This window comes from Passer montanus, unplaced genomic scaffold (assembly GCF_014805655.1).
Source record: "Passer montanus isolate IOZ18808 unplaced genomic scaffold, ASM1480565v1 scaffold41, whole genome shotgun sequence".
In the NCBI taxonomy this organism is placed as follows: domain Eukaryota; kingdom Metazoa; phylum Chordata; class Aves; order Passeriformes; family Passeridae; genus Passer; species Passer montanus.
This window is the reverse complement of record NW_024368930.1, coordinates 1,454,471-1,526,559: the sequence shown is the minus strand read 5'-3', so window position 1 is coordinate 1,526,559 and position 72,089 is coordinate 1,454,471.

The window sequence follows — 72,089 nt, the reverse complement described above, 5'->3', positions numbered from 1 at the left end:
CAGAGGGAGTTTTAGGGGCTGGAGGAGGGAGCTCCTCATTGTTCCTGGCTGCTCATTTTCAGGGATAAAATATGAAACATCAGCTGGCCAGAAACTCTGTGGAATTTTAATTATGAACTCTGCTCTCAGTTATTTGTATTTTTAATGCACCGAGTTTTAAGGGATGTGTTCAGGCCAAGATGAATTAGGTGGGACATGAGGATAAAATAAAAAGATGGTTCCCATCTAAACCAAGCCTTCTATTTCCTTTTTCTGTCACCAAAGCACCTGTACAGCCAAAGTAACAGTGCAGGTGCAGCTCCTAGAGCTGGAAAGCTTCTCCCACCCCTATTTATAATGTCCCCAATTCTCTATTTCCTTATGAAGTCAGCAAAGGCCAAAAAATTCATAAAAAATTTAGTGGCGAGAGAGATAGCATTACTGCTTTTAAGTAAAGTCTGTGAAAGGAGCATGAGATCAGCATAAAAATAAATCAGGCTAAATTTAAATCTTTGGACACTGAAAACTAAAACTCTTGGAATGTGGAGAGGAGATTTATTGATGTGGAGAGCTGCATGGAGAGAGCCATCAGCATGGCCCCAGCTTCCAGGTGGGAGAAGCAGAGGTGGAGCAGGGGAGAAATGTTCTGTGTGAGGGCTGGACCAGAAACCCACTGAGTTCTTTGGTGGAGAATCCAGGATTTCCTGGTAAACTCAAGGATAACCTGATTTTTGCCTTGGAACCCCTGAGTTGTTGAGTGTGGTCCCTCAGTTCATTCCAGTGTGGAGACAGCAGTGTTTATTGCATAAATACATCAAGGAGATAAAGGAAAGGGTTCTGCCTGTGTCAGAGCTGAGACCTGCCAGGTATGGTCACGAGCAAGGACATTTTGGAACAAATAAATGTCATTTTTATCACTTGGCCATTGAAGCACGTGCTCAAACCAACCCCAGCCCCAGTCCTGGTGGCTTGCTTGGACTCTGGGAGCCTGAAGAGTTCCCTTTTCGTCCTGCTGCCCTCTGCGTGCTCTTGGTGGGACACTTTTCCCCCTCATTAGAGTTGCTAATTGGCTCCAGCCTGTCTCTCACCTCCGAAGAACCCAGTGGTTGCAGGTGTTGGTGCAGGATTGGCCAAAGCAGAGCAAACTCCCTGGAAGAGCCATTAATTGGGATGGAGGGGAGGGGGTGGGAGAGAACCACGCTCGGCTTGGAAAGGTTTTCAATTCTTATGTGTCAGAATATCCTAATTCAAACCCAAATGGGAATCCACCATTCTGGGGGATTCACACAGCTCCAGGTAAACAACTAATGAGCAGCCTGCCAGTTTCATTTTTATCAAGAGCCCTCAGAGATTCAACTGTGCCATTTCATAAAATATGCAGATGATAGTGGAGGGAGAATAGCAAAGGCTTTGAAAATGATTCACACAACCTAAAAATGATGTTGAAAAGGGAGGAATTAAATATTCACAAAGTGTGAGAAATTAAGGCATATTAACTGTTAGAATGTGGAAATGAAGTGACTAACATGCACAGAGCTGATGAGAACTAGATGATTACAGATCTGTCAAAAGTTTCTAATTCTGACACAGTGTGATGTCGAGGTGCTACTTGGCTGGTAAGGGCAAAAAATTAGGTATGGGACAAGTGATGCAAAGCTGGCAGATCAGAGTCAGGGGCGGGCAGACAGCGCCGTGATTAACGTCGGGCTCAGTCCCGGAGCAAGGGTGAGCTCTCAGCCTGCAAAATGAATACTAATTATGGTTACAAACAGAACACAAGGGGCTCGATTCATCAGCTCCAGGAGGGGTGGTGTAATGAGGTAGTCGAGGGAAAAAAGTCACCTAGGGCCAAATTTGTCTCACTGCTGAGTTCGGGCTTACACCAGGGATGGATTTGACCCTTGGGATAGGAGAGCTGGAAGTTTTGCTCTTCTGTAATTAATCAGGGCTTTATCTGGTGCTGCAGTTTTGATGGAGTGGAGGAAAGGTTGCTGGCAGATGGATTCCTGCAGGGGTGGTGCAAAAGAATAAAGAATACTCATTTTAAAATTGTCCACAGTAGGTGAAGTTACTCATGTTGTTCTGGCAGGGCAGGGACACAGCTCCACCTTCCTCCAGGGCAATGCCAGCCCTGGCAGCAGTGCTGGACCAGAGGGTGCACAGAACTGGGGGCTCCTCCTGGAAATCACCCTCTGGAAGCACCATTTGTGTCCCCAGATCTTGGGGCTGGAACCTCTCCAGCGTTGTGCCAGCACCACTTCTCAGCCCAGCTGTTCTTGGAGTGTGCTCGAAGCCCTTTTTGGTTTCTGGGAGCCCTGGGTTGTCAGCCCAGCTGTGCTCGAAGCCCTTTCTGGTTTCTGGGAGCCCTGGGTTGTCCTGGCCATGTGGAGGTGGATAACTCCCAGTGAGGAGCTGGGTGTGATGGCTTTCCCTTGGGTTGCCCATAGGAGATGAAATTTGGGAGCTGCTCAGCCACTGCTGCAGGTTCTGTGCCCTCCCTGGCTCCTGAGTGCTCTGCGGTGTAGGACAGTGAAACCTGGGCAGGAATCTCTCATGGCTGATTAATATTTTTCCCTTTTTTAATGGAAAAAATCCCTGCACATTCTCTCAGCCTGTGCTGCAGGCACCAGTGTGCACGGCTGAGGTGTGTCCACCTTGCACCAGCAGTGATCAAACTGGAAATCCCGTGGGACTTACACCCTGTAGTCTCCTGTGAGTAGCTCCTCACTGGATTGCCACGACGAGCACTGAATGTGCTGAGAACCCTCAAGAAATAAATATTATTTTGATTACAGCCATATCAATAGCATCTCGATACCTTCCAGAGACAAAAAGAGCTTGAGATATTAAAAAAAACCAAAAAGTGACAGTCGTGGGTGCCAAAGAGAGGTGGCACCACGGACGTGTTTTGCATCCCTAATTCCTTGGAGAGCCTTTCCTGAGCTCATAATCAAGAGACAAACATAAACCCAAAGGTCACAAAAAGACCGAGCCTGGTGAGGTGGATGTTCTGAATATATTAGGTATGTAAAGCAATATTGTGGCCCATCCAAACTAGAATTAGTGGTAATTATTATATAATATGTAATGATGGGATTTAAATGGCTAACACATTTTCTCTGCTGAGATCATTTAGACATGATTCATATAAATGATTAAATTAATAGATCTTCCTCTTTTAAGACTGCTAGGCAGCTTAAACTAAATTTCTCAACAGAGACTGATCCCAGTGAAATAATATTAATAGAAAATGGAAGAAGAATTTCTGAGAAGTGGGTAAATATATGATGGGGTTTGAGGAAATTTCTATAGACATTTTTGCCGACCAAAATACTTCCCAGATTTAAATATTCTCTAGAAATAACCCATCAAGGACTTTGGAAGGTGAAAGAACAACAATCCTAACTTTCCTTGAAAGAAAAGAATGGCAAAATGTGCTGGAAGACAGGGACTTAAAGGATCACTGTCTACTTAGTTTGGGCTTAAACATTAGGCTTTTCATAACGCTAAATGGTTTTACAAAACCTAACGTGAATAGAAATGTGTTTCTTGTTCCTTTTCCCAATCACATTTCAGTAGAATCCCCTCAGCCCCCACATCCCTCTGCAGTGCTGGGGATCCCTGAAGGAGCCCTGAGCTCACCAGTGAGAGCAGGGACAGGGAAATCAGTGGGGATGGGGTTTGAACAAGCTCTGCAGCCACTGCCCAAACCCAGTGAGTGTTTAAGTGTTCAGTCTGAGTAATATCTGGGAATTTTAGCTCAAAAGTGCACACACCCAGATGGCTGGAGGAGCTCTGGGCAGTCTGGGAGAGGGGAAGGTGTCCCTGCCCCTAGCAGGGGGTGGGGTGGGGTCAGGTTTAAGGTCTCTCCCAACCCCAGCCAGTCTGGGATCCCATGAGAGCCAGTCCTGGGCGATCCTGAGGGGTTTTGCCACCCCTTTGCTGCCTCTTCCCCGCTCCCATCTTGTCCCTGCCAGCTCTCTGCTGCAGGTTGTGAGGCAGAGCCTTTGCTGCTCAGGCTTTTTATGGGTTTGGGTTTTTCAGTCACCCCCTGGCCTCCCCAGAGGCCCCAGTGTGGAGGGGATGCACAATTCCATGGAGCTGCTTTGGATTTCTGGCACCAACAGCAGGTGGCTGTGGTGAGGATCACCTGCAGAGCTTGTCCTGCCCAGCACAGGCTCAGGAGGGGGGATGAGACCCCCCAGGCCCAGATTTAGCCCCAGGCTGTGTCCACATCTCACTTGGTTGGTCACAGAGCCCTGCTGGCACAGCCCTGGCAGCTCTCAGCTCCCTCCCTGCTCACACTCAGCATCTGATGGGGCTGCAGAGCCTTGGAGTACTCCAAGGAAGGCATCATATTTATTTTAGTGCAGCTCTCTAGCAGTGCTATCACAGCAGAAAGAATTTCACAAAGCATCATTTGTCTTTGGGGTTTTTTTCTCTTGCTTGGGAAAGTGCATATGGTAATTTAGATAGCTCTGTCCCAGAGGGTTACCCAAGTGCTGCACACCGAGTGGTCCTGCTATTTTTGTTGTTAAATTCATCTTTGTTTCTCATCCTAAATATTCCCTTTTTCTGCTTAGGAGGTTAAAAATACCTGGAGCTGTGAGTCTGGCCTATTTACTACAGAATTCATGAGTCATGCACTACACTGGAGTCTGAAATATCACAGGGTATTTTTCACTGAGAGCTCAGCAAAAGGATGGCAAAATCTGCCCCTCAAGGCTGGAGATTCCAAACCCAAATGCTTTGGGGAGCTGCTCTTCCAGCTCTCCCCTGCAGAAATAAATGCAGAGGGGACAAAATGCAGAGAGGACAAAATATAGAAATGGACAAAATGCAGAGAGGACAAAATATAGAAATGGACAAAATGCAGAGGGGACAAAATGCAGAGCCTGTGATGAGTTTAAAAAGCTTTGTCTTGCTCCCAGCTGCAGAGATCCCTTCCCCAGGCAGTGGAGCCCAGCTCCAGGCTGCTCCTCCAGGTCTCCTGGGTGCCATGGAGCACTGGTGGGATGTCTCAGGTGTCCTCAGAGCCCCTGGGATGGGATGGGCAGAGCTGGGTGGGTGGTGGCTCAGCCCTGAATTTGCCCTGGAATGTGGCAGGTGGAGTGTGCCCCTGCAGGAGGGACAGCAGCTCCCTGGGGCTGGGCGTTTGCACGTGGATCAGGAATTCCTGTGGCTGAGGCTCTGTGGGATGGATTAAGCTCTGTTTCATGCCTTAATATCCATTATTTATCCTTTATTTATCCTTTATTTATCCATTATTTATCCGTTATTAATCCGTTATTAATCTGTTATTTATTATTTCATTATATCCTTCATTAATATCCTTTCTTTAGCTCAGTAGCTAACAGAATATGCAGACCTGTGGAAGTGATTGGTTGTCCTTGCACATCTAAAAGCAGAGACAGACAAACTTTGGGAAGTGCTTTAAGGGAGCCTCCAATGGGCCAGAAGGGCTCCAATAATCTGTGAAAAACAATGAACAAGTGCTAACTCCTGAACCAGCTCCCACCAACACCAGACACGGGGATGCTCTGGGATTTAACAACTCCATCATTATGATCCCACATCTAAAAAACCTTTCTAGCTTTTCTTCCTAGCTGGTCACCTCCTGGTGTGTTTGCCATGGGAGAAAATACCTGAGAATATCTGGGAGACACAAATCAGGTTTCTTTGAATAGCTACACCCTGGGTGCAGCTTTTTGAGCTCCCTGAGAAATAATTCCATGGGCATGTGGCAAAACCCAAGCTTTTCTGGATAAGAGAAATTGTATTACCTGGACAAAATATTTATGCTTTTTTTTTTTTAAAGCACAAACTTTGGCATTACATACAGCTCCTTTTACTAATATTTAGTTGAAGATTAAAGAGCTCTAACTGCACTTCTGTAAGTGAAAAGGGGTAGCTCTGAGTTTCATAGAGGATTTTTGGCAGCTCTTTGCTAAATGACCTGGAATTCCCAGTTCCTGCTGGATGGGGTGGGCCCGGCAGGCTCAGTGAGCAAACTGGTTTTATTCTGGGGTTTGGCACCTCCTTGCTGACCTGGGGTGATTCACACGAGTTCCCTGTGCCCTTTCATCCTCCTCTGGAAAACGAGGATATTGACATTTACATTTCTTTATAAAGTGCTTTTAGATCTAGGGATGAAAAGTGCTAAGTAAACCAAAACTCTCAATTAAATTAATTGGAGAGAAGGAGCTGGGTCAGTGTTACAGCAGGGTTCATTTATGCACCTCTTAATTTCCTTGGTCTCGTGTCTCCAGCCCTATTTATAGCTGGAATTGCTGCTCTCTCACCTGGGGGAATCTCTGGGGTGGATTTTATCCCTTTTCCTGCACAGACACAGGAGCTGGACCAGGAGAACCCAGTCCTGAGTTTTCTTGGTACAAAGCTCTTTTACACCTGCATCACCCTTAAAATAAAGATTTAAAAATCCAGGGAAGAAGCTCTGGCATTGCAGCAGATTTCACACTCAGAGAATAAATTAGAAAGTTCACAGAGAGGGAAGTGAGTGTGGAGCTGTGCTGCTGGGGAAGGAAACAGTGAATGTTATTCCCTTCATGACCTTTCAGGGTCAAAATTAGATTATTGGGGTGCAAACCCACCTCTTACCTTGGTTCACAGAATCGTTTGGGATGGAAACACCTCCAGGGTCATCCAGTCCCAGCTGTGCCCAGTGCCCACCCTGTCCCCAGCCCAGAGCTCTGAGTGCCACCCCCAGGAATTCCTGGGACACCCCCAGGGATGGGCACCCCAAACCTCCCTGGGCAGCTCCTCCAAGCCCTGACCACCCTTTCCACGAAAAAATTCTCCTCCAACTGCAGAATGAACTGCTACATCTGCCAAAAAAATCCATATTTTCAGCTGGTTGTTGTCCCATATGGTTCCTCTGGTAACTCTCCACTAAAGGGCACCATTTGTGTGCCCGAGCTCCTGCAGGGAAACAGGGAGGGGGAAATCCTGTGATCCTCCTCGTGTCACTGTTATTTTAATCACCTGAAGGTTGTTGTGTTCTTCTAGGAGATTGTTTTTTAATATATTGTTTTTGCACAATAGCAGGAGAACAGACTCTGCAGAGAGGCTGGTTTTGTTTTGTTTTGAGAATTTTGGGAACAGATGCAATCCGGGAGCTGTGATCCCTGCACAGCTCAGAGATCAGAAGTAATAAGAGGCCTCTGAATTATCTCTCTTCTGCTCACAAAGCTTGAACTTAATCTGCCAGGCTGCCTTAGAGCTGGAACTGTGGAGAATAAAACCCCAAATATCAGATCTGTGCGCCCAGGGGAGCTGGTGCTTGGAGAGAGAGGAAAGTAGGGCAGGAACCCTTCAACCACAGCTGGGCTGGTGCTCTTCAAAGTGTCCCAACACAGAAATTTTGGCTGTATATTGAACCATTTAACCAGAAGAAGAATATTTTAAAGCAAAATATTGAAATGAAAATATTTAGCCTAAATATAGAGATTTAAGCTAGAAGTTGAGGCTATCAAAAGGGTGTTTGCCCAGTATTCTCCTTGTCATTTATGGTTTCCTGTGTGCATGGGATAAATGCAGATCCAGCTTAGATATTTGGTGTTTTAGTTAAGGAATATAGGGTAACCCCCTGAAAAAGATGATTAGTGACCATTCTTGCCTGCTTTGAGCCCTCCAGAGTTTTTAAACAAGCAGGAAACAGCCTGGGATATCACTAATTTTTTTTGTGTGTGAGTTTTGATTGATGGGAAAGTAATTAAGGTTCACACCATTTGAATGGCTGTGTTTCTGTTTAACCCTGGGTGCCTTTAGCAGCACTGTCTCCCAGCTGTGCTGGCAGGGATGTCAGACAAAGAGGGATCCAGTTCTGGGCCATGACCACGAAGAGTGACACAGCAGCCTTTGTGCTGCTCAAGACAATTAGGGCTGCAGGAAGAAAAAAAAAATCAAAAATATTTTACTTTAATTATTTGAGATAAAGTTATTTGATCTTCTGAGCTCACAAGTTTTGCTGCATGGTTTCTTCTAAAAGTTCTCTGTTGTCCATCTGCTTTGCAAGTGGGTCAGCGGGACAATGGGAAAGCTCAGGCAGGGAAGGAGGAGGAGATTTTTAGGTTAATAAGCCAAGATGGACCAGCAAAAGGGAAAAAAAAAGGAAAATGAGAAATCTGAGAGAAAAACAAGCATGGAAAGCACAAGTCCCACGTGGTGTGTCAGAGGCTCTGGTGTTCCAGCACTGGATTTATAACTTTATAACTTTAGAAGTGCCTCACCTGGATCCTGAGGCAGTGGCAGCACAAATCTGGGGTCATTCCCTCGCCGTGGAGCCAGCCTGGGCTCAGGCTGAGGGAAGCTGTCCTTTGGACCAGGGCAGGTGTCCCAGGGCACTGGGGCACCTCCAGAAAGGCCCTCAGGCCATTCTCCAAGTGCCAGTGCTGCTGCAAAGGTGTGACCAGATGAATAAAAGCCAAAATCATTCAGCATCTGCCCAGTTGTTCATCAAGCAGCATTCAGCCTCTGCCAGGGCCCCAGCATCCTCCCAGCTGAACCTCTCCCTACTGCCTGAGCTAACCCTGCTCTGTGCCAGTGCGAGGCCAGTGCTCCTTCTCCTTCCTGTCAGCCCAGGCTCCTGAATTGGGAATTGTCCCTCCCCAGGTTCCTTGCAGGTGCCACGGCAGGGGAGCCACGGAGAGCAGAGCCAGGAGATGAGAGCAGAGCATCCCCTGGAGATGCAGCTCCAGAGGATGGGGCAGTGTCCCTGCTGAGCATCCTTCACTGCCCTGTGGGCAAATCTGGGTGTCTCATTTGTGCTGCTGTTTTTTGCTGTTTGTGTTGGGTTGAGGCTGCCCAGCTCTGAGCTTGTTCTGGCAGTCTGATGGGTCAGGAACTGCCCCTGCTCCCCCTGCCCTCCCCATGGAGGGGCTGCTGCCATCACTGAGCATTCCTTCCTCCCATCCCTGCTAGCAGGCAGAACCCATCTCAAAGAAAACCTGGAAGTGTTTGCTTTTGTCTGGAAGAACGCTGGTGTTCTGTCAGTGCAGCATATGCTGAGATTGTCTCTACAGCAAGGAACCACTCAGGATTTTGTTACTTTTCTGTAGCCAAACACACGCCAGCAATTCTTTACAGCCGAGCTGCTGTGAGGCTTTCTGCTTGGAAAACAGAGTATTAATTATCTGCCAGCTCTCAGGAGGGGTGGGAACCTTTCAGATCCACCCTCTGCAGAAATTCCCGTGGCTTCTGATGCCCTCAGCAGGATTGTCACACCGACTCCAGCAGCGGCACAGCAAAGGGATTTTGGGCTCAGGGCAGGCTGGGCTGTCCCTGGGTGCCAGGGGCTGTCCCTGCAGCTCAACCCCACGGAACCTGGGGATGAGCGAGGCAGGCTGAGGAGTGCACAGGAGACCTTCCTCAGCACAGCCAGGCTCCTGAGGGCCTCCAACCTATTTAAAAAGGATCATCACTCATCAGCACCATCATCATTATCTGCTGGGTCGGGAGGAGGAGGGGAGGGATAATCAGCAGGAGATGATCAGCGCCTTATCACCCAGATCCTTCATTTTGGTGCTTAAACTGCAGGATTCTTTCGGGAGGGATAATTCATATTTTATCATTAAAAGTGCTGATCATAACCTCGTTAATAGATGGGTATTGCTAACACACACAAAAAAGGCTAACGTGATAAAATGTGAGGCTTCTATTGAATTACCCAAAGTAGCTCAGCTCACCTCACATCCCTCCCTCCCGTGCCATCACAGACACTGCTTGTACATGGCACACAAAATCTATAAACTCTTTCCAGGAATACAAAAGCATTCTCTATGATGTTGATAAGAAACAGGACAGTCACTCTCCCCTGACATATTTGTTCTTTAAAAACAAATCAATGGTGCAGGGATTTGGCACCTGAATGCAGAACAACGGCTTGATGAGGCAAAGATTGTCTTCATTAAGGACATTAATATTCATAGAGAGTAGAAAATCTGACACAAGAGAGGACTCACTAACCTTTTCTCATATTAGATTTTTACTTCTTAACACAATTACAGTCCGGCAATGACTTAATTAATGCTGCTTTTTGTCAGACTGCTTTAAAGAGCTGTCAATTTGGTCCTGCAGAGGCTGTCAGTGAAAGAGAAAGACAGTCATCTAGGCTAAAAAGACACAGGAAGAAATTCAAACACTTAATAACATTCAAAGTGCTATGCAAAGTCACACATCAACCTGTATTAAGGAGAGTTTTTGTCTTTCCTCTCCTGGTAGTTATGCTAATATTTTCCAGGTGCTGCTGCCGCCCCTGGTCCTGGGGCTCAGCAGGGAGGGAAGGGGGGTCTGCACCCCCGGGTTTGGGATCAGAGCGTTGGGATGGCTCTGAGGAGCAGCCAGGGGTGCCCAGGAGTGCCTGCCAGGAGAGGGGCTGCTCCATCTCCTGCCTCTCTTCAGCCTCAGCACTGGGAAGTGTTGGAGAAATCCCCCCCTGGAAGGCTCCTGAGCCCCTGGGGTTTGGGGTTTGGCTCAAGGCACCTTCCCAACCCCAGTGAGCTCATCTGAGGAATGGGACTGGTGAAGGTGCAGGGATTCAGGAATTCACCTGCCTGCAGCCACTGGGCCTTATTCTAAATAGATTTATAAGGAAATATTTCATCGTTTTTTGACCTGTGTGAAAACGAGCATGCGGTGCTGGACTGTGAGCTCTGCTTAGATTTTAATTATTTACTAATCTAATGAATAGATTTTATTAAAATATTTAAAGTGCAATATTTAAAATATTTTTTAAACCTACATTAGATTGGAAAAAGCTCACAATCTGCTTTTTGCAACTGTTTGGAATCACAGAATATCCCAAAGTGGATGATTGAGTCCAGCTTCCTGCTCCTCACAGGACCACCTAAAACTAAACTGCAGCCAAGAGTGGCATCCAGACTTGGCTTCACACCTGGGCTGGACTGGGATGCCCAAACAGGATGTGAAATCCAGCTTTACACCACGTGTGCCATTTATTCTTGTTGGCTCCTTTGAGTTTATTTTAGTAAGTGGTTTAAGGGAATAATGGGAAAAAAATAAGAATGTTCTTTACACACCAGCACAATCAAAAAAAAAAAGTCAGGTAAAGCACACACCAAGTTTGCATGTCATGTTCTAGAAGGATAATTATCTAGAAATGTAATTATAACAAGCACCTGATTTAATCAGCACAGTTTGATCCCTGTCAGAGGTACAGGGCACCCGAGGAGGGATGGATCAAAAGACATTGCACAAAGTCTGCAGATATTTTTGTGTTGAGTTTCAAATGCTAAATGCTGGTTTCCATGGTGGAAAGCGTTGTAAAGTGCATGATAATTACCTATAAATGGTAAATAAAGTTTTGCACGACAATTCAAGTGGGGGCTGCAGGATCTGCCATGAACCCAACACAGCTGAGCCTGCCCCAGGTGGGCCCCAAACACAAGCACAGCTCTGAGCCTTCTCCAAAATCATCTTTTAATTCAGGCAAAACTCTTCTGTGGGGTCAGCTCTTCATTTGATAATGCAGGAAGGGAGAGGCAAGCTTTGTAGAGATGAAAATGTGAGCCAACTTTTAAACTATTTACCTTCTAAGCTGCTTATGAGGCACAGACTTTCCTCCGAAAGCCTCATGTAAAAAAACCTTGTCTTATTCCAGAGAACACAGACAAGTGCCCTGAAATTCTCCTTTTTGGAATATTTCACTGGGTGTGTGGAGGGGGCTGGGCTCTCTGGAAATGGGGCCACACCTACAAGAAATCTGTCTCCATTCCAAAAAAAATCAGGCAAACATGGAGAGAACCTGAGAACTGGATGTTACGAGGATGTGTTTTCCTCCCTGGGGAAATGTTATTTGCTTTGCAGAGTGGAGTCCTGGAAGATTTGGACAGAACTGAGTTATGCAGTCTTAATATGATTGAAGAACTATCTTGTTGACAAGTGCAGAATTATAGATTGGAATCCATTAGCTAAAAGGGCCCACAAACATTTGAATAATGGCACTCACATTTTTTCCATTGGTCTATCAAACAAAGAATCCAATTTAAAAAAAAAAAAAAAACTTAGAATCTTGGAGGTGCAGCTTAAAGAGACTGAATTAGATTTCCTTGCACTGTAGTTAAGAAAGGTTGTTGTTTGTTTTTTGTTTTTTTTTTTTTAAAGAAAGTAGAAAAAAGAAGAGATGTCAAGGTTCGCTATACTCAGATCATACCTGCAAGTAAAAAAAAAAAAAAAAAAAAACAACTTAGAATCTTGGAGGTGCAACTTAAAGAGACTGAATTAGATTTCCTTGCACTATAGTTAAGAAAGGTTGTTGTTTGTTTTTTGGTTTTTTTTTTAAATCTCATATTAGAAAGGGGAGGTTTGGTCTGTGCTTCCACTCTTAGAGCTGTGTAATTTTGGTAGCTGAAAAAAGTGTGAGTATTTTGTCATAAACAGAAATGCCTTCTGCTGAAATCCAGGAAGGAGGAAAGCCATCAGATTGATTTGGTACCAGAGGCAGAGCTGAGGGGAGCAGTGAGCTGTGCTGGGGGCTGGAGCTGGCATTCAGCATCCCCTCCCTGTGCCCACCCCCGGAGTGCTTCACCTGCTCCCAAAAATCCCAAAGCTGCTTCCTCCCAACGCCATGCCAGAGCTGATCGAGTCAGGGTGTCCTGGTGGGGCTCCAGAGTTAATGAGTGGGGATTTATTCCATCACAAATTCCCTGAGCTGGGAGGGACCCACTGGGATCATCCAGGGGAGCAGAGCCCCAGCAATCCCACCCTGGCATTCCTGGGGCAGAGTCTGAGCTCCTGGGGCAGAGTCTGAGCTCCTGGGGCAGTGTTTGAGCTCCTGGGGCTGAGTCTGAGATCTCCTGGGGCAGTGTCTGAGCTCCTGGGGCAGAGTCTGAGCTCCTGGGGCAGTGTTTGAGAGCTCCTGGAGCTCTGGCAGCCTCAGGGCTGTGCCCATCCCCTGGGGCAGTGCCCAGCACCCTCTGGGAGAAGAACCTTTCCCAAAATCCAGCCTGGCTCCTGGCCCTGCCCCAGCAGAGCAGCAATCACAGCTGCTCCTCACCAGGAAGCTGCAGGCAGTGGTGAGCTCTCTAAATTCCTAAATTCAGTCTCCTAAATTCCTCCAGGGTGTTACCATCTCCTCCTGTAGATGCCACATGAATATTCCTCGAATTTCTAATCAAAAAGTTTGGGAATTGGAGGCCGAGCTCCACCCCATCCTGTCTCACCCAGCTGGGAGCTGCTCCTGCACCCAGCAGAGCTGCGGGCACGAAGAAATCTTGTTGATTTTTTTGTGTCTCTTTCCTCATCTTTTGAGTTCTTTCTCCTCATCGTGCAGATCTTTTGTGGGTGAGCCAAATGTAATCAGGTTTGGCTCACTTGGAGGAATTAGGATGACTGCAAAGTATGCCAGATTTCAAAACAATTTCTAACAGTTTCTGTGATACTGTGTAAGCAACTGAAAATTGACATGTTGTGTTGTGCCCAAGTCAGCCAACTGCTGTCACTGAATAATTAGATTCTCTAGAAGAAGAGAAAGGGGTTGGGGTTTTTTTCTGAACAGAATTATTAGAAAATAATGTAGCAGCTATTTTATATAGGGATAGACTCAAATTATTCTGCTCTTACAAGCAAATTTTTAAAAATAGTTTACATCTGGGCCCCAAAAGTGTCTTTCCTGTATTTTTATATATAAAAGTATAAATAAGTTGTTTGGGCATGTTTTATGCCAGTATGTGTGGTTCTTGCACATGGAGAAGTCATCGTTGCAGATGGTTTAATATTGTTTTTCCTAATAGGAATTAATTATTCTCTTTAATTCTTTTTATTTCATATGGCACATCAATTCCACAAATTGAGTTCTAATATCAGACATAGGTCATGATCTAATTATAGCTGGATCTGCCAGGGAGTTATGATATTTGTGGGATAGATTTAGTGCCTGATTCCCCAGGAACTTCTGCCTCTGCCAAGTTCTGCCTTTCCCCCTGAGCTGGGGAGAGCTGCTCTGCTCTGCTGGCTTTGGGGGGAGCATTCCCTGCTGGAATAACACAGGAGAGGCAGGGCAGCCATCCTGGCCTGGAGAAGCACTCCCAGTCCATTCCCAACCCCTGGAGATGCTGATCCTCTCCCATTCCCAACCTCTGGAAATGCTGATCCACTCCCATTCCCATTTCCATTCCCATTCCCAATCTCTGGAGATGTTGATCCTCTCCCAGTCCCTTCCTGTGAGATGCTGATCCACTCCTGTTCCCAACCCCTGGAGATGCTGATCCTCTCTCCGTCCATTCCCAATCTCTGGAGATGCTGATCCTCTCCTAGTTCCAGTCCCAGTCTCATTCCCAGCTCTTTGGAGATGCTGATCCTCTCCCATTCCCAATTCCCTGGAGATGCTGATCCTCTCCCAGTCCATTCCCAGCCTCTGGAGATGCTGATCCTCTCCTAATTCCAGTCCCAGTCTCATTCCCAGCTCTTTGGAGATGCTGATCCACTCCCATTCCCAGTCTCTGGAGATGTTGATCCTCTCCATTCCCATTCCCATTCCCAGCCTCTGGAGATGCTGATCCTCTCCCATTCCCAGTCTCTGGAGATGTTGATCCTCTCCCATTCCCATTCCCATTCCCAACCTCTGGAGATGCTGATCCTCTCTGGTGGGAGATCCTTGTGGGATTTGCTCTTTGCATCAGCTGGAGATTTGGGAGGGGGCTGCAGAGACTCAGTAAAATACTGATATTGTAGCAACTGCAGTGAAATTGGAATAAGTGAAAATACAGGGATTTTTTTTTCTTTGCTGGTATTTTCTAAGCTGTCTTGGTGCTTGTTTTGGTGGTTCTATGAAAACCAGCACAACTTTAAAACTGCTATTTCATTTTTGTCTTACCTGAGACTTCTGTGATAGCACCTTCTCGTGTACCCGTTCTAAGTGAATGGCCCTTTCTAATTTATTGTTTGAGCTTTCTTTTCATAAGGGCCCAGAGTAATTCCTAGAGTAATCGAAACTCTAATTTTGCCAATATTTTTAACAACAACAAAGCCCAGTACAAAAATTATCATGGCAGCAATTAATGGAAAATATTTTTATTCTGGAAGTGTTTTTTCTATTGGTCTAACTCTTGACAAAGACTCCTCAGACTGTAAATATTTCAGAAGGTGATGGTAGTGATAAATATTATGTATTTTTGAAACTTCTACTCTTTTTTCTCCCATTAAATGCAGCTGCAAAATTCAGTGAATGGCACTGGAGGGGCTGGAGATGGGACTCTTGTTTCTCCCCTGAAAATCCTCCCCTTTATTCCTTTAGATCCAGCTGTAAAATTCCTCATACTTTGCTGGCACTCTTACAACCGAGAGATAAATAATAAACAGCTTCTCCCAGGGCATCCAAAGCTCCATATATAAATCTATATTAAATCCAAGGTTAATGATGGCTTTTCTGCTTTATTGACAGTGGGGAGCACTTCTGGAAGCAACTCCTAAGTGGTGAAGTCTCTTTTCAGAGGTTCTTAAGCAAAATGAGACTTTAAGTTTTGACCACCTTATTCTGCCACACGTAAAAGAGAGGAAAAAAAAAAAATCAAAATTTGTTCCATTTGTCAGCTGGGGAAAGAAATATTTCTTATTTTGCCCAAATTATTTCATATCTGTGACATCCCTAATTTGATTTGGTCTTGCAGAGAGAAGTGCTGCTGTTCTCATTAGTACTTTGCAGTTCTCCCTTCCCTGGCTGAGGTGGAAGCAGCTTTAAATCATGAGGGAGAGCGGGGAAGGGAAGAGAGAGAAAACAAGCTTTTTGAACCCTGTAATGTAAATTTGCAGACAATTATTCATTATTAACTGCCTGAAGCATCACACCTCTCTCACCTTTGCTGGAATGTCTGAACATTAGGGTAAACAACACGCTGCTGTCTTATCATAATGCCGTTTGCTTCACTGCAGCAAGAACTTGTCAGAAACAGATTGTGATGTTGACTTCTCAATAGGGGAAAAAAAGGGCCTAAATTAGACTTCTATAAAAAGAATATTGCATATTTATTTCCACAATAACGCCAAGGAAAAACGTTAGTCAAGGAGCAAGCAATTGGGTGAATAAATAAGCTTGTCTTTGTTCTCATCAATTAAGTTATTACATCAGTTGGAAAACCAGTGAATTATAATACAGATGTTTAATGAAACACTGCTGTGCCTATAAGTCAAACTCCTATTTTGTGGTGTGATTTTGGCTGCATAGTTTTGTGTGTGTTAAACCGTATTTATTAGCTGATACCCATTATTATTTTGAGCAAGGTATAATTCAGTTGTCAGGCTCCAGCTCTGGGAAGGAGATTTAATCAGTGAGAGCCCGCTCTGCTGCTGAGCATAAAACAATGCGGGTTTCATGAAGCAATCACACCAGTGTGAAAAAATGGGATTAATTAGTATTGTACAAGAACAGGCAGCATGCTCATTAAAACCTTGTGAGCTGCCTCTTGATAAACTGCCACTTGATAGGGCCGCATTAATGTGACAAGGCAAAGACTTTATTTCCAAATCCTTTCTGATTATATCTCACTTTTAAGTTACCTGAATTGACTCTCCAAGGCTTTTGGAACACAAAGATCAAAATTGCAGCGAGAGATCCCCAAGACACCTGGACAAAGGAGCCGTGCTCAGATAGCGAGGCTTCAAAAGACAACTTTTTTTTGAACTCCCATCCAAACATAAATCAATAGCTGTACAGCCAGGCAGCTCCAAAGGTGGTAAATTTGCATTTACACCCAGCAGGTTGGGCTGGAACTTATTTGGCGATTAGCAGCTACCTAATGAATCCCCTCTCATCCTGTTACCTGCTTACCAAGGCTCCCTTCAGCTGTTTGCCAGGGCACAAAGGCTGCTGAGTATTCCTGCAGCTCCTCCAAGCTCCCAGGGAAGGGGAGAACAAGGTGGGCACTCCCTGCTCAGCATCTGTTTCCGATAGTTCAGCCTGCCCACTGAAGAACTCCTGGCCATGTTTCTTTTTTTTTAATGCTTTCTTTTAGGAAATACGAACTGAAAGTGTGGATCCCTGCTAGTGGATTTGTTTCTACATGACAAAACATGATAGGAGGCATGGCTGAATAGCAGCAGTAAATGTTGCAGAGGATGTATTTTTGATCTCCTGCATTTTCCTTTAGGCAGAATGTTTTATTCCTTCCTGAATTTGTAGTGGTTCTGATGATTTACTTGCACATAATCTTGGATTTTAAAATTTGGTTTTGCCTCTCCTGTTTAAGAACGAGTGGCTCTAATGAAATTAGAGCTGAACTTGTTAAGCAGATCTCTCAGCTGTTCCGTGGTGCAGAGGTGCTCCAAGATGCTGACTTTCCATGTAGCTTTAGCTGACATTGTGTAAGGCAATTGTAATGCAATAGAGTCACCTGTCAGCATATATTTGTAGGTGTGGAAAATGCCACTCAGAGAACACAGATCTCGTATTCCCCGAAGCTTTTTCCCCAACTATTTTATTTTTTTAAGCAAAAACATCTTGTTAAACCTCAGCAGGCCATTAAAGCAAGGCCATCCAGCAGCCACTCAGAGGGTTCAGTCACCAGTTATGGACTGCTTGCATCTGTACAGGTGCAATCCCACCCAGAGCTGCCAGGGAAAGCAGAGACTGGAGGGCAGAGCACCTGAGCTGGCTGGAGAGGGACGAGCAGGACGCTTTCCAATGTGATGTGTTGCAATATTATTAATTTAAGCCCTTAGATTTCATTGTTGTGATCTGGGTTACATGATGCAATGCAAGGTGACAGCCATTGAATTAACAGAAAATGGGATTCATCTCTTGGAATTTCACACAAAATAGAAGTAGGAGACAGACAAAATAAAGGGAGATGGATAGACAGACTGATAATGCCACTAATACTTTTAAATTTAAATCGAATGGGGGAGATCATTTTAAACATTAATGGTATTTATCAACAGTGTGATAGCAGGGAGGGGGAACCACACTCCCTCCTCTTGCTCTCTCCCTCTTTCTCCCTTTCCTTGATTGCTTTGTTGAGCAAGTCAGTGAATATTTTACACTTTGTTTCTTTTATTTTAGCAAATGAACTGCCTCGAGCTAATGTAGTGTAAGTGGAAATTTCAAGCACCAATGTCTACTGCATGATCCAATAATAGGAACTTTCCTTCCCTCCCAGCTCTGTGAGGCAGTGTAACTGCAAACTCCCAGCGCCTCCAGGTAGTCACATGCCTGATTTATGATTATAAACTACAGCTCTGGAAGAGGTTAGCTAGGTGGTTTAAATCACTGCTTTCTCTCTAATGAACTGGGGTCACTGAGAAAGCGCTCCGTGCAGCAGCCTCAGCCGGGTGTTACTCATGCCCCACATCCTCCTCCTCTCTGTGTTCCTGGCTGGGATGGTGTTTTTCCAGGATTTTCATCCTGAATGCCATTTGGGAAATGGTGGTCCTGAGCACCAAGAGGGATGAGCTTTCCTGCTGTTGTTTGTTGTTTGTCTTGGTGCAAATTGGAGGCAGGCGCCTGTTCCAAAGGTGCTGTGGGCAGCAGCAAAAGGAATAAAAAGAGAAGGTCAGGGCAGACACCACCCCCAGGAGTGCAGGGAGTTTCCTTGCCCAGAACAATGGGCTGTGCTGATGAACCCTGCTCGTCTGAAATCTGTGTCAGACCACTGTGCCAGCATCTAAATGGAATTACAGCACTGCTGGAGGTGCCTGGGAGATGCAAATAGATGAACAGCCAAGGTGTTGTTGCAGGTAGAAAGTGATCCCAGAGTGATGTCAGTGATGGTAGAGTTTGGGGAGGTGGGGATTGCTGTGAGAGCTCCAGGTGCCCCTCGTGCACAGCACATCCCTGTGAGCCTTACTGACCTTGACAACACTGCAGTGCTGGTGTTTTCACACAGACAAACTCTTCCCAGGGGATGTTCCCCAGTGGATTCAGCAGGGATGGACTTTTCCTGGCACAGGGCCTGTTAACCCCTTGTTACTCTGCCCAAAGTCCATTATTTGTAACCCAAATTTCTGTTCCTGTGCCTCCCTGGCTCAGTGGAGCATCAGGCACTTCATGCACACCCACCCAGCCCCTGGCACTCAGGTGCACCAAAGCAACTGCTCCTGTCTCCCTCTTCCTAAAGCAAACCCTGTTTGGGACCTGGGGAGGTAAAATCCTCCCTGGCAGCAATTCAGAGCAGGACTTGGGGAGCAGAGGTGGCTCTCCCGTGGGGTTTGGATTTGAATGTCTGTATTTAGGAGGAGTTTTGAGCAGAAATTGAGGATTATTTTAGTAATGTAGTAGGATCTGCCTCATTCTGTCAGCCAAAGCTTGAGGAGACACCAGCACCTGGGGCTGGTTCTGGGCTGTTCTCCCACAGGAGAACCAGCTGTGGTGGAGCTCTGCAGGGTTAAGCAGTTCCTGAGCTCTTTCACACAGAGATATTACTGCTCTGGGAATTCCCTCACCGTGCCCTGTTGGATGCTGCTGCCCCATGACATTTGATGCCCCTTTTAACATCTTCCTGTTCTCCATGCTGCTTCTCTGCCTTGTCCTGATCATTTTGGGTTCTGGTCTCGTGCCCCAGCTCAGCCACAAGCTGATGCTGTCTGCAGGTGGGATGAGCATCATCTGAGCTGTCACTGAGGTCACTAATGAAAATATTGACTAGCACCAGCCCCAGGAAATGCAGAGCCCCACTTGGTACAGCCCCATCCTCCCATCAGCCTGTGACAAATACCCTGAGTGCACTTTGGGAACTGATTTTGTGTCTGACCTAAGTACAGCAGGAATTTCTCCTAAAGTTACTGGGGTCTGCTGCTTTTGGTCCACACAACCTCTCCTTCCTTGTGGAAGTAAATTCAGTCTTAGTGAGCCAAATGTCAAAATCTTTTGCTTGTTCTCTTTACAGAATACAGAGAATTTGTTCCAGTTTACCCATAAATTTAAAAGATTGAAATTTCTTTATAATCTCCCACTAAGTTCTTTTCCTTATTCCCTTGACTTCTGTGTTTTGTCACTTTACCCATTCTTCAGTATTTCTCAGGAATAACTATTAGTGCCTCTGAGCTTTCATTATTTAAATAGTGGAGGGTGAGGGAGAAAGGACTACAAAGCAGGCAAACCATTTTAAAATAGCTAAATTGCCCAAATATTTTCTAAGCTTTCTTGTCAGAGGCTGGAGCATGGTGGTGACACTCCAGTCACTCCCAAAGAGAATTAAACACACAGGCCACCCTGAGGACATCTACCAACACTTTCTCCACCTTTTAGAGCTGAAGCAAATTGAAAAGCTTCTGCAAACCAATTTCACTTGTGTTTCCCTATGAGTTAGTCATTGGCAGCTTTTTGGCTGCCATTTATTTCTCAGTTTGTATCCTGAATTTTCCTACTCTGTTCCTTGGACACCTTGCCTGAAGGGTCAGAGTCTCTCATGAGCTTTGCAGGTTGAGTCTCCCATTTCTTCACAATGGTTTGTGCACCTGATGTGTTTGGTTTGGTCATTCAGGGAGGTTCATTCCACCAGGGACAGGTAAACTCTGCCCCAGCTGCTCCTTCAGAAACTCCAGGAACTCTCTCCTGTGGGCTCAGGAATTTTATTCCCAATCTGCCGTTTCCTCAACAGTTCTCCTGCGTTTCTGGCATAAACTATGAAGATTGGTTCTAGGTTTGGAATTGGATTCAGCAGCGCTTTGCCAATCTGCAGGAAAAGAGCAAAATCAGAATTGCTCCTCCTCGCAGCTCAGCTGCTGTCAGGTGCTGGATTGACACAGAGCAGTCCTTGGAACTGCAGCTGCTCCATCCAAGATTCAATTTGGGAGAAATATTTCTCTGCTGTAAATCACTTAGTTCAGACAGAATCCTCAAGTTGTTTTCATGCAGAATCACACAGGGACCTAATTTTCTGTGATGGCTGCTTCAGTTATTGCATCACCAAAATTCCTCACTACAGAGCAGCAGGTTTCATTCATTCCAGCACCACCAATAAATAAAGGCTGTGCCTGGAACAGGTCATGAGTGCTCCTCCTGGGACAACCACACATTGCATTATCTGCAGAAATGTGTTTGGAATTGCATTCCTGCAGCTCCTGCTGCTGCTGCAGAGCTCATCTCTGAGCCTGCTAAATGGCATCCTGACACCAGGGCTCAGGAGAAGCAGCTGCCCACCTGCTCCTGGGATAATTCAGGTTGGAGGGCGCTCCCAGAGCTCACCTGCTTGGCTTGGAGGAGGTGGCAGTTGACACCTCAGAATTGTAATTGTAATTGTAATTGGGAATTTCATTTAATTCCCATTAGAATGGGGATCTGCTTAAATGTCAGGACTCTTTGGGCATGGCTTGGAAATGTTTACAATAAAAACTCATGGATGCTTCAGCTCAGTCTGTAGGAAAAGGAAGTCCATTTAGAGACTTTTCACTCTGAAATTCCCAAATCCCAAAATATTAATTGTTCACAATTTTGCAAATCTGCTTGCATGCACTAAGGAATGACCCTAGAAATGTTTTAGTTGAGTGTTGACATCAGCTGTCTCCGAGGGAAGATGTTGCTGGCTATATGTGTGGACAAAGCAAAGGAAAACATGAATTCAATGTGTTTTCTTTCTCTGACTTATCCTGTGTGTTTGGAGCTTCACCTCTGAGCTTTGACTTCTGCGCTTTCCAGCCCACCTGACCATGGAAAAGTGGGATCAGTTTTGATCAGTTTTCCCGACTTTTCTAAGGCAGTTCTGAGCCAGTTCTGGATGGATGGATGGATGGATGGAGGATGGATGGATGATGGATGGATGGATGATGGGTGGACGGACGGATGGATGGATGGATGGATGGATGGACGGACGGATGGATGGATGATGGATGGATGGATGATGGGTGGACGGACGGATGGATGGATGGATGGATGGATGGACGGACGGATGGATGGATGATGGATGGATGGATGATGGGTGGACGGACGGATGGATGGATGGATGGATGGATGGACGGACGGATGGATGGATGATGGATGGATGGATGATGGGTGGACGGACGGATGGATGGATGGATGGATGGATGGACGGACGGATGGATGGATGATGGATGGATGGATGATGGGTGGACGGACGGATGGATGGATGGATGGATGGATGGACGGACGGATGGATGGATGATGGATGGATGGATGATGGGTGGACGGACGGATGGATGGATGGATGGATGGATGGACGGACGGATGGATGGATGATGGATGGATGGATGATGGGTGGACGGACGGATGGATGGATGGATGGATGGATGGACGGACGGATGGATGGATGATGGATGGATGGATGATGGGTGGACGGACGGATGGATGGATGGATGGATGGATGGACGGACGGATGGATGGATGATGGATGGATGGATGATGGGTGGACGGACGGATGGATGGATGGATGGATGGATGGACGGACGGATGGATGGATGATGGATGGATGGATGATGGGTGGACGGACGGATGGATGGATGGATGGATGGATGGACGGACGGATGGATGGATGATGGATGGATGGATGATGGGTGGACGGACGGATGGATGGATGGATGGATGGATGGACGGACGGATGGATGGATGATGGATGGATGGATGATGGGTGGACGGACGGATGGATGGATGGATGGATGGATGGACGGACGGATGGATGGATGATGGATGGATGGATGATGGGTGGACGGACGGATGGATGGATGGATGGATGGATGGACGGACGGATGGATGGATGATGGATGGATGGATGATGGGTGGACGGACGGATGGATGGATGGATGGATGGATGGACGGACGGATGGATGGATGATGGATGGATGGATGATGGGTGGACGGACGGATGGATGGATGGATGGATGGATGGACGGACGGATGGATGGATGATGGATGGATGGATGATGGGTGGACGGACGGATGGATGGATGGATGGATGGATGGACGGACGGATGGATGGATGATGGATGGATGGATGATGGGTGGACGGACGGATGGATGGATGGATGGATGGATGGACGGACGGATGGATGGATGATGGATGGATGGATGATGGGTGGACGGACGGATGGATGGATGGATGGATGGATGGACGGACGGATGGATGGATGATGGATGGATGGATGATGGGTGGACGGACGGATGGATGGATGGATGGATGGATGGACGGACGGATGGATGGATGATGGATGGATGGATGATGGGTGGACGGACGGATGGATGGATGGATGGATGGATGGACGGACGGATGGATGGATGATGGATGGATGGATGATGGGTGGACGGACGGATGGATGGATGGATGGATGGATGGACGGACGGATGGATGGATGATGGATGGATGGATGATGGGTGGACGGACGGATGGATGGATGGATGGATGGATGGACGGACGGATGGATGGATGATGGATGGATGGATGATGGGTGGACGGACGGATGGATGGATGGATGGATGGATGGACGGACGGATGGATGGATGATGGATGGATGGATGATGGGTGGACGGACGGATGGATGGATGGATGGATGGATGGACGGACGGATGGATGGATGATGGATGGATGGATGATGGGTGGACGGACGGATGGATGGATGGATGGATGGATGGACGGACGGATGGATGGATGATGGATGGATGGATGATGGGTGGACGGACGGATGGATGGATGGATGGATGGATGGACGGACGGATGGATGGATGATGGATGGATGGATGATGGGTGGACGGACGGATGGATGGATGGATGGATGGATGGACGGACGGATGGATGGATGATGGATGGATGGATGATGGGTGGACGGACGGATGGATGGATGGATGGATGGATGGACGGACGGATGGATGGATGATGGATGGATGGATGATGGGTGGACGGACGGATGGATGGATGGATGGATGGATGGACGGACGGATGGATGGATGATGGATGGATGGATGATGGGTGGACGGACGGATGGATGGATGGATGGATGGATGGACGGACGGATGGATGGATGATGGATGGATGGATGATGGGTGGACGGACGGATGGATGGATGGATGGATGGATGGACGGACGGATGGATGGATGATGGATGGATGGATGATGGGTGGACGGACGGATGGATGGATGGATGGATGGATGGACGGACGGATGGATGGATGATGGATGGATGGATGATGGGTGGACGGACGGATGGATGGATGGATGGATGGATGGACGGACGGATGGATGGATGATGGATGGATGGATGATGGGTGGACGGACGGATGGATGGATGGATGGATGGATGGACGGACGGATGGATGGATGATGGATGGATGGATGATGGGTGGACGGACGGATGGATGGATGGATGGATGGATGGATCAGGCACTTGTGATTCACTGGGTTCCAGCAGACCCCAAAAATACGAGTTGAGGTCGTGGGCTGTGCCAACTCCTGGGGCAGAGTTTTCTCACCCCTGATTTGTCCACAGCAATCTTGTGACAGCCACTCTAATCCAAGGGGATGCAAATCTTTGGGTTTCTGCTCATCTGGAGAAGTTTCTGCACTGTGAATACTGTGGATTTTTTGGGATTACTGGTGGGGCCCCTGTTCTGGATGTAATCTTCTATCTTCACCCGTTTCCAGTTATCCAGAGATAATCAGATATTAGAGAAGGTTGGAAATTTGTCTCCTATTAATAATTAAAAAAAAAAGTGATAAAAGACTCTGATCTTGCCAGTGTCATAAGTAATGTCACTTAGTAAAGTGACTGGCACTAGCTGTAGGCTCAGATATGCCAATTATAATTAAAGCCATTATTTTCAAATACAGTTCAGTTTATTCCTGGGGAAAAGTAAAGAGAATTTTAGAGTGACAAATCTCTCTGGAAAATGCAAACTTGACAAAAAGGCTGTGCTTTTAGACTACCTGTGGTAATTTGGTTTCAGGTTGGAAATTAATATGTTAAAACACATCCTTTAAAATGAGCGTTGACCAACCTAGCATATTGTACAACATCCAAATATGTTGTGTCTGTCAGAATCATCTGGAAGAAGCTCCTGATGCCTTACAAAGCAGAAATGACATTTAGTTCTTAGATCAACAGCTCTCAAGCATCTCTAGTGAGGTTTTCAGAAAGGTCCATTACAAATCTGATGCCCATTCACAGATTGAAAGACAACCACTTTGCCATTATTTCTGAGAATTAAAACCAAAGGTATGGTGCTTTTTTCCAGGTAATTACGGTCTGTTAATAGAGAATTGTTGGTAAACCTGGAGGCTGGTTCTTTCCTCCCTCATGCAGGGGGTATTTTGGAAAGCTGTGCAACACCCCGAGGCACCTCTGACCCTTCAGGCTTTGTGCCTACACCAAAGGGGACTCTCAGAGGTGACCACAGGGGACACAAAACCCAGCACAGCTCCCTGAGCTCCTCCCACAGCAGAGACAACCCCGGGAGGATTGGAGAGGAGAGGAAGGGACACCAGGGCTGTCCCAGTGCCCCAGGGGAGGCAGCGCTCGGGGCTGGGGTGATGAACAGAAATGCCGTCACTGACCTTTGCCTTGCCAGTCCTGCTCAGGTGCTCTGGCACTCCTCTCCTGCTGGCCTGGGGGGCTCCCCGAGCTCAGGGCAGGGCTGGGGCTCCCCTGCCCAGCTGCTGCTGCTCCCCAGGGCTGCCCAGACCCGAGTGCCGAGCGCGGAGCTGGACACCAGCGCTGATGGAATTCCTGCTTGCACTGCAGCTCACTGGGATCTGGGCAAGAAAAGATGCTGTAGCTGAATTTTTTTTTCATTCTTGCCTGCTGCACCGGGCAGCTATTTTGTTATTATTGGCAGACTTAAAACCTTGGCTTTGTTTTCTGCCCTGTAATCTCGTGGTGCTGTCCCTCCTGTTCCCAAACCCTCTGGTTCAACGTGTTTCCATCTGATATGATTAATAGCTCGTGGGAGTGATCTCTATTAACGACTCAAAGCTCAATTTCAAATATTTTTGTGGCGCTTCTGGTGGGCCTTGCTGGATAAATTAAGCCTATTTTTCCCCTGATTGCTTCGTTGGATCCCTTTGTAACTTCACCTTGTATTCCTTTCTGTTCAATACTTTTCAAAGTACTGAGAGTTTAAAGAGGTACAATAAATCCCAGATCAGTTTTTAATGACCATGGTAAGCCTGCTTGTAATATGTCAGTAAGCTGAGCCTAAAAGCCAATGGGGAATAGGCCATTTCTGCCTTAGTAATTGCCTCCACAGAAAGATTTATAATGTCATTATCTGAATCTACAAGAAATAACTCATAGAGCTGAAATACCCTAAAAAAATATTACAATTCTCTTAAAATCTAGTCATTCATAAATGCTAAATCATAAAACTTTTTTCAAGATGGTTTATGTTAAAAATAAAACACGGTCAAAATATAAATGTACTTTTTTCCCTAATCAGATCCCCGGTTCTTTATGGATCTGTTTTCCAGGCTGGAGTTTGGGCAGGGGGAATGATGCAGAGCTCAGCCCTGCTGCAAACACAAGAGCTGGGCAGAGGACGAGCCTCCCCAGCCATTGCTCTTTATTTGTGTGCGATTCCAGAGGGGAAGAGGGTTAGTTAGCGCCGCAGTAAAATTAATTTTAGCCATAAAAAAACCAGTCCCCCCTTGTCCTTGCAGGGCTGTGCCATGCAGTGCCCAGTGAATGTCCTGATGGATGCACTGCAGGCTGCCTCCCTCGCCCTCAGCCCTCCCCAGTCAGGAGATATCATTCATTTCTTTCAAAAAGCAGGAAATGTACTCTTCAATTTGTCTGGTGTTTAATAAAGTGCTGGAATTACCATAGCTACCCTCATCTGCTGCTGCTTTAATACACTGGGAGATTTATACTAATTTCAAGCAGACTGTATTCCTCAGTGCAGCAAGCTTGTGCACTTAAAAGGGCACTGGCAGGGGACTTTTTTCTTTTTTTTTAATCATCAGCTCCTATCAGTAAGGGCCTGATTTCTATTTCCCTAAAGATTTTGAATAAGTTTATCTTTTTTTTTCTGTGCTGTTTGTCCACAGTGTCTGGTTTCACCATGGCTTTTTTTCTTTTTCAGTTCTCTTTCACCCATTGTTTAGATAAATATTATTCCCTGACATCTCTGGAGATGTGTTGTAATGCAGCTGCTTCAACTCAGTCGAGTGTTCCTGAAATCATGAGAGCTTTCCAGTCTGATACAGTCTGATTCTTCCCTGAAGTTCAAATTAAACTTTTCCAGGGTCCAATATCTGCTCTTAGGCTGTAAATTATAGAGGCTAACACCCATTTAAAGTGTGGCAGTTCTGTTATTAACTTGAATAGGTCCAGGATTTCATTCCATGTCCCATATACTTCAGAGCACAGACATATCCATAAGTAATAAATTATTACTCATTTCTGGTGAGCATTATAAACTTTCAGGTTCTTTGCCTCAAAGAAATGAGCTTCCTGAAACAGAAATTATTTCCCAGTCAGAGCACTCTCATCTTCATAAAGTCTCCCAGATCTGGGGTCTGGGAAAACAATACTGATCAATTTATTTCCTGAGATTTATTTTTCCTGATAAAAATTATTTATCAGCAAGCAAATGTGTGCTTCTGCCCCTGCGTGTGTGCATCCAATTCTTACTGATGTTAGTGGTGATATTCCTTTGCACAGAGATCAAAATGCCTTGTAATACCCCCATCATTTTTAAACCTCTACTGAGCACATTTTTAGCTTCACTTTCAAATGTTTCCCAGATTCTGGGGCAGTGTGGTGGGTGCTCTTCAGCTCTGAGCTCCCTGAAGGAGTCAGTGATGACTAAATTAAACTGAATTTTGTGTGCTCCCTGTTAAGTTGATGTGTTTAGGAAAGGGGGAAAAAAAATCAGGTTTTCTCTGAAAGCCTCTTTTCCTTAAGAAATGCTGTTTGAAATAAACTTGATTTATTGTTGATCATTAGCTTTTAAAGCTAACCTGGATTGAGATTGGGGAAGAGTGACTGAAATAAAAAAAGCCAGTGGATAAACCTGCAAGGTGACAGCCTGGGCTGAGCTCTCTGGGGCCACATCCTGCAACCAGGGGAGTGCAAATTCACTTTCAGGATTGCTGAGAACAGGATTGCAGCAGGAGCACCCAGCACAATGGGGATCAGGGCTCTGGGCTGTGCTGGGTGCTGCTGCCAGCCCAGGGTGGGCTCACCCTTCACTGTCACAGCCAGCAGGGATCAGAGATTGTTGTGTTTGGTGCCCCATGTGTGGAGAAACCAGCTCTGACTCCATGTTTTCAGAAGGATGGTTAATTATCTTATGACATATATTATATTAAAATAATACATTAAAATGATACGAAAAGAATAGAGAGAAAAATCCTCATCAGAAAGCTGGAAAGAGCAAGAATAGAATGCACAACAAAATCTTGTGATTGCTCACAGCCTGACACAGGAGGCTGTGATTGGTCATCAATTGAAAACAATCTACACAGACTAATTACAGATGCACCTTTGCACCCCACAGCAGCAGAGAGTTATTGCTTGCATCTCTCACCTGGGGCTCCTCAGCTTCCCAGAAGGGAAAAATCCTAGCAAAGGATTTTTCATAAAATATCAAAACTACAGGGGGTCAGGGCTCTGGGGTGTGCTGGGTGCCAGCCTGGGCTGGGCTCACCTTTCACTGTCAGGGGTGACAACGCCCAGAGCCAGCAGGGATGGCAGCTCTGGGGCTGCTCTGCCCCCCTGCATCCCCAGGGGAGTGATGGACATTCCCATGGGGAAATGGCACATGTGGGGGCTTCCGCACATGTGGGGGGAAGAGTTTTGGTGCTGGTTCTCCCTCAGCTGCTCTCCACAGGGCTGTTCATCCTGAGACCCCTCAGGAATGATTGGCAGCTGTCACAGTGAGATGTTTGCAGCTGGAGGGATGAGGTCTGGAGATGCAATTCTGCCCCCCAGACCTCTCCTGGAGCTGGGCTGCTGGCTCAGAGCGGGTGCCAGGGCAGCAGGGAGTGCCCGTTCCAGCTCTGAGTGCCAGCCCCTCCTGCAGGAGCAGCTCCCTGCCACCAAACTGCCTGTGTCCCTCGTGGTGTCTGTGGGATCCCAGCCAGGACAGGCTCTGCCTCTCTCAGATCTCTCCTCTTCCCTCCTGACCCGGGCAGGGAGAGCAGCCCAGCCCTACATCCATCACACCTCTGATGGCCAGGCTGCCTTTGCCTTGGCAACCTGTTCTTCAGTGCTCAGCAAAGAGCTGGCACTCCTGGAAGTGCCCTGCTGCTGGTTCTCCCCACTGCTTCAGAGAGAATTGAAGTTCCCAGAGCCTCAGCACTCGGGGTGCCTGTGCGAGGAGGCAGTGCACATTTCAGGGCTCAGGGATGCTGTCAGGAAACCTTTTTAACTTATTTTTCCGAAAAATAAAAGGTGTTGAATGAAGCAAATTGCATTACTGTTAGTGTTGGGAAGGAATGCCTTGGTCTGTGCAAGTGGAGCAATTAGTTATGGGTGAGAAATCTCATCATGAGACATCTTGAGACAGGGAAAAAGCACTCAAATAACTCATAAACACACAGCAAATTCATTTTGTCCTTCCCTGAAGAGGACAGCTGTGGGAGGGAGGTAAATGGGGAAAATTGAGTTGCTTGTTGGAAACATTTAAAGCAGGAAAGAGCTGGAGAGAGAGAGTCCATCTCAGGGAAGGGCAGACAAAGTGCATGACTTAAAATTCCTCTGCTGTGATGGCTCCTCCACAGTGAACAGAGTTTTGTTCTGCTTTCTTTTTATTCTATCATACAAGTAGAAAATGTGCAAAACTTTGAGGTGAATATTTTAAGGTTAAATCACCTCTGAATTTTTTTAGAAACCACACCTGTGTTCTGGGCAGTTTAAACTCTTATTTCTGTCTGGTTTCCTGCAACTTTCCACTCTCAAAACCAACTGCACCAAGAGTTTGGGTAAATTACTCTGGTGTTGGCCCCTGTGTAATGTATTCTAATGAAATATAAGTGTACAGGTCAAAAGAGAAATATTTAATGGGGGTGTTTACCAGTTGTGATGGGAAAGGAGAGCTCAGAACACACCAAGACAGAGCAGTCACTGAATCTGTCACAGACATAAATCAGCCACACTCCCTCTGCATTTCTAATTGTCTCCCTAAAAAGGTTTTAGTCAACCCTTAAAATGATGATCACACAAATGCATTTTTATATTGCCTGTTTGCTCTCAGTTATGCAAATTTGTTCAAGAGAAATGATGTACTCAAAATGCTCTAAAATTTTTAAATCCTACAGATGTCTGTAGTGTGAGAGAATGCTAAGAAAAAAATCCTACTTTTTATCCAGATAAAGGGGGAATGCTCTGATTTGGGGCTTAAAGCTGGTTCTGGGTAGGAGTAAAACAGGGCAGGAGCAGGGCTGGGCAGAGCTTTGTTGTGGGGTCATGGTGCTCCTCAGGCATCCCAGTGCAGCAGCAGCTTGCTACACAAGTGGAGTGAACCAGAGATGAGTGCAGCCTCCAGTCAGACTGCTTTGTGCCATTATTAAATTAATTTATTAAATCTGGTAATTGAACTGAAGTTTCCAGAGTGCACAGGCCGCTTTTTAGAAAGCCAATTAATCCTCTAAAGAGCTTGGGTTTAGCAGCAGTGGCCGGAGCAGCTTTGGAGAATCCAGCCCTTGGTTCTGGGGTTGCACGTTGTCCTTGAGTGTTTGGATATTCCCAAACAGGGATGCTCCTGGCATGGCCTCACCCCCAGAACATCCCAGAGCTGGAAAGGGCAGGCTGCTGAGTGCCAGGACACAGCTGGGAGCCTTGTTAGGCTGGAGCTGAGCTGGGGCCTGCAGCACTCACTCAGGAGCTGTGTTTGACCTGCACACCTGAGGTGTCACAGCTGTCACTGCTGCAGAGCCACGGCACTTAACCAGAGAGTGCTGCTGCTGTGCCTGCTGCAGCGGGCAGGGCACGTCCCTGTGCCCGTCCCTGTGTCCATTGCTGTACCCATCCCTGTGTCCATCCAGCCCTGTGCCCAGCCCTGTGCCAGTCCTTGTGCCCATCCAACCCTGTGCCCATCCCTGTGCCAATCCTTGTGTCCATCCCTGTGCCCATCCAGCCCTGTGTCCATCCCTGTGCCAGTCCCTGTGTCCATCCCTGTGTCCAGGACATGTCCCTGTGCCCATCCATCCCTGTGCCAGTCCCTGTGCCCAGCCAGCCCTGTGCCCATCCCTGTGCCAGTCTTTTTTGTCCATCCCTGTGTGCAGGACACATCCCTGTGCCCATCCAGCCCTGTGCCCATCCCTGTGCCAGTCCCTGTGTCCATTCCTGTGCCAGTCCTTGTGTCCATCCCCGTGCCAATCCTTGTGTCAATCCCTGTGTCCAGGACATGTCCCTGTGCCCATCCATCCCTGTGCCAGTCCCTGTGCCCATTCCTGTGCCCATCCCTGTGCCCATCCTTCCCTGTGTCCATCCCTGTGTGTATCCCTGTGCCTATCCATCCCTGTGCCAATCCTTGTGTCAATCCCTGTGTCCAGGACATGTCCCTGTGCCCATCCCTGTGCCAGTCCCTGTGTCCATTCCTGTGCCAGTCCTTGTGTCCATCCCCGTGCCAATCCTTGTGTCAATCCCTGTGTCCAGGACACGTCCCTGTGTCCATCCAGCCCTGTGCCAGTCCCTGTGCCCATCCATCCCCATCCCCACCCCGTGCCCAGCAGCTGGGGCCGTGGCTCCTGCAGCAGCCCGGGCGTGCCAGGCCCCTGTGCCCGGCTGTGCCTCTGTTGAACTCTGAGTCCAGAGCCTTTCTGGAGTTTTGGCAGTGCCCAGCCCACCCCTGGCATCTCCCACAGGCACTGAGTGGAGCCTGGAGCACCTGGAGATGTGGAATCAGAACTCTGTGCATGGCACGATGATTTTATCTGATTTTATCAGATTTTATCCGATTTTATCTGATTTTATTGGGCTCACACAGCCCCACAGCCCCGAGCCCATTCCTCTGTCCGTGGGCACAGCTCAGCCCTGCCCTGGCAGCCTCGGGGACCCAGAGCACTCAGCCCTGGCACTCAGCCTGCCCCGCTGATTTACAGCCCGGCAGAGCTGATTAAAACGCCACTCGTTAAAAAGGTATCTTTTATTCTAATTGCTAAATATTTTTGGCGCGGTTAGTGGGATTCACCTTTGGGGTGATGGATGGCAGCTGGCTCTCCTCCGAGCTGCCAGCCTGGGCTCTGAGAGCTGCCCCTCTGGCAGGCAGAGGCTCTGCAGGGCTCTGCCACCTCGAGCAGAGGGACAGCAGCACGGGACAGGCTTTGGGTCCGCAGCACCAGTTTGCTCCTAAACAGAGAAATGATTTACCTCCTCCCCTTCCCTTTCCTAACATCTGCAGCTGAACCTCTCAGTCCCTGAATATTCCAGGAGTCCTGCATGAAAAGCATCGCTCTCTGGGGGTTGCAGGGTTGGATTTTCCAAACGCTGGGAAGCCGGGTCACCAAACAGCACCAGAGAAATGGGGATGTGGCACAGTGTTTGCTGGGGCAGGGCAGGAGGGACACGGGGAATTAAAAACCAAACAGATTGAGGGGGGAAAGGATGGGTTTGGGCATCATCAGTGCGGAGATGTGCTGGTGGTGCTGCAGGGGATGCAGTGGGATGGGCAGGGGGCATCAGGAGGAGGCAGGAAAACAGGGACAGAATTCCTGAGAGCTCCAGAGGGAAGCTGGAATTGTGGCTGTGGGGCAGCCCCAGGGAGCAGGGCACCAGCCTGGCTGATGGGATGGATTCTGGATTTCTAAGCAGGATCCATGCCAGGACAGAGCTGGCATTTTTAACTCCTCCCAGCCCTGGGCTCTGCACTCAGCCCTCCAAGATCACCCTCAGAATCAGACAGTGCTTTTCCAGCAGAACAAAAGAACCATTAATGACACCAATTAACCAGTGTAATTCTCATTTACACCTCTTTATTACCTTCCACACACAGTATGTGATACATTATACATCCCATTAATTGTTAACATACACGCAAGTCAAGATCTTTTATTATCCCGGGTCATCTATCATTGATGCAGAGATATAGATATTTTATAGCTGAGCCAACTAACACTGGTGTAGAGCAGAATCTATAACCGTTCCCACAGCAAATCTCATTGTGCTATTGAGCCCTTTGGAAGTGTTTAATATGTGATCTGGCCTTCTCCCAGATGGCATTTTAGAGAGGGGAACAAAAAAGTGCAATTTGGGGTAAACAGTAATAAGTTTTGGGGATTTTTTTTAAAATTTGAAATTATTTTTACCGTTTTAAAGGCAGAGGTGTTGAACTGTAAATTCCACTGATCTAACGAGTGTAATTGTTTCCTTTTAATTAACAGAAGACATAAAAGAATTAGTGAAGGGGAGGCATTTAGGGGGAACCTAAGTGGGAATTATTTTTTAAAGCGCCAGCAATTTTTTGCATTTTCAAAGGGCAGAAACCCCATATAATAATGCAACAGATGAAGCATCATTTGCTTATTCCCTGCACAACTCCAGGCTGCATCCTGCCCACAACATTGGTACATACAATTGTGAAAGTTGCTGTAGATACCCAGTTCAGATGGCTAACCCGGCATATCCTCAAATTCCAGCTGCATTTTCCTCTCCTCCTGGTGTGTAAGAGCACCCACATCCTTACTTTTCTACTTTTTACACAATTTTTCTGCTGCCCAATCTTATGGCTGCTGCTCAGCTCTGATCACAGCTCTGCTGCCTCTGAGGCCTGCCTTCCACAGCTTTCTCAAAACCTCTGATTTTATGGATTCCCACAATGATTAACAGTCAGATTTTTAGCAGGCTAAGGATTTTATTTTTTTTAAGGCAAAAACCAGCAACTTTGTTGCACCTAAGTTTAGATTTCATTCACATTTGCTGAAAGGTTGTTCAGACTGCTTTAAAACGATTTTTGTACAGCTGGTGGGCTCTGCTGTTATTTCTCTTTGTACAGCCCATCCTGGTGTCTTTCCTTTGGTGAGTTATCCCATAAGGTTTTTCCTAACTTGTTTAAATTTATCTCCCTTTTACCATTAACCATACCCTACCTTTTAATTATTCCATATCTTACTCCTTTTTCCCCCTAATTTAAAATTCAGGCCATTTATTGTCATGAATGAAAAGACAACGAGACCCAACCATAGTTTACAGATAAATGTAGCATGAATAAAAAGCTTGAACTCCCAGATTAAATTATTCATTCCAGTTCCTTGCTTGGCTCCATCCTCAGCAAGTCCAGGCAGAGCAGCAGCTCTGAGGCTGTTCCCAGAAGGACTGACTGCAGGAGTGAGGAGTTCCCAGAAGAGCTGGGCACAGCAGGAACATCCTTTTATTCCCACTTAGCTGCTTTTAATCATTTCTGAATTTTCTGAATTTTCAGGAGGGGGTTATGAGGTTCCAGCAGTAAATCCTGGCTGGGCTGAGAGCAGCAGCACTGGCTCTGTCCTGAGCTGCTCTGGAGGAGCCTGGGCTGCCCAGGACCCCCTCCTGCCCCTCTCCACCTCGGCAGCAGGGGAGGCTTCAAACTCCCTCAGTGGCAGCTGCCAGAGAGGCTGAGCTCATGCACTGCACTGGCAGAGCCCTAAAAACATTTAAACACCAACATTTTAACATTTAAACACCAAAATTTTAACATTTTAACACCAAAACAAGAGGTGGGGATGATGCTGTGGATCTCCTGAGCCACTGTGGCTGTGCCAGCTCAGAGGCACAGGGAGCTGGGCTGCTCCAGATTCCTGATAAAACCCATCATTCTTGCTTTTCTTTTAGTTTTATTTATTTTCCCCAGCAGTCCACAAATTCCTGATTGATCATAAGAGCTGCCCCTGTTCAAAGTAAAGCAAGGCAGGAAATCTTTAATTGCTGTTAGTGCATACCAAGGCTGTTAGCAGCATTTCCATTCCCACATATCTTTCATATCAGCCCAAGGCACACTCAGCAGCATTTCTGGGTTTTTTGGAGCTTCCTCTGCCCACTGGCAGTTCTGGAGAGTCAGGATTAACTCTGCAAAGAGGGAATGGGTTGGGAATGTGGAGATTTTGGGAGGAAAACCCCTCATGGGGAAGTGTTCTGTGAGGCAGGTGAAGGAGCTGGGAAGGCAGGAGTGGCAAAGATCAGCATCAGATCATGCAAATGTTTAATTTGTGACATCCCCGAGGTCACCTATGCCTTGGGAGGGCTGGCCTGGAACAGAGGCTGGGCAGGGTGAAAGAATAAATTAATTTATTCAAAGGAGCTCCTCCATGGATCCACCTTGGGCAGCGCAGGAGCCCAGCCAGGGCTGCACCCAGGATGGACCAAAATGGGCACAAAAAATGGATGACAGGTCACAAGGTTTCACTCTTTTATAAATTCCGCTCCATTTGCATATTGGAGTTAATTATCCAATTACAGCCTAGGTTATGAAGTCCTGACGTCCCACCTTCCTTTCCTCCTTGTTTTTCTCTCTTCAGTTCTTCATTATTTACATTTTTTGGGTGTGGATCTTGTAGCAGTTGTCCCTGGCCAAGTGGAAAAGGATAACTTTGCCTGCCCTGTGAGGAGAGCTTGCTAACACTTAACGTGGAGCTCAGAAAAGCAGCAGAGGGTCTGAAAAACAGAAAAGCTGGAGCTGAAGGCATCGGTGGCAGTGCTGCTGAGCTTGGCACGGGGCAGCAGGGGCCCTTGCTGGGCAGGGCTGGCACGGTGGGAGCTGAGGGGGGCTTTGTGTCCCTCTGATCAACCTCCCTGCTCCACTTCTGCAGCTGCCTTCCAAAACGAGAGAGCAGGTGGCGTTTTTAAGGATTCCAGAGCAAACCTGCAATTTCATGGAGAAAGGTGATAAAACTCCAGGAGGGGGCCGGGGTTTGCAGAGACTTTAAGCCAAGTTTTTTATCCTGTTTTTCCTGGGGAAGAACATATTTTTTTTTAATAGATTTTTTTAATAGATGGGATCTCTCTGGTCCCTCTGGATGCTGGGATTCAGGGAGCTTGTCAGGGGTGGGAAACAGGGAACTGGGACAGCTCTCCAAGAGTTAAATCAGAAGTTTCAGGGAGAAGTGTGGGTTGAAAATGAACCTGCCAAGCTGAGAAACAAGGTGATGATTATTTGGCAACCAAAGCAAACATGGATCCAGCATCAGCACAGCCACTGTCCTGCAAAAAAGGCTTTTCTTGGGTTCCAGTCCCTGGTTCCAGGCCTTGGTGGCTGGAACCCAAATTTTTCAGATTATTTTGTGTAGAGGTGAGCTTTTGCAGCGTGAGAGAACCCCTGAAGTCTAATAGAAACCTTTTAAGTAAATCTTCCAAAGCTCTAATCTCTCAAAAGCTCCCATGTTCTTCTCCTCTGTTCTTATTCAATTTTTAATAAGAACAATTCCATGCAGCTCTAAAGCATGGCTCAATTAAGAAATATTCCTACCAGGCATCTTTGAAATCTTGGGAGGCTTTTCCTTTTTTCTTTTTTTCCTTTTTTTTTTTTTTCCTTTTTTTTATTTACCCCTAGAAATCTCAATTTTGGTTGGCTGGAGTTGAGAGAAGGAGTTTCTCTTTAATTGCAGGCTGCACTTCCCACTGTTATTTACAAGTAGACCAAATAACTTTCAAAGTCTTGTGTTTTATGCTTCAAGGAGACCATCGAACACATTAGTGCTGTATTCTGAAGTTACAAAAAGCATCTTTGATCTAATTCCCCAGACATCATCTGTCCAAAAAGTATCTCTAGGTCATGAGATGTAATTAAAAAAAAAACCCCAAGTCTGAATCAAAATTTCAAGCCCAGGTATTTTATAGTAATCAAACCTTAACTGCTTTATGATTCACTTTTATTTTTATGGTGTGTGGCACTCTTCTTGCTGCTCTGGTTAAGCTTGGATCAGCATTTCCATTATAAAATGCTGCTTTCAGGGCTTTAGAACTTCACTGCAAAAATTTACTCGGAGTTCAGGATGGCATTATGACCTGAGTGGAAAATCACGTTTGTAGAGGATAGGTGGCTGCCAATATGCATAAAACTGTTGGAATCTTATTTTGGGTTTTGGAGCAGATTGCAGCGGTGGTGTCCCATCAGAGCCCTGTTAATGAGGAGGGAGATCAGCCGTGCCTGGAGCCCTGCTCAGCGCCCATGGCTGCCTCATTTTCTGCTCCAGTGCTTGCTGGAGCCACCCTGAGCCCCCCCAGCGGGGCTGGAGCAGAGCTGGGACAGGCCCTGGGCTGGGTGGGGACAGCTCTGTCCCCATTCCTGCTGGCAGAACAGGGTCAGAGCACTCAGGGTGTGCCCAGCACCCGGGGCTGCTGTCACTGGCTGCAGGACTCAGTGTCACTGCAGATTTCAGTGTCACTGGCAGGATTCAGTGTCACTGGCAGGATTCAGTGTCACTGTCACTGGCAGGATTCACTGTCACTGACTGATAGGATTCAGTGTCAGTGTCACTGGCTGCAGGACTCAGTGTCACTGGCAGGATTCAGTGTCACTGCAGGATTCAGTGTCACTGACAGGATTCAGTGTCACTGACTGGCAGAATTCAGTGTCACTGGCAGGATTCAGTGTCACTGGCAGGATTCAGTGTCACTGGCAGGACTCAGTGTCACTGCAGGATTCAGTGTCACTGCAGAATTCAGTGTCACTGGCAGGATTCAGTGTCACTGTCACTGACAGGATTCACTGTCACTGACTGATAGGATTCAGTGTGTCACTGGCTGCAGGACTCAGTGTCACTGGCAGGATTCAGTATCACTGACTGCAGGATTCACTGTCACTGACTGCAGATTTCAGTGTCACTGACTGCATATTTCAGTGTCACTGCAGAATTCAGTGTCATTGACTGCAGGATTCAGTGTCATTGGCAAAATTCAGTGTCACTGACTGGCAGATTTCAGTGTCACTGCAGGATTCAGTGTCACTGGCAGGATTCAGTGTCACTGACTGCAGAATTCACTGTCACTGACTGGATATTTCAGTGTCACTGGCTGCAGGATTCGGTGTCAGTGTCACTGATTGCAGAATTCATTGTCAGTGTCACTGACTGGCAGATTTCAGTGTCACTACTGCAGAATTCAGTGCACTGGCAGGATTCAGTGTCACTGCAGAATTCAGTGTCACTGGCAGTTTTCAGTGTCGCTGGCTGAGTGCTGCCTCCCAAACCTGGGCTGGGCTGGGCTGGTTTGTGAGCAGCTGATGGTCTCGTGTCAGGGCTGGCCTGAGATCCCTAAAACGCCCTGGTGTGTTATCCAGAGCACAGAAAAGACAAAGAACCCCTGGGTTTACCTGCTGCAGAGCAGCCCTGCTCTGCCAAAGGGAAGCAATATTCTCTAGAAAGGTTTCCTTTACAAGGCAGTGCCCAAGTGGCTTTTCTTAGGGGATGGAAAGTCTGGATGGTATTTTCTATCCTAAGCTCCACAAAATTCACTCTGGTTTGTGGTGTGGGGATGACAGACTTTTCAAAGCAGTCTGAGAGAGGGGCTGTGGCCTTTGCTACTCCCACACTATTTTTTGCTCAGTCCTTTGGTTGTGTTTGTTCTCTTTATCATTTTCTCATGCCATTTTTTTTTTACTTGAAGGTAAATGGCAAAACGCCACAAACCATGGAGATTTAATTTTCTGCATTCCATTTTATTGTGCACTTGTATCTTAACGAGAAGCAGCTCCAGGAGTTGTCTTCCCAGCCCCCCCAGCCCCGAGATGCTTTGCTTTGCTGACTTTTGGGATCCGAGCTTTCCTTTTGTGCAGAACTCCTGCAGACCATGGCCAGCTGCTGCCAGTGTGGGCATCTCTTATTCACAAATAATTCACATCGTTTCACCCTCTGCCAGCTCGCTTAAGCATCGTTAAGGGAACAAAAGCTACCAAAGGTGGGAGTGGCAGGAGATCCCGCTAGTTTGGGTACCCCACTGTCACCCATCAGTGTGCCCCAAAAACATCTCCTGGCTGGAAAAGGAAAGGGACAAAGCTGGAGGAAGATAAAATGCCCAAAAGGGAGGAATTAGGGGAACTAATCAGAGGAAAATTCGTGATTCAAGCAGCAAAGTCTCTTAGAGGTTTCTCTCTGCAGTTCGCCGTTCCTGTGAGATTTTAGCAGAGCAGTCTTTGGGGTTTGGAGGTTTGGGGGTTCTGGCTCTGGTGGAGCCCTGTCCTGCCCTCCTGGGCTGTCACCTGCAGGGAGCATCTCTGAGACACCCCGGCTGTGCTTGGGACCAGCCCAGGAGGGATCAGACCTGGGGGTGTGAGAGAGATCAGACCCTGGGGGTGTTGAGATCAGACCTGGGGATGTGAAAGGGATCAGACCCTGGGGATGCTGAGATCAGACCCTGGGTGTGCTGAGATCAGACCCTGGGTGTGCTGAGGATGTGGAGCTGCTGGGCCAGGGGTTTGGGAGTTTGGGGGTTTTGTTCTGTTTTCCACAATCAAATTGATTCACCCCAGTTGAGCTGACACAGCAAAAGCTGGTGTGGGACAGGCCAGGGGATGGCAAAGCTCTTGGCTGGTCAGCACCAGTTCCAAAGTTTTAGTCTTCTGAAAAATGAGGAAAAGTCATCAAACTGACAAAACTGCTTTGAACTAGGGCAGGGAACAGTACCCAGGTGATCAGATCTACTCTGGCAAGTGGGGAAAGGGCTGAGTCTGTCACAGAGGGGGAGAAATCACAAGATGACACTTCTGGAAAGTTCACAGAAAATAGCCAGACTTCTTTTTGCCCACCAGGGCTTTAGGTACTCCAGGTGGAGGTACAGCTTCTTGGTTTATTATCATTTTCCCCCCCTAATTTTTTAGTTTCTGCTCTCTAATCAATGTTATTCTTCTAAGAATGGCACCTAAGAATCACACTCCACTTGCCAAAATCTCCTGAAAAGAAGGAACTTGTTTGGTTTGCCAAGGACAGTTGATTTATCGTGTGTTACAGCCCAAAACCAGCCCAGTCTTGGAATAGTTGTGAAACCTCAGCCTCACTGAAGAAGCAGGAGCTGAAATCCATCCTGCACTTACAAACAATGGTTTCTGTCCCTCAGGTGCCCCATGCCCTTACCCTGAGTTTGCCAAACTTGGGCAGAGCACCAAACAGGAACTGGAGCTAAATTTTACTGCTGATCTGGTGCTTTTATTTAATTTATTATTGTTTTTAAGGTTTGATAGAATTTAACTTTTACCACAGCAGGAGGAAGAGTTGCAGAGACAGAAACGAGTCATTTTGATAAAAAAAAAAAATTAAGAGTAATTTTAATTAAAGAAATAAACCAAACCACAAAGGCAACCCCTAAACTTGCAGCTCCCCAGCACACTCTGTATTTTGCTCTCAAGAGATCTTTCTTACCCCAGGAGAGGCAGCCAGGAGCCTCTCTGTCATGGGTGAATAATGCCCCACGAGTCCCTTGTGGCACAAACGCCACACAGGATACTCATTGCCTCTAAATTTAGCTCTCTTTGCTGTGGAAGTGTCTTTGGAATAACAGATCTCCTCCCGTGGACGTTCGTATCGCGCTTTAATGAGGCCAAAATCACTGAAGGGCACCCACAGCAAATCCAGGTTGGTTCTGTGCCTCTCCCAGCCCACCCAGTGCCCCTGAGCTCCTCAGCCTGGCGAGGAGGAGCAGCTACTCCGGGGAGTAAAGCTGTAGTAGGGCAGTGTGGAATTGTTTAGTGCTCTCTGTCAGGCTGCCACATTCCTGCTGCAGACTGGAACCAGCACCCAGGGCTGCAGATCCCGGCACAGTTCATCACTCAGGGCTCTCCAGCGCTGCAAATATTTATATTAGCAGCTTTTGTGCTTGCCTGGGAAGATTGGGGATCTTACAGGGAGGACTGCAGGAATTACAGCTCCGGGGGCACGCGTGGGAGATGGGGCTTTGCTGGAAAAAATCAGCTTTCAGCGGGGAAAAATGTCCCAAAAAAAAAAAAAATTAAAATCTGCTGGAAGTCTTTGCAGTTTAGGAAGTTTCCCTGCCTTGTGAAATGAGTGTGGTGCTCTGCACTTCACAATTCACTCGGGTGGGAGGGGGTTTCTTGCAAGGGTAAAAGCTGTCCTTGAGCCCAACAGAGGGAATTTTAGTGAGGAAGGGAAGGGATCTTTTGTTCTTGGTGTTTTGTGGGGTTTTTTTATCCAGGCAGCACAGCACTAACAGCATCCACTATTGTCAGCACAAATAGGAACTCTTGCTTTCATCGGGAGGTAACCTACTTTTAAAGAGCACCTTGAATGCTGAATTTTATATTACCCAGAGAAAACCAAGGGGAAGGGAGGCTCAGCTGCTCCTTCAGCGCTATGAAAAGTGAATTTATTTGGTACAGGAGAGGGGATTATGGCAGCTCTGGTGGTGCTGCCTGTGTTCCTGTGACAGAGGGGCTGCTTGGATTTGTGTCAGTCCTTTTCTGGGCTGTCAGAAATGTGTGATTCCTTCCTTTTGATACCTGCCCCTGTCCTCAGACCCTTTTAGGCTAAAAGTTCTGCAGAGGCAGATCAGTGGAGCTTCATTGGTGAATAACTGGCTGGACAGGAGAAGCTGGGGCTGCTTGGTCACTGCTCCCTCCTGCTCCTCAAAAATATCAACATTTTTTGGGGAAAAAAAACCAAAACAAACCAAACAAACAAACAAAAACACACACAAAAAAAACCCAAAAAAACACCAAAAAGAAAAAAAAAAAAAGAAAATAAAAAACCCCCACATTTAAGGCATCTTCACTGCGATACTAAGGGTGTTTCCAAAGAAACCTGTCCCCAGCAGTGCCACCACAAGCTCAGTGTCCCCTGTGGCCTGGTGGCTGCAGGGACAATCAGGGACTGAAAATTCTGCTTTTGATCCCCTCCGGCTGATGGAAGGGAACGATCTGTTAATAGCACAGCAATCGGGATGTGAGGCTCCATTTCCTCGAGGTGAAATAAAGAACTGGCTGTCCTTGAGCCCCAAATGCACCCAAAGTTCATGAAAAATGCAGGCACGGATGGGATGGGGTTTTAAAGTGAGGTTTTTGAGAGCTGGGCCATCGGATGAGAAGTTTCCTAAAATGAGGGACTGACCTTTAGAAGAGTGAGAGAGCTCAGAGGGAATGTGGAATTGCGGATGCAGGCTCAGGTGGAAGTGCAGCTGGAGGGCAGGCACAGTCTGTGGGTGGAGGAGAGGTTGGGCTGTGGTGTTGGGACAGGAAAACGATCAGCTTAAAATATCTCCCATAATCCTAAACCCCTGCTGAGCCTTCCCTGCTGGACAAGTGCGAAATAACCATAGAATAACCATAGAATAATCATAGAAATAACCATAAAAATAACCTCAGAATAACCATAGAATAACCATAGAAAGAACCATAGAAATAACCACAGAAATAACCATAGAATAATCATAGAATAATAATAGAAATAACCATAGAAATAACCATTAAATAACCATAGAATAACCACAGAAATTACCATAGAAATAACCATAGAATAACCATAGAAATAACTGTAGAATAGCCATAGAAATAACCACAGAAGCTGGGAAAGCAGGGAAAACTACAAGTTATTCTAAGTTCTAATTTAGTGTTCTAAATGAATATGAAACTATTTTCCAATATCAGTGCATTTCTTAATTTAAACAAATCTAATTATGCTAAATTAAAGATTTATTTAGCTAACTTGGTAATGTTAAATACTTAAATATTTTAGATGTCCGAGATAAAGGTAATAAAATGACCAGGTTTAATCTACAAATTAATCCAAAAAAATAAATTGCATTTTAATTCCATTGATAAGGATCAAGCCCAAGCATGATTGGCATGTTCCTTCCCTGAGACAGAGGGAAGCAAGCACTGTGGGACAGATCCAGCCTCTTCCCCACAGCCTGGGGGTTTGGAATGCTGAGTTCTGAATCTGAGCACGCATTTCTGACTTCTCCTCCTCTAGCTGCACAAAATAGGGCCCCAAACTGCTGTACCTGAAACTGCTCCAGCACATTCCCACGCTGGGGACGATTCCAGCAGGGAAAATCTGTCTGGCAAATGAGTCACTGTGAGAAGCCTGGGCTGGAGATGTTGGAAATCAGGGTGCTGCGTGTGAGAATGAGATTAATCAATATGAAGATGAGGATCAGCAGTCTATCACAGCAGAGCTGTTTGATAACGATGGGGAAACAGGGGAACGGGGGGAATTGGGGGAAATGTGAGATTAGTAATGAATTTAGGAGCTGTTCCCAGGAACACGAGAGGCTGAGTGTGCAAAGGAAGGTGAGTGGGGAGGGGGGATGCTGGAGCACTCCCAGCACCTGGTGGGAAAGCACAGGCAGAAAACGAGCCCAGGTATTGAATCTCTGGCTGTGGGACTGCACTGGCACTGCCAGCTGGGGTGGGTCCTCATACAGGGGTCACGAGGGGTGCTGAAAATTAACTCAATTACTGAATCTCTGACTGTGGGACTTCACTGGCACTGCCAGCTGGGGTGGTTCCTCATGTAGGGGTGATGGAGGGTGCTGAAAATTAACCCAATTATTGAATCTCTGGCTGTGCTCCTGCACTGGCACTGCCAGGGGGTGATTCCTCGATCAGGGGTGATGGGGGTGCTGAGCAGAGCCCCAGCCCTGGGGGTCCTGCACAGGCACACTGCCCTGGGCTGGGGGTTCTGCAAGTAAAGGGACAGTTTTTTACCCTATCACTACTAGATATGTGCGTATTTATTTATTATCTATATATTTATACATTTTATATGAATATTGCAGTGACAGGAGTGAACAGAGGTGAGACACACAGGTGCCCTTGGCAGTTCTCTGCAATTCTCTCAGTTTTCTCTTCACTCCCCTGAATTTTAAATGTAAAATTTGCGGTTTGCTGATTATTGTAAGATGTAAAATTTAACCATCTAATGATGGTGTTATAAACCAACATTCCTTTGCTCAATTTGCAAATCCTCTATGGATTTAAACCTGTGGGCCATGGGGTCCACAACTTGTAAATCACTTGAGAAATATGAAGGAAGAGAGCAGGGACTGATTTCTTGGAGTCCATGCAGGAGGTTTTGTAGAGAAGGGAGAGTCTGGGTTTGGTATCCCACGGGATAATCCTTAAATATAGCTGGATTGGAAACAAAATAAATACTTTTTAAAAAACAAACAAACAAAACCAAAACAAAACAACAACAAAAACCACAACAGACAGACAAAATCCACGGGGAAACAGACACAAAAGTCTGCAGGATCTGTGAGCTGAGGCAGAGGCTGAGGAAATGTTGTCACTGGTGCTTGGGGACACCCAGGGTGACAATGGAATGTTGTCACTGGTGCTTGGGGACACCCAGGGTGACAATAGAATGTTGTCACTGGTGCTTGGGGACACCCAGGGTCCATCCCTGTGCTGATGGGGAAGGGAGAAATGCCCTGACAGCCCCTTTGAAGCTCGGGTCTCAGTCCAGTGTTGGTTTTGGGGCTGTTTGGCCGTTCCTAAATGGGATTTATGCCCTCTTTAAGGTGCATTTGCACTGCCAGGGACGAGCAGGGTTGTCATAGCTCAGGGGACACCCATCCCCTAAATTCTGCCAGCTCCCACTCAGACCCACTGGGGTCTGTAAAACTGCTGGGAGTCCCCTGGAATTCCCTGCTGGGAGCCACAGGTGAGGCTGCTCTTGCTGTAAGAGCTGCTGAGGTTCCTCTTGGTGGGTGCTGTGAGGGCTCGTCCCACCTTTGTGTCTGAGTCTGAGAGGGTTCCTACAACAAAAATCAAAAGATGCTCGTGCCTGGGTCGTTTTAACAGGGAAAATCTCTCTCTGTTTTGATTTCTTGAATTCCTTTAAACTGGGCTGCACAGGAACAAAACTGATTGTTTATCAAATTAGGGCTTGGAAAATGCTTTCCCCCCTTGAGGTTAAAAAAGAAAAAATCATTCCAGTCTTTAAGTTATTTTGGCTTCATGCTTCTTTAAATCTTCTCCAAGTTCTCCTTCCTTTGTTCTTTCTCCAATACCACAAAAATGGAATAACAGCAGAAGCAGACAACACAGATTAGACAACCTGGATAATATTTAAGTGCTCAAGAATTTTCTCAGTGGGTTGAAGGACTGGAGTGCTCATGGCAGTTCCAGCTCCATGGATGAGAGCTGTTTCCTCAAATTCTAGGGACAGCAGAGACCTTGCAGTGAAAGATTTTTTCGTTATGTGACTTCTTGCTCTCTTCTCATAGCTAATGAAGTGTCTTTTAAAGTTGTTTAAAGTAAAGAACAAAAAGTCTAATATCTCCTGCTAATCTAGAAAAACCCACAGGTTTCATGAAGATAAAATTCAATTTATCCCATCTGATTTAGTGAAGAAATATTTTGTGACATTATTGCAATGAAATTCTTTTCAGTGGGGAAATACTGATCCAGTAAAACCCAAATGTCCAACAAGTGTGTGCCCACTAATCTTATTTATGGAGGAAAAGAAACTGCAGCTTTCTAAGAAAACTCTGGTTTGGTGTGGATTTTTTAAGAGAGTTTTCATCTTGTTTTGAAATTGACTTCAAATTGATTTTAAAGTTACAACTTTTACTCATAAATACACTCCCTACCCTTTTACCTGATTTGTGTGTTTGTCTCTCAGGACTCTCTTTAGAACAAAGATTTTGGGGGTGTTTTTCCTCATCAAAATGCAGAGCAGGAGGGCGAATCTTTCAGAATTTTCCAAACTGTCTACTAGAAAATGAAAATTCTTTCTATGCTCAGATTTTTTTGACATTTCTCTTGATGAACTTCTTAAACATTACTCGTACAAAAATCTGTATTTCCATTCTGTCCAGCCCTAATTCCTGCCTCCCTGGCACTCTCAGCTCTGTGTTCCCACAGTGATTGCTGCTCTCAGGACATCAAAACCAAAACCAAAACTCGAGGCTGAGGTGAAATAACCAGGGATAAACTGGGATGAAATGCTCCTTGGTTTATTTTAGGATTGCATGGAAGGCTTGCTTGGAACTATATATCAGCCTTAAAGATGTTCAAAGAAAAACCCTTCATCAGCAGAACAGGATAAGCTGCTATCATTTTTAATTTTTATTGAGCCCTTTTAGCACTTAAGATGACCATGAAGGAAAAAACAGACAAAAAAAAATATTGCCCATTGTAATAAATAATTTGTCTCAAGTTTCAAGCCTGTTATTAAATGAAATTTGAGGTAATCTTCCAAGCAGAGCTCCGGGGCACCTGTGACTTTTAATGGAGCTCTGCTGTTTCCAGGGAAATCCATACCTTTAAAAACAGAGCTGGAGGCTAAAAGCCTCCAAGAGGAATCTCCCTGGGGAGGCTCCCTGCAGCAGGGCACTCAGCCCGGCCCTGGTGCTGCTCTGAACCTCCTTTCATCAGGAACATCTGCCTCTGTCTAGACCTTTCTGAGGCTGCAGAATCCAAAATATCTCCTTTTGATGCCAGCCTGGCTGTGGGCTGTTTGGGTGCTGCTGGAGCTGAGGAACTCAAAATGTCAGGCTATTTGTGGTGCTGGGAAAATAAGAGTTTAACCCCAAAACTGCGCGAGGCTTGCTCACAAAATTAGATTTTTAGCAGAGGCACAGGTCCAGCTCAGCATTTTGTGTGCAGCTTGGAAGTTGAGATTTCCCTTTCTGTGCTCAGGAGAATTCAGGAGCCACAGGAGATCCTCCCTGGAACAAATGGCTTTGTCTGCTGAGAAATGTTTAAGTACTGGGAAGCTGCTAAACTATTGAACCATGGAGCAGCTGCTGATTAATTTAGCACTGCCCCTTCTGAGCACTTCATACAGGAATCCTGAGGAAAAATAAAGGCTCTGTAATTAATGCTGGAGGAGGAGGGAATGGAAATAAGGTCTCACAGGTGTGGGGATAAGAATACACGGCATAAATTGATATGGTGAGGATAATCTCAGCCCCTTTATGTTGTGTTTTTGGCGTTAGAGAGTGGAGTGGATCTTTCTGCTGCTGAATCAGAAATGTGGCAGCAGCTGGTGATGCCACGAGCTCTGCAGCCACACCCCAGGCACAGGAGAACCTCAATTTATTGGGATTTTGGCCAATATTCCCATCACTTGTATGACAATGCTGCCTAAGGTCTGTAAGAAACAACAGAAAGGTGTCTGGGAAGGGAAAATAACTCATTATTGCCAGTTATCTGCTCATCAAAATCCTGAGGGGGCTGTGACCTGATTGTAACTTTCCCCCAGAGCCCTACAATAATTTTAGCTGTGAAAGGAAATTTTATGGCATGTAAGATTAGCCCACACTAATGCAAGGTCAAAAATAATAGAATCAATAAGCAAACTCAATACTGTTAACATTTTGAGAAAATTACTACCAGAAAACAATGTCAACAACAGATTGAAATGGGTCTCCAAAGTTGTCCTATTGATTTCCTTTCAGATTCATGACAATCTAACTCTTTTTCCTTTGCAATATGGTATCCATTTTTCTTGGTGGGTTTTTTAATTTTTTTTTGTTGTTGTTGTTCTTTGCGTTTTACAGCCCATTTTAGCTATGAACATTTGCTGGTTTATTATTTAAAAATATGGCAAAATTACTATCTTGGAGTTTTTATTCTGAAATAGACAAAAGCCTCCGATCCTGCTCCAAAGTGGTTGGAAAGCCTAAGGCTATTTTCAAGTTTTAATTCTGTTAGCAATGCACCAGCACAAAGTGTGGGGAGGAGGAGGGAGGAAATTGAAGGCAAGTTTGACATTTGTTTAGAGCTGTCAGAATTAAGTATACTGAGAATGAGAGAGAAGTCAAAGCTGCAGTGTGTATTTAAGTATTACATTTCATATCAGTAATGGTTTGCACCAGCAATGGCACCACAAATTGGCTGCGTCGTGTCTTGGAAGGGAACAAATTCTGATTTAGCTGGAAAATGGGTGCCTTGCTGCCCAGGTGCTTCAGCAGGGTGGGGCAGTGCCCTGGGGCTGTGATTCCATCAGGAACCTGCTGGGATCCAGCGTTTTCCAGGGCTGAACCTTGTGCAGGGTGGGATTGTGGAATGGTTGGGTTGGAGGGACCCTAAATCTCATGCCAGCCCAGCCCTGCCGTGGCAGGGTCACCTCCCCCTGTCCCAGTGCCAGCCTGGCCTCGGGCACTGCCAGGGATCCAGAACAGCCCCAGCTGCTCTGGGAATTCCAGCCCAGCCCTCCCCTCACAGCGGAGCAAATTCAGAATTCAGACTGGGTGGTGTTTAATTTTACAGGGATTCCAAATTCACTTCAGTGGGTGCATCCGGGGCTGCGTGGGATTTCATGGGAAGGACTTTGTGCTTCTCTGAGGCTCATCAGCTTTGCTCATTTCTGACATCTCCCAATCCCCTTTCCCCCCAAACACAGACACTTCCTGGCTTTTATTTGCACTGAATTCCTGATTATTTCGGGGGCAGATGTGCTGTGTGGCCACGGCTTTGGCAATGCTAGCAGGGAGGCAGGAGCTGCGTGCCTTCCTGACACGCTGGGCAGCACCCCACATCTGATTTATCCAGGAGATCCCTGGCACCTCCTGCTGCTGGGCACAGGGCTCTGCTCGCTGCCAGTGATGGAGTTTGTGAATCTGAGCAAACTTTGACAACATCCCAGAACTTATTTGAAATTCATTTCTTGTCATTGCTGGAGAGAGGGGAAAAAAATAACCAGAAGAAAGAAAAAACAGCACTGAAGGGAGTTGTCACACAAAAGTGTGTGGTATGAACCCGGGGACCTAAAAAATCAATCATGGCAATTATTTTACTAAATTATTTTAAACTGTAGTGTGTCCAGAAGTCTTTCTGTTAAATGTCTGCTGTCACAGCAACAAGCTGTGCTGTTTCCATCTCTGACCTTTTCCGTGTTAAAATGCGTGTCAGTATGTAAAACAGAAGCTGACTGTGGCAGCGCTTTGCTGCGCTGCGCTGAAGGTCCTGCAGATCCACACTGTGCAGGGAATGAGGATAATGGGACAATTCGCCATTTCGTTGGAGGGGGGAAACACCCACCAACAGCAAGCAAAGGTTGCTTTCCTCAACATTTGTTTTGTCACATTCCTTTTTGCTCTGATCGTCTGCGGGAAGGGAACGGGAGGCTGGAGAGGCGCGTGCGGAGGATGGATGGGCTGATGATGAAGTGTGAAATGACCATTAAAGCGCTGCCCGCTTATCCCTAATGCTCCATTTGGAACTGAGATCCCGGCCAAACGAGTTCAGCGGTTGCAGTTCGGTACCTAGTGGACAGCAGCCCATATGTCACAGGAGCCTAAATCAGCTGCTGCGATTTCATATCAATAGCGGCATCGATTCCCAAGAGAATGGCTCAGACTGGTGGATAATGGCATTAAAGAGGTGCAGAGCCTCAGAAAGGGTTTGGGCAAACCCCTGGCGTGTTTTCAGGGCAAGTTCAGCGTTTTGGGTCCCAAACCTCCTCTCACACGAGCACAAAGTGCCCAGCAGGTGCCCCTGGGCTCCCTGGCTCTGAGCTCTGTCTGGAGTGCACGAACCGGGGCTGCAGGCACAGGGAGCAAATCCTGAGCGATGCAGAACCTCCAGGTGGAAGCAGGGCTCCATCCTGGGCTCTGGGGCTGGTTTGCAGTGCAGAACCTCCAGTGAGAGCAGAGCTCCATCCTGGGCTCTGGGTTTGCAGTGCAGAACCTCCAGTGAGAGCAGGGCTCCATCCTGGGCTCTGGGTTTGCAGTGCAGAACCTCCAGTGAGTGCAGAGCTCCATCCTGGGCTCTGGGTTTGCAGTGCAGAACCTTCAGGGAGAGCAGGGCTCCATCCTGGGCTCTGGGGCTGGTTTGCAGTGCAGAACCTCCAGTGAGAGCAGAGCTCCATCCTGGGCTCTGGGTTTGCAGTGCACAACCTCCAGTGAGAGCAGAGCTCCATCCTGGGCTCTGGGGCTGGTTTGCAATGCAGAACCTTCAGTGAGAGCAGGGCTCCATCCTGGGCTCTGGGTTTGCAGTGCAGAACCTCCAGTGAGAGCAGAGCTCCATCCTGGGCTCTGGGTTTGCAGTGCAGAACCTCCAGTGAGAGCAGAGCTCCGGGTCTCCATCCTGGGCTCACAGGACCCTGCAGAGGGGCAGGGGGATGCCCCCTGTCACATCAGAGGCCATCTGACAGTGCTGCTGGACCCTCACTGAGTGCTGTCTTTAAGCCGTATTCACCAACATTTGTGTGTTTGCTTTGGTGGCTGTGGTGGTGTCAGGCCAGGGTTGGACTTGATGACCTTGGAATTCCCATTCAGCCTTAATGATTCTGGGATTCTAAGTTATCATCTGATTGGGGAAATTATTATTATTATTATTATTATTATTATTATTACTATTATTACTATTACTATTACTATTACTATATACTATTACTATATACCATTACTATATACTATTACTCTATACGATTACTGTATACTATTACTATTATTATTACTATTACTATTACTATTATTGTTATTAGTGCTTGAAGGAACTACAGACGTTCCTCAGAGCAGGTTCTCAGACATCCTGTGCTCTGTAAGAAGTAAAGAATTGCCCTTCCTGAAAATCTTGGGGTCTCTTCTGCAATAACCCCGCCTGGTGCTCATCCCAGAGGTTCTGAGGATGAGTTTCTGCAGCCAGGGATTGCAGCTGCGGTGGGGAAGGGAAATCCAGCTGGGAGATTGTCTTGGACAAGATTTCCACTCTGAAGGTAATTTTTCCAAGGCCTGGTGAAAGGAACTTTTGAATTCCACAGGCTGTGGAATTATCACCAGATCATTCCCTGCATCTCACCAGCCACAACAAAGTCATTTCTGCATAAATCTGCTTCATGGTCGAAATTAGAAAATTACATCCTCCGAGAGAGATTTTAATTCAGGGAAGTGAGGTTTGGTGTTATCCTTTCTTTCTTTTGAGATTTAAATTGATGATTCCTGGAAAACACTATGTGGTAGTAAGTCACAGGGAAATTGTATCCATTCTGGGAAAGAATGGATGGATATATATATATATGAATATAAATAACTATATAAATATATAAATATATTATATAAAATATATAAATATATGAGTATATAAAATATATTCATATATAAATATACAAATATATAAATATATATATATATATGATTTTTTAATATATATATTTCCTCTTTCCCAGGAGTTTAGGCTGGAAATTTCTGGGAAATGAATCAGATCCTGTGTAATTATGTGATTTCACGAGATGCTGGCACACACAGCAGTGAGTGCTTGCCAGGCACTGGTCAGAGGAGGGGCGCAGAGCTCCGTGCCTCCGGCTGGGTGATGCCCTGGAGGGGCTGTGCTCCATCCCTCTGGGTTCCCCAGCGCAGGGAGGGTGAGCAGGCAGCTCTGCTGGCTCTGCCTGTCCCCCAGCCACCCTGACTCATGGGCCTGCAGAACCCACCCCAGCAGGGCTGTGTGCAGGCAGGGTTAGCGGGCGTGCTGGGATGTGTCTGGGCAGGGAGGGGGGCAGTGAGTCAGGTTTGCTGTCATTCTTCACCTCTCCTTTGGCTTTGTGCTGCTTTTCCACCACCTTGCCTCGTGGGTGGAACTGCAGCCACAAACCCCCTGGGGTGGGAGCAGATCCCAGCTAAACCCCAGCCCTGGGGAGGAGAGGAGCAGCATCCTGGAAGGATGGCTTTGGGCTGCAGTGCTCCTCCCAGGGCAGCCCCTCGCCTTTTCCCTGGAATCCTCTGAGAGGGAGCCCGGAGGGGCAGAGCTGTGGGGAATTCTGCACCCGAGAGCCCCAGAGCCCCGGCTGCCCCTGCAGCAGAGGGAGCGAGGCTCTGGCTCTGCACTGCAGGGTTTGTCCGGGCCCCAGTGCAGTGTGAGAGGGGCTGGGGGGCGGCAGAGCAGGGGGATGCACTGCCGTGTGTGCCTCACAACTTCAACTTGGCAATCCATAATGCACGAGCATGCTTTCTCACTTTATTTTGGTATCTGGAAAGTTTCAGCACTGGCACCATATCAATATTTATTAATGCATTGTGAACCAGAACCTGTGATTATTACTCATGCTATCTCAAACTTTACAAGCTTCAGCTCTGAAGAATAAAATCACATCTGCTTTTGCTCTTCCCATATTTTATTCAATGTTTTAACAGCTTTGCCGTAAATATCTCATCCATTATGATTCAGTTGTGACTGTATCAACTTCACATCTCCTGTTTTATTGCTGTCATTATACTTAAACAACGCACTGTTAATTCTGTTAACTAACAAGTTCATTGTTCTCTGCAGTCAGCAGTCTCTGCTTGTCGAGCCCACAGCACTCCAGGCTGTAAATCTCTCCTGGCCACTGAGGGAAGCGTTTTCCTCGGCCTGGAAAATGAAGATATGTCCTTTGTGAGGGCTGATGAATAAGGGGTTAATTGTGCTCCCGTGTAACAAAGCTTGCAGGGCAGTTCTGGCTCACCAAGGATGGAAACGGTGATTCTGTTCCGTGCTGCCTCAGCCCCCGGACAGCAGCAATTTTCTGATACACTGAGTGCTAAAAGCTGTAAACTTAATGCTGGGGGAGGAGGAAACCTCTCCAATTCCGACCAGAAAGAGAGAACTTTAAAAAATGATGGCAAAAGGAGTGACCAGCGTGCTCAGGAGTGGGGCTGGGCAGGAGCTGGGCATGAGAAATGGGAAGGGAAAGGAATTCCAGGAGATGCCAAGAAGAAGCAGGGAGAGTGGATTTATGAGACCTGGATTTGTGTTTGAAAGAAGAATTGAACAAAAAGGAGTGGAAAAAAAGATGGAGCTGCTGGTGGGAGCAGCAGAAAGTGAAGTCTTCCCTTCAGGAAAGACTGAGCTTTAGGAAGGGGAGCAGAGGAAATTGGGAACCAGGTGCTGAGGGAAGGTAAATGGACAAAAAAATGTTAATTAAAATCTGAACCTTCACTGTGGGTTTTGGGAAATGCTTCAGCCTGGCCAGAACCCTCCAGAGAGAGGAGGGGAGCCCAGGGTAAATCCCCTGAGGTGGGGCTGGGCCACACCAGTACCACCAGTAACACCAGTACCACCAGTTACACCAGTATCACGTTACACCAGTAACACCAGTAACACCAGTACCACCAGTACCACCAGTACCACCAGTACCAGCCATTCTGGGATGGCAGCCCCAGGGAAGAGCTGCAGTTTGGCCTGGCTGGGTTGAGTTTGGGCAGGGAGCAGAACCTCCCCTCTGGGGATGGGAATCCCTGACTCCCAGGGTGAGGAGGCCTGGCTTCCTTGGAGAAATTTGCAGCCATTGGATCTGGTTTTCTGTGTGCAGTTCCCAAAGGGAAATATGGCTCCAGTGTAGTTTTTTCCTTTTTTAAATAAAAATTTTAATTATAATAAATAGGAGTGGACAAATGCAGCTTTAATGACACATTTGATTGAGACTTTATTGGTTTGTTATCAGCAGGCAGCGTGTAATACTTTGTTTAAATAAGCTGGTTTAGAGTTGTTAAATTTCTGCATAATTATAAAAGTATGGCAGGGAATAACCACAGAGAGATGGAGCACTGCCCTTGGAATTGCAAACACAGCGGGGAGGGCAGGGGGATCCCTCACCACTGGAGAGGATAAAATTCCCCATATTTCCCTAAGGAGCCCCCCAGCTGTGACGAGGTGGCAAACTCACTCTGCTCTGCTGATGTGCTGGGAAGGAATTGACCAAAAAGTGATTTTTGGGGCTGGGCAGGACTGGGGGGACGGCACAGAGATTATCCTGGCAGTGCCTCCCCAGGCTGGCGCTGCACACCCCAAAACTGCTGCAGCTCCATCCTGCAGGGAGGGCACGGAGCAGCTCAGGAGCCATCCCAGCTCGGAGCTGGCATTCCCCAGAGGTGACCCCAAGCAAGGTCATTAATCTGTGCCAAAGCCCCGTCACACCTGAGCCTTGCACCTCGCATTATTTAATTTCAGTCCAATTATTCCAGAAAAAAAAACAATTAAGAAAATGAATAATTATAAAAGTAAGGTCAACTCAATTTTCTCTACTAATGTTTTTAGTTACTGGACTCATTATTGCTAATTTCTTTCATAATCTTTGCCATCTAACCTCATTTGTTTCATTGCCAAGTGGCAAGAAGGGAGCATCATAAAACTTCCCTGAAAACAAAGCAGAAAAATCATGACATTTTAGTGATTTCCTGAGAAAGTAATTATCTGTTGTTAACCTTTATGGAAAGAATTCTTCTGATCATCTTCAATATAGCTGTTAAATTTCCATCTTTCCATTTCTGATTGCAATTTTCCAAATTAAAAGCATAGAGCTAGGTGGGTATTTTAATTTCATGTCACCTCTTCTTCTAATAGTTCTATTATTGAATTATAAAGTACTTTAAAACAGATTTTAGAACCTAAAAGAAAACTATTTGCTGTATCATTTTAAATGTAATGAATTTCACTGCACCAAATTTTAAACCTTTTTTTGGCTGACTTAATTCATTTTGAATGAAAGCACCTCGAATTTTTCCTGGGATATTTGACAGCTGAACCAGCACGCTCTGAAACCAATGGGAAACTTTCTGTATTTTCTTCCTGGGAACCCCAAGGCTTCCAGCAGCCTCTTCCCTGGCCAGGGAGGTGGGGCTGGGGTCTCTCAGGATCCCCCTGTGCCCCAGGGTTGGGATCTCCCAAGGATCCCCTGTGCCCCAGGGCTGGGGTCCCCAGGAACCCCTCTGTCTCAGGGTTGGGGTCCCAAAGGATCTCCTGTGCCCAGGGTTGGGGTCCCCCAGGGCTGGGGTCCCCAGGAACCTCCTGTGCCCAGGGCTGGGGTCCCCAGGAACCTCCTGTGCCCAGGGCTGGGGTCCCAAAGGATCCCCTGTGCCCCAGGGTTGGGGTCTCAGGATCCCCTCTGCTCCAGGGTTGGGGTCCTCAGGGATCCCTTGTGCCCAGTGTTGGGGTCCCCAGGGAGCCCCTCTGTCCCTGGGATCCCTTGTGCCCAGTGTTGGGGTCCCAGGAACCCCCTGTGCCCAGGGCTGGGGTCCCGAGGGATCCCCTCTGTCCCAGGGTTGGGGTCCCCCAGGGTTAAGGTCCCCCAGGGATCCCCTCTGTCCCAGTGTTGGGGTCCCCGGAGATCCCCTGTGCCCCAGGGTTGGGGTCTCAAAGGATCCCCTCTGTCCCAGGTTTGGGGTCCCCCAGGGTTAGGGTCCCACAGGAATCCCCTGTGCCCCAGGGTTGGGGTCTCAAAGGATCCCCTCTGTCCCAGGGTTGGGGTCCCCCAGGGTTAAGGTCCCCCAGGGATCCCCTGTGCCTAGGGCTGGGGTCCCCAGGGGTCTCAGGATCCCCTCTGCTCCAGTGTTGGGGTCCCAGGAACCCCCTGTGCCCCAGGGCTGGGGTCCCCAAGGATCCCCTCTGTCCCAGGCTCCCCAGGAGCCCCCTGTGCCACGCTGGTGACACCAGAGCTGTCCCTCACCATTCCCCTCTGCCTGAGCCGGAGCTGCTGAGCTCCAGCCCCGTGGCTGCACAGGCAAAAGAAAAGCAATGGAAACAAAAAGCCCAGAAAGTGTTAGTGTGAATTGCAGGTGCTGTGACACCTCTGTCACATCTCCATCCTCGCCCCTCGGCTGAAACCAAGCTCTGGATCAAGGGGAAATCTGCAAGGCTTCCTGCCAGGGATTATGTCCTGCTGGGCTTAGGGAGCTAATAGATCTTTTCTATCTCTAACTCCTGCCAGTATCATTATGGTTTTTTAATCAGAAAAATGTGTTGCTGAAAAGTACCGAGATTAAGCACCACAATTGCCTGTAACAAAAGCAAGTTTGTTGGATGAGCAGAGATCTGATGAATGACATGATTTGAAATGTTTTCATCCTAATGGCTTCCTCTTCTGAAGTTAATTTTTTTTGTCAGTTGCCAAAACATTTATGAGCAGATTTGTGGATAATGACACTCTTAGATGGGGGTTTAAATAAAAATCTGTTCCATTTGCAACCTAAAGGACCCAGTATTACAGCAGACAAATGGGTTTGCAGGCTGATTCTCCTCGTGGCAGTGTAATAGATGAGCTGGGGTCACTGGTGGTGTGCAGAGAGCAAGACACAAACTTTTAGGCCAGTTGTTTCTCCCTTGAAGGAGTTTAACAGAGGAAGCGATAAATATATTTAAAACACAATTTTGTGAGAAATGTTCACTGTGAAGGGCACGGGGCTGCAATCTAGGAGAGTTCTTGTTCTCTTTGTGAACTGAAAAACAGGTAAAGAAAGAGCAGACGGAGGGCATTATGTGCTGAATAAATACCTGCATTTAGATTGTTCCCTTTGTTCAACATCTGGATTTGTAAAAGGGACAAGAAAACCCATCCTTTCCCAGCCCTTTTCAAAAGGAAGTTTGGCCTGTGGATCAGTGGCTGAATAATAGGCTGAATAGAATAATCCAGGTTTGTATAAGCTGGGGGAGGTTATCAGGGGCTGTTTGAGCACAGAACTCTCATGTCAAATAAGGCACAGAAATCCAGAGCAGGAGAGGACTCACCTGCTCAGGTCACGTGTAAGGAAAAGCCAGCACTCAGAGCTGTTCAAGGAGCCTCCTAAAAGAGAACAAAAAGGGCTTAAATCTTGTTTGGTTCCTAAAAACAGAGGGCAGAGATGCTGTGCCACCCTCTGAGGGGTCAGGCTGTCCCTGCCCGTGGGGGCTGGCACAGCTGGGGCCACAGGAGCCCTGGTACAGTCTTGGGCACTTCCCATGGAATCCCAGACTGGTTTGGGTTGGGAGGAGCCTAAATCCCACCCAGTGCCACCCCTGCCATGGCAGGGACACCTCCCACTGTCCCAGTGCCCAGCCTGGCCTTGGGCACTGCCAGGGATCCAGGGCAGCCCCAGCTGCTCTGCTGCCTGTGCCAGCTGTGCCACACAGTCCCTGTAGTTCAGACACTGACAAATATCTTCTTTTCTCTCCTACAGAAAAAATATCTTCTTTTCTGTGCTAATTTAAGAATTTCCAACTGATCCCCTGCTCAGGGCTCATTTTAAGCTCCTCCTGTTGCCCCAGTGCATTTATAACACCCCCAAAGCAGCAGCAGCCCTGGCAAAATTTGTATTTACAAACACGGCCCTTGGCTGGTTTGCTCTTCGTGTAAAAGCCTGTGGTGAGGCATTTGCAATCACATTTGTTTTCTTCCCCCAAATTCCACCTCCACCTGCATCCTTCATCTCAAACAGGAATGCAGAATGCAGCCCATCCTCCCACCAGGGAGCAGGGCGGGGTGGTGCACAGGCATTTTGCCTGAAATGCTCTTTTCTTACAGAAGAACAAGGCCACCTTCCCCTACCTGCAATGATCAGCTGTTCCCATCCTCCAGGGTGGCACTGCAGTGATTTCCTGTGCTTGTGTGGAGTTTCTGCTCCTGAGTTCTGAGGTGCATCCCTGTCATGCTTGGCAGGATTTCTAAAACACGTTTGTTGCTCTGTTGTCCCAAATTCCACCTTTACAAAAGCTTGGTATGCTTGATCCACTCTTTCTCTCCAGCTCCAGAGTCTGGATCAAAATAATTCAGTAATTTCTGTCGTTGGAAGGGCTGAATAGCATTTTCCATCACTTCATGAGAGAACTGACAAAAAAGGGAGAAAACTTGGAAGGCAAATTCCAGGAAGTTCAGCTGCGTTGCAGACATCAGTGGCAGCTGAGGCACATGGCAAATACCTTCAAAACATTCCCTAAAACACTTCTTCAGTTAAAATTAGTTATAATTTGTAAAAACACATTTCTTCTTTGAAGTCAGCTGGGTTACCAAGTTCTTTCAAGCTGAAATTAGAGAATTAAATCCTGGCTTTGATTAAATAAATGGTGCAACTCCCCTTCATTTTATTGCTGCCAAGATTTTTATAACTATTTAGGAAAAAGAGCTTGGCATTCCAGGTTTTACCTATGCACTCACCAAGCTTGTGCAGGGTTGTTTCTTGCCATAGATTTCCTAGAGTTTATTTTCCAGACTCCTTCTAAACACTGGGGCTTTCCTTTGGTGTCCAAAGTACATTTATCCCACAGCCCCATAGATCCCCTTCATGCTGGACTTTAAATCAGCCAGCAAATGCCCAGAGGTATCTTCAAAGACTTCTGGAAAAAGAATGCTTTACAGGGGTGTTTTCTGCTGTGCCAGGACTATGATTTGTTCTCCGTCTCGAGGGGTTTTGAGCAGAGCCCTGCTCTGAGCATTCCTGTTAATGGCCTGGCCGTGTTCAGCTGGATAAAAACCACCGAGGCCCGTGCACACAGAGTCACATTGCTGGGATATTCATGCTGGGTGAAATGGGGAAAAGCTTTCTCACGTCCATCATTGCCACAGGAGCCCTGGTGAATCACCTGCAGCTCCCAGGGCAGGGGGACAGTGAGCTGTAAGGGGAGCAATGCTGCACGAGGCTGGTCGGAGAGCCTGCCCAGTCTGAGCCCCAAAGAGGCTCAGAATTGTATTAATTTCTGGTTTTCCCCCGCTCTGTCAGAGCTGTGAGAGGCTGTGCTCGCTGTGCTTGGGCTCCTTGGTGGTTTTATCTCTCACCACTCTGTCTCAGCACCTGCTTTCCCAAAGCTCTTCCTCCTTCTTCTCCTTCACAGCTCCTGTGCTGGGCACACTGAACCAGCCCCAGCTCTGCCAGCTGGGGGTGAAATCCCCACTGGTCACATTTATCCCATTCTGCCTGGAATTTGCTTCCCATCTCATCTCCCAGACTGTAAAACGTTCAGCTGCCTATTTGAAATATTTGAAATATTGCTTTTAAACCCCTCCTTGCAGGCTGCACTAATGCTGGGCACCTCCATGGCTCAGAGGCAGCACAGAAATAATCCCCAGGGCCAGTTCCAGCCCAGTGAGGTGCAAGTTCCCAGTGACTGCCCTGGCCCAAACCAACCCAGATCACACCAATTTCCAGGAGACAAAGTTTGACCCCAGGTGGAATTTCCACACTTGAATATCTTCATTTTCAGCAGTGGATCTGGCATGTTTATGTGTCTCTGGCCCAGCTTGAGCTGTAGTAGCTGAAGTGCCACAATCAGTTTGGAATGAGAGATTTCCTGCTCATGATCTTTATCTAGAGGGGAAAAATCAGTTCATGATGTGCACAAACAGAGCAAGGATTCCTGCAGGATGAGGGAAGCTAATTCAGTGAGCAGCCAGCAGCAGAGCACACCTTTTCCATCTCATTGGTCTCCCCTAAGCTTTTACATCATTTTCTGCTAACTTACATTTTCATTCCTGTTATTTTTAATTTAACACAACCTTTTCTCCAGTTGCAAACATATAATCAGTGAAAAATGCCATGGTTTTCTCTTTTAATTTGTATCCCTTGCCTGCTCCTCTTCTTCCCTAAACACAGGGTTGCTTTTGCTGTTTAGTGCACTCGTGTGTGCAGGTTTGTGCTCTCCTGTTGTCTTGCACTGCCCCACACACCCCCATCATCCTCAGCATCTCTGCTTTTATCCTGAAGTAGAAATCTTTTACAGGATCTCTTTTTACCCTGCAATTGTGCTGTTAAAAGGAGCAAAATAAAAATAAAGAAAAAGAGAGAGAGAACCTTTAGCTTACCTTGGGACCTCAGCCAGCAGGAGTTCCAATGAGAGAGAAAATGGAAATAATCAATAAATGCACTTTGCAACGTGGTCAATGTCGATGGCATTCATTTGGGTTTTGTCTCAAATGATCAGAATCACTTCACTTTCTCAGTCATTGGTCACTTCCTGTTAAAATACAAACAGCATCACTCTGTGTGCAAACACAATATTTTTATTTTCCACAAACCTTCTAAAAATCCCTCAGAATACTCCACATGACCTGACTTGTTCCAACCACGTTTTATGAAGAAGAATATCAGTGTTTTCTTCCGACACCTGAAAAATTCAGAGCCACAAATTTCTCCAAATCATTTCCATCTCCTGTTAGCTGCTGGTCCTGCTGCTGGATCCCCACAGCTGAACTGTCTGTCCTGTCTCTGGGGTCACCATGAGTGCTGAATGTGCCACATTTCCTGTCAGTTTGGGGGGAAAATTCAGATTTTATAGCAAGGCTTAACTCTGATACACAACTTTCTGTGAGGCACTCACCAGAATAAACCCTGGAGCCTGTCCTGTTGGGAATGAAACTCAAAGATAAAGTCAGAGCTCATTGCCCCCCAAGCCCCAAATATCACTGTTAACTCTCTTACCTAGAGGTTTGTGGCTAAAGTTGTTGTTTTAATGAAAAGCCTTTCAAATTGCTCTTTAAAAGGATATGCTTCACCACTTTTATTAGTTGTTAATTCCATTTTTAACTACCTATTGTTGGCAATATCCTCTTAGCTTGAATGCAATCTCTTTTCCTAGCGACTCTATCCATTTTTAGTTCATTGATTCACTGGGTTGTGGGGTTTTTTGGGTTTTTTTTCTTCCCCGGATTACTAAAGCAGGAGAAGTTAAAAGAAATTCTTAATTGTTTACTTCATTGTTTGGGCACCGGTATCAGCATCGACATCTGGAGGAATATAAACAGATTTGAAAGACTTTTCCTTGTTCAGGCACTGAAGGGAGCTTTGCTATGTTAAATTGATTTCAGTTTCCAAATATGGGTCAGATAAACTGAAATAATCTTTCCTGAGTTAATGTTGTTCTTTCTGGCTACTTATACGTAGGGTTTTTGGGAATTAAATAATGTCTGGAGGCTTCAGCCATTATCAGATTCTTCTGTCGTGGGGATCAGTGGTGAACCCTAAACCAAGGCTGGGTTTTCATCCCACTGTGCACTGGAATTGCCGTTACTCCCAACCCAACTTCCCTTCCGTGGCTGAATTTTGAGTTTTGCATTTACCCAAACCGCCGGGAATTTTGTGGGGTGCCTTCAAAGAGGAGAGGCAGAGCTGTGTGGAAATCTGGGTACCCCAAACTCAAACACCCCCAGCTGGGAGCCCCAGCCAGGGTACCCCAAACTCAAACACCTGCCACAGGGAGCAGGGACAAGACACAAGATCTATTTTGTTGGTCTTACGTGTGATATTTCCATGGTGCGTGTGTGGATTTTCATGGAGAAAGGGGAGAGGGACTTGGAATTTGCCATGAATAATAATTTGTAAGTCCTTTGTTCCTCTCGAAATCCCTGTGTTTAGATGCCCACAGCCCTTCCCTGGTGTGAGCAAACAGCCAGGTTGGTGATGAGGGCAGGGAGGAGCTGCTGGGGTTTTGAAATGTTTCGTGTGGAGCAAAGGCTCAAACCAGGCTGGGCATCCCCCTCATCATTTACTGCTCAGCCTGGGGACAGCCAGGGCTCAGCCAAGCCCTGCCACTGCCCCCTCTTCCCAAAGGTGCAGCCCTGAGCATTTTTTCCTTGGCATTTCATCTGGCAATCCATAGGAACAACATTGCATTTATTTCCTATAACATCTAAATCATTAAAAGAAAAGCTTTGGGGTGCAATATGAGAGTGACAAAGATAATTACAGTTTTAAAGCCTTAAGAGGTTTCATGCATCATATAAAATTTTACATTCCACCACCAATTTAAATCAATTACGATCTTTAAATCTATAATTGTGCTATTTAAAGCATTTTAAAGGGCACAATGCATGTGGTATTTCACTGCGTTCCCGAGTATTTTCACAACAGATCTATTTATTGTGTGAAAGCATCTAGAGGCTATTAAAAGCTGATCAGAGGCATTATTAACTCTTTAGTCTGTCTCCTTAATGCAAGCAGCAGATATGCTTTAGCATTATTTATCACTTAGTCTCAGTTGTGCAGAATTTCTCAGCCTTTAGTCACAATGCTCGTGGCCAAGGCTGGAACAGATCCTGCAGTGTCCTCATCACTGGCTCCTCTCTGCTTGGCTGAGCAGGGATTTGCTCTCCTCCTGCACCGAGCAAAGAAACAGAGACTTCTCTAATTTATTCTTTTCATGCTGGACCTAGATCACTGCACAGGGAAGATGGTGCTCTTTATTCTTTGTGTAAAGCTTCTCCCTCTCTGCTTTTCTTTTCTATCAGGGGTTCACCCTCTCTTTTAGCTACTTTATTGTTATTGTTCTCACTTAAAAACTGTGATTGTCTTCCAAAATCCTAAACCAGGAGTTTCAAGTGAATCTAGGTTTGGTGAGTCTTATAATTTTTGTTTTAATGGAGATGAAAACATCTGATGTTTCTAAATTCATACAAAAATTGGACTTCTGATCAACACCTTTTCCTTCAACTTTGCTCAGCTGAGATTTTTAACTGTACAGAAATAAGGAAGCACAAGTGAAGGACTGGAAGTCAATCAAATTAAAATATCTCAGTAACTGTTCTTCAAAAATACATGGAGAATCAAAGAGCTCCATATTCCCAGTAATTCTAACAGCAAATCTTGCCTGCCCAACTCTTCACATATTCAGGGTTGAAAACTCACAAAGAAAAAACCACACACACGCAAACAACAAAAGCAGCCAACCAGAAAGAAAACCAAAAAGAGCAAACAACACCCAGTGTCTTTCATTAGCAATTACTGCTGGGGAACGTTTGAGCTCTTCCCTCGTCCACACCACTGCAGCTCCAATGGTCATCAGTGGGAGCTGGTGGCAATAAAATAATTCAGATAATTAGTCAGCTTTTGGGGAGGGCAGAGGGGAGGGGAGCTGCTTGGTGCTTTCCCAACGTTGTTTTCAGGGGGAGTGTTGCTGCTCTGCAGGCAAATGCCAGCCCCGTTTGTGACAGGAATCTCCATTATCATGGAAACAGTTCCCAAACTGTGGAATGAGTGGACACAACCTGGGTGTCGTCTTTATAAAAACAGAGCTGTGGGTAAAGTTCCTCTGTGCTGCTTGGACAGATCCTTTTTTACTTTAATTCCAAACCCAAACAGCCCAAAGTACCAGCAACAAAAACTGGTTTTCCTCTCAAATAACTCAGATTCATTAGTTGATGTGTTCCCCAGGAATCAGCAGTGATGAATGCATTGGCTTCTCCTCAGAATTTTGGGTACAAAGAGATCAAGTGGTTGCATTAAAAAGCAGCAAAGAAACCACCACAAACTTCCAAAATGGGAGAGGGCTGGCATTAAAAACCACCAAGGCTGGCATATTTGGGGGAAATCTGGGGTTTATTTTTAATCTGTTCCTTTGAGGGCAAGCTCAGTAAAGCTCTTGGTGTTGGAGGTTGAATGCAACAATCCCCATATGAAAATGCCATCCAAGTGGAGCATTTCTCAAAAAGCAAAAGAAACCCCTAACCTGCATTAAAAATACTTTTCCCCCCAAGTATCCAGGTGAGTAGCCCAGTAAATAATGTCACTGCAGGCTAAATAGATTTGGAGATGATAAGTCTTTTATTTTTGCAATAATAGCAGCAAATAAAAAAAAAGGCCATTTAAAATCTGAACAATGTTTTTTATGTTCAAATAACAAATATAAATTTCCAAGTGGTTATCTCTGTATTTCTTAATGGTAATGCATTCCCAGTTCTAACTCCAGCAAATACCCATTTTCATTTCAGAATTAAGTTATCCTATAAAGTAACAGCAACTGATAGCAGAATTTATAGTGAATGCAGAGATTATTGATTCTTAATGTACAAAGGATTCATAACACAAACATCAGTGGCAAAATATTTTTGCATTTTATTTTTATATTTATTTGGAGAGTCTATAACTGCAATGGCTTATTTTACTAAACTGAGAAAAGGTATGAAATGCTTTGGAATACTCTTAGCTACAAAGGTAATAAGCACTTCGATTATGGATAAAATGTGGTTTTCTTTGAGTAGAATACATCAAAAGAATCAGTTTAGGCTTTCTGAACATCATCATTCAAGGATATTCACTTTCCTCCAAGTGCAGCAAAGCCAAAGCCTCGCTCAGAGCAATCAGAGATGGACAAACAACCAAGAATGATCATCTTACAAAATAATCTGATTTTTATAGCAGGTTCTTAGAGTCCTGACCCACCCCTTAGCAGCCCTTTTAGATACACATGAAAAGCAGTGAGAGCTTTTACAGGGGAACAGCTCCACTTCTATTTCCCAAGGTTTTTTTATTTTATTTTTTTGCTATAAAAGAAATGACTGCAGGAACATGAGACTTTTAAACTCACAAAAATAACTCAATGCTGCCCTTTCAAATTGTTTCCACTGACAAGCTGAGCCACGGTGGCATTTGTTGCTGCAGATCCCAGCACACACATGTATCCATAATGATCCATCCCTCGGATGGCACAGCTCTTCTGTGCTTGCTACCTGTCAGCCTTGTACTCCAGAACCTTGAATATCAGTGACTCACTAATGTTTTATGATATTTTACCTCACTTTATGGTAGTCATTTATGACAGGACCAGAATGACATAAACTGCCATAAAGCAAAGCAATGCAATCACACAAATGACCATAAATCAAGATAGCAACAGAAAAAGGTCATAAAAAGGGAAGAAAATTGGAGAAAACAACATTTGAGTTCAGATTCCGAAGTCTGGAGTTAGCAGCAGCGAACTTCAGGACAGATGGATGTGAGCAGGCAGAGGATTCAGTGTCCCACTGATACCAATCATTTTGGGAGCTCTGACAGTGATGCATGGATGGGCTCCCGTTACTTTTAAGGCTGTTGTGATCTATAAAGAGTTTATTGCAAGTGTGTGAACGGGCTCTTTTTCTCCTGTGAAGTTATCTGAGCTTTGTCCTACACCCCAAGCAATTCCCAGCTCGGATGACCTTTGGAACAACTCTTCCATAATCTCTATTTATCTTCAGTTTTCAATGAAAAATGTTGCTCTGGCACCACCTGTGAAGGAATGGGGTGGTGATGCTGTTCCCTGGGAAGGCTTTTCTGGGGGTGAAGGAGCAGCTCCCGGCCTTGGGATGTCCAGGGCTGCTCAGTGGGATCAGGCAGGTTTGGGACTGTGGCTGGAGCTGTGCTTTTGGTGAGGTCCCCTGGCAGGTGGGGACAAGGGCAGGAGCAGGTGACATCAGGGAGGACGAGGAGTCAGGATCAGAGCCTAATGGGGCAGCAGGAGCTGCAAGCAATGAGGTGGAACGGGATGTAAACCACACCTTAAAGTTATACCCCCATAAAAATGAGAAACTGCTGGTGGTGCAGATAACAGCATTTATGAGGAGAATTTATGGGCTGCTCATGTGGTATAAATATATACAGTACACAAACACCAGTGGGAATAAATTCCACTGGACAACCCTGTTATTTTAACAGTAACCTTGAAAATATTATGTTATTTAACTGAAGAAAGTGTTAAAGGAACAATACATAATTTAATCTCCTCCTCTGCCCTGTCCAGCTCAGCTCTGTTTTAGCAGCAGTGGTGTTGCAAGGAGTGCATGAAGACAAACACTGATAGTTAATTGCATTTATTTGAACATCCCCGTGCTCCTCCATCCACCCCTTGTGCTTTCAGCCTGTTTCTGAAGGAGCTGAAGTGCTTGAAAAACTCTGAGGACATATTTTTATCCCTAATCTTGGTCCAAGCCCCCTAATTCTTTCCCTGCTGTGCTTCTCTGTTCCCAAAGCGAGCTGCTTTCCTCTCTTGTAGTATCACTTGTGCTCACAGCTGCCAGAACCATTTCTGGTCATTTCTTTGAAATCTTCCTTGTCAGAGGACACCAGAGGAGTAAATGGAGATGACAGAAATGTAGCAGATAAGCAAAATAAATAAAGAAATAAAAACAAACTCAGAAAAGACAGAGCACTTGAGCTGAGAGCTGAGAGCAGGGAGCTGAGCTGGGCTGACAGGACATAAAAGTGAGAAAGTGAGGGGTGCAGCACAGGGATGAGCAGCTCTTGTCCTGCCCCGTGCCCCACGGGGCTCAGGGACAGCTTGGCTCCCTCCCTGTCCCTCTGAGGAGAACATCTGCAGCATCTGGGATGGCTCCAACTCTCCTTTCCAGAGCCAGGAGGAGATCCCAGCAGGGCAGGGACCCCGAGGTGGGGAGGAGAAGGGACTGGGGATCCATGGAGAGCTGCAGGCCTGGTGCTCTACCTGCCTTAATTCCCTGCTGATTCCCTACCCAGGGCAGGAGACAGAGTTTGGAACAGGGAAATGCCATGCCCTGCACTTCAGAAGAAAATCTGTTTGCTTTTCCAACTCCTTCCAGCTCCAGTTTCGGGAGTTATTCACCAAGGTGTAAATTCCCTTTCCCTGGCTGTGCTCCTGCTGCCAAGAAAGTAAACTAGGACAAGTTAACAGAGTGATCCAAGAGGAAAGGAAAAGCTGGGGTCTTAATTTTTGATGCAGTCTATGTGTTCTCATTATTACATTGTCTGTTTGTATTACTTTTGATTTATAATGTAATTGGGGAACTATAGAAATGTTAATGGGAAAGATACTGTTCTGAATATGACAAAGTTGTTTACTAATTGTTGCCTTTAACTTGGGCTAATTTTGTAGTACTGAAATATTTAAAAATGTTTTATTTCTTTATTTTTGAGTTGTCATGAAAACGTTGTTTGGTTTCAACACCATTCTCAGATGAGCTGAGCTCCCTCCCCCTTTAAAAGTAGGAAAAGAGTGCAGATTAAAAATTTGTTACACTGGGGTTCAATCTCAAACCTTTAGGCAAGCCCATCCATTTTGTTAAATATTTAGATGAGAAATCGTTGCTTGGCTGTTTATTTATTTATTTTTCCAACCTCCACCGTGCTGCTCATTATCTTAGGGGAGATGGAGAATATTGCAATGATTATTAGTAAGCCTGGTAATGAGATTACTGAACCATTTGCAGTTGACTTTTTTTTTTTTGTGATGCGTAATTACAGGGGTTTATTTACAGTGCCTTCAGAGGGTTTGCTTTCGTTTTTGCCTTTTAATGATTCACATTTATATCCTTTGTTCTTGGTGGAAGGGATGAGATTGTATCTCTGGGTGTTTTGCATTTCTCCATTCCTAATCCTTCCCTGGAATGAGGTTACACTCCAGGTGGAAGGAAGAAGCCCTTTTCCAGCCAGGTGATCCCCATGCTGCAGGGTGTTTTACACCCTGTGACCTGGCTGATTTTCACTGGGAATACCCAGGTAAATGGGATTATCTGTGCATTTATCCTGGGTGATTCTCCCCGCCGTGCTCAAGTCAATGGAGAGAGTCTCATCGACTCTCCCTGGCCTTGTCTGTCTCATAAATGTGATTTATTAATAGAAAACAGTGGAAGGGAAGAGCTGCTCTGCAGGCCTTAAATATCTCATAACTGGGAGTTGTTAAGGTTGGTCACATCATTGTCACATTTATTACTCCCATTCTCAGCGGTTGCCCACTTTTCCACCAAAACAGTTGTGATTTCAGCACTTCTGGAGCTTTCAGTGGAGGATTCCTGGCATGGAGGGGAAAAAAAAAGAAGAAAAGAGATTTGGGGAAGTTACTGGGAGCAGGTACAGCAAAGTCCTTGGGGAATAGGGAACTGTGGAATAAAATGGTGCTACAAGATTTTTTTCTGGGAGCAGAACCCTTTATTTGGAGATCACAAGGGTTACACATGTGAAAATGCAATATTTTTATTTGCCTGGTGACTCAAAGTCTGGGAGGATCAGTTAAAGGTCCCCCACTGCCTCAGTGGGCTGAGTTTCATTGAAACCTTCAGAGCTCTTTTTGTCTCCTTGTTTTGCCAGGTTTATTTAAAACAGGGTCAAGCCTAAATTCAGGTGGAAAGATGGGAAAATTTTATGCACCCATTTAATTTAATCACCTAAATAGTGCACAGGCAAAAAGATGAAAATTTGGGTTAATATGTGACATTAAAGGTAGGGCTCTAACCCAAGCTATTATTTAGAACACAGTGGGATGTTTCACTTGTAAAAATTGCAAGTTCTGGGGTTCCTTTCATGTTCAAAAGCAGATCTGCATTGAACACTTGAAATTTATATAAATCCACTGTTAAATTGCCCTAAATGCAAAATTTATTTTTTCCTCCAGCAGCAAGTCACTTGCTGTAAAAACTCAATATCACAGAGAACATTTCAATTTAGCTGCAAAAAAATTAGAAAAAAAAAAAAAACCACCAAAAAAACAACAGGACAAGAAGCTCCAGAATAATTGCATTTCCTTGCAGAATAATGCCAAAGCTAAAAACTTGTTTATTTTATCTCAGGATGTGTCAGTTGACTGCTCCATTACAATAAGAATAAAAGTGCACCACAAAAGGATCCATGACTTATCCACAGGAATTTAAAGCCAGGTCCCAAACACCCTGGCTGTAACAGAAATAAATTAATAAATTCAATGGAGCAAGCCCGTGCAGAGCCAGTGGAAGGGAAGGAAGATGATCACTGCAGTGTTTAACTCACATTCCAGCCACGAGCTGTAATGCTGAGTCCACCTAAGCCAGGATTAAGAACCCAACACTCCCCTTTATTTTTAATTGCCCCGTGTTTCTGCTCCCTGAGCTGGGGCTGTGTGAGTGCCTCACAGCACTGCTGCTTTCTGCTCCTTTTTTCTCTACAAGCACATGAATAATGTCACCTGAGGTGCACGAGGCAGTGACAGCCACCACGCACACGCTTGATTTCTGAACTAGTGCACTACAAAGCCAGAGAACCTCATTAGAATAAAACCTTTCCCAGAAAGAAAAAGGTCCAAAAAAACCCTTTGTTGAGCAGCCAGGGTTAATTTTTTCTCTGTGAAATTCCAGATTCAGCTAAACTGCCATCACCTGGTTGGGATAACTTGTCACACTGCTGGAATTTAAGCACCGCTGATCCACTGGGAGCAAACATCTCCTGCTCAGTGGCTAAAGGATGGGCACCCTGGGCTTTCCACCAACCTCCACCACCATATATTGATGCCGGGCTTGTTCCTTCCCCTGCTTCCAAGCACAATCCATCATCTCACTAAGGTGCCCTGTGTGGTCCATAATTAATGTTAGACGTTGACTTGGGAAGAAAGCTTTGGGGGGATCTGGATGATCCACAAGAAATATGGCACCTCCTTTATATTCAACAGCGAGCTGGAGCTGCTGAAGGCTGAGCTGCTCCACTTTGAAAGATGAGGAGGGACGAGAATGTTTCCTTTTCTGTCCCCAACACTTGTAGCGTTCTCTCTGTTCAAACCCTGTCCCGGTGCTAATTTTTGCCAAAAGGGAAAGAGAGGGTGAAAAAATCATTAATTCAATTTCTCACTGGTTTGCCTCTGGTGATTGCTGTCACTTCAGGTAATAGCTCGTCTGTGGTTCTGACCCAATTCTTACACCAGTCCTTCCATACTCAACCAATTAATCTAATGGTTCATTAATTGCAAACATCTGAAATCATTAGAACCTGATTGAGCACAAAAGCATCAAATCCTGCGAAGCTGTGACTGCTTAGCCAGCAAATGGTCTCATTGCAAAGGAATGTCAATGTTTATAGTAAATGTAACCTAAACTAGGGTGTTCATTGACATATCCCTCCATTTGTATACAACGGCTCTGACATCTATCAGTTCAAGAGTGCATGATTTATCCACTGCTATATCCTGGAACTGACAAGCCAAAGATTACAGCTTAACCTACATGAAAGCAGAGGCTGTATGTATTCCTAAAATAAATATTTAGTAACTGACAAGCTCTGGTTAATATTAATTCCTGATAGAAAGCAGTCAATTTAAGCTTACTTCATGCCAAAATCTATTTGTATTTTGTAAATCATTTTTCATGAATACAGTCTAGAGGATCTCGAGGAAATGTGTGAGTGGGGGTGGGTGCCTGCATCAGTTGCAATTTTTATCTCCCACATCTGCATTGAGGAGAACACATTGGTGTGCCTGGGAAGGGCACACACAGCACTGGGATGGCTACTGGGAAATGGAGACTCCATCCAGTGAATTTAGAGAGTGGGAAAGGTGCCAAATTGGGCACTCTGGAGTTGTGAAGCCTCCTGTTTATCCACGGGGCAGCAGCACAGGTGGCACTAGGCATCACTGCCAAATGGCATCAGGGATGGCTCTGTCACCTCGATGTGGAGACAAGCCCAGGCCCTGTCACTGCACTCACCATGTCTGCCTGGGATTTTTCTCTTTTTCTTTGCTTTTTTTCTTTGCTTTTTTCTTTGTAGTGCTCTGCTCTGTTGACAAGGTGGTGACTGCTCAAAGGCTGGGCCTGATCTCAGAGGCCTTTTCCAACCTCACGGTTCTGGGACTCTGCTTCTGTTTGTTTTTAGAGGCTACTGATTGTCCTACTGATAGATAACTGGGGAAGGAGATGAAAATGTCCATTGGGATGCTCCTGAGCGTTGGCACTCCCCAAAATGTTTGTGCCTTGCTGCCCTGGTGACAGCTGCCTTCCCACAGGGCCCAGCCTGGGACCCCTTGTCACCACTGCCACCAGCACGGCTGGTGCACGGGGGGAAGGATATTTCCCTGTTGAGCACAGACCTTGATAGATGTCTTCATGGGAAAACCAAGTGGGCTGCTCAGTTTCTGGTTGCAAGTGTGGAACTTTTGTGCCTGATGCAGAAATGAGCTCGCCCTGCCCTGCCCAGGACAGTGCTGGGGTAACAAAGCTGAGCTCTGTGCGTTCACCAGGCAGGATAAAATCGTGGACACACCTGCCTAGCTCTGCATTTTAACCCCTCAAAGTACTTCTAACACAAACGTGTGTGAGCAACTGATCCCTGTGCTCCCCAAAAGGACTGCTCCAGTCCTTCCCAAACGAGCAGCCCACACAGAGCTGCCCTGCACGGGAATATCCCCATGGAAAGCTGGATAACAGGGGTGCAGAGTGACCCCGAGTGTAGGAGAGTGTCCCCTCATGACAGAGTGGCAAAGAAAAGGAAAGAAGCCCAGAAGTTTCTCTCAATGTCAGGTGAAAAGCCACCTCATAGGGCCCCAGAGGCTTCACTAAAACCTTGGGGTCACCTAATTGGATAGAAGCCAAAAAGTCCCACATGGCCCATCAGGTAGAAAAGAAGAAAACAAAAGAACCACGAGGCTTTTGTGAAGGTGTTTCTAGAAGGGGCAAACCACTGTACCTGGCTCGGATTTTTCTGTTTGTTATTTTGCCTTTTATTAAACCTTTTTGTTTCTAACACTGCAGCAGAAGCCATCCTGCTCATTATTTGCCTCCAAAGGTAATAGCTAAGCTATCCTTGGGTGTATTAGGTTCCCTTTTGAGGGCTCATAAAACCCTGGCCCGACAAAATCGAACCTAACACCCCGGGTGCTCCAAGAGCTGTCCCCAGGAGCAGCATCCCTGTGCTCCTGCGGGCAGCAGCAGGAGCAGGCTGTGCTCCTGGCAGGGATGAGCAGCACCAGGAGCCCTGCTGATGCAGGCCAGTGGCCTGAGGAAGTCCTTGGAGTGTGGTTTCCTTTATCACTTTTACTGGGCTGCCCTCTGGGGATGAGTTACGATCTGCTGGTTTGATCTTTTGTATTGTGTGCGGGGTTATTGCACCTTTTAGTTCCTGACAACAGTAGTAAAGCTGCCAAGGGTTACTTAAAGTGTGGGAATGTTTATAAGAGCTCAGCAAAGGAGGGAGCCTGGTGCTCAGAGGGCTGGAGAACCAGAAACAGCAGCAAAGCAAGGTGCTGGGTGCAGCTCCTGGCTTGGGAGTGACCTTTGCCAGCTGTGGAAGGAGCCTTTATCAGAACCCCAGGGCCAGGAGCCATGTAAATCCCAAAAAGCACAATTCCAGCCTCTATCTGTGCTTGTTTTTAAGGAGAACTGCGTGTGATTCTCTATATTCCTGCATGTTCCATCTGCTGTGGAATCACTGCAGGCGAAATCCCAAAGCATGTTTGTTCTGAACGTGAAATTTTTGGTTTTTGACAGTGTTCTAATGGAATCATAGTTCAAAATATTCCGTGAAAACATTACACTCCCCCGTCATTAAGGTGAATTTTGTTTGCATGCTCTTTTCCCAGAACACTGATGTTAATTTTTGCTTAACTTTAGTCTTACAAGGTATGAAGCAATTTAACAGACTCGGTAACCTTTCATTAAAGTTCAGTGCAGTACTTAAGCATGTTGGGTGCATTAATTGTTAGCTGACAGCTATTATTTCTGCAAAACCCTTTTATAGGAAAATTTCTGCTTGATGGATTAGATTTCGCAGAATTTGCATTTCACTGAGTTAACCAGTACTTAGAGCTACAGCAGATGTTTAAATTGGAAAACAATCATTCTTTAAACTATTGTTAAATATCTGTTCAAACTATGAAACTTGTTTGGGATAAACTTGATTATGGAGCTCACATCCCCACAGTGCTGGCTTTGACAGATCATTATAACAAAACTGGGGTTTAATACAGATAGAAGCGAGGTCTGCAGCCAGTCCTGAGTGCTGGCACAAGGGAAATCCAGGGGAATCAGCAGCTTGGGGTGGTTCAAGGCGTGTTGCAGAGCATGGATGCATTTCCCGAGGATGCTATTAGGAGGTGTAACGCAGGGTGAGCAGCTCTCCAGTGCCGGGGAGCGTGGAATTTCTCAGGTAGTAAACTCGGGAGGCTTTAATGGATTAACAGAGTTTTCCTGGCTGCTGACTTTGCAATGACCCCTGCACGC